General features: G+C 40.4%; 3 protein-coding genes across 4 annotated transcripts in view; 1 reads left to right on the forward strand and 2 right to left on the reverse strand.

Moving 5' to 3' along the window:
• Positions 1-6,013: 6,013 nt before the first annotated feature.
• Positions 6,014-44,589, reverse strand: ATP6AP1L (ATPase H+ transporting accessory protein 1 like). 2 transcript variants are annotated; one of them, XM_040239427.1, is made up of 7 exons: positions 43,897-44,589; positions 25,380-25,426; positions 25,064-25,125; positions 23,342-23,571; positions 14,932-14,982; positions 11,670-11,907; positions 6,014-6,632 (listed from the first exon to the last, which is right to left on the reverse strand). In XM_040239427.1, the coding sequence occupies exons 3-7, from the start codon at positions 25,103-25,105 to the stop codon at positions 6,330-6,332; spliced, it is 864 nt and encodes a 287-aa protein (XP_040095361.1). In that variant the 5' UTR covers positions 25,106-25,125; positions 25,380-25,426; positions 43,897-44,589; the 3' UTR covers positions 6,014-6,329. The 2 variants fall into 2 exon arrangements, with proteins under 2 accessions (XP_040095361.1, XP_040095360.1); XM_040239426.1 differs by lacking the exon at positions 43,897-44,589 and adding an exon at positions 28,798-29,010.
• A 6,863-nt stretch (positions 44,590-51,452) lies between these two features.
• On the forward strand, positions 51,453-53,602 carry RPS23 (ribosomal protein S23). Its single transcript, XM_040239429.1, has 4 exons — positions 51,453-51,748; positions 52,200-52,359; positions 53,033-53,153; positions 53,274-53,602. Exons 1-4 carry the CDS (start codon positions 51,745-51,747, stop codon positions 53,418-53,420), a joined length of 432 nt encoding a protein of 143 aa, XP_040095363.1. The 5' UTR covers positions 51,453-51,744; the 3' UTR covers positions 53,421-53,602.
• Positions 53,603-68,809: 15,207 nt separating this feature from the next.
• ATG10 (autophagy related 10) overlaps positions 68,810-72,089 on the reverse strand; it is a 266,281-nt gene continuing 263,001 nt past the window's right edge. Inside the window, exons 7-8 of the mRNA XM_040239430.1 lie at positions 71,726-71,841; positions 68,810-71,415 (exon numbers count right to left, since the gene is read on the reverse strand). Coding sequence (XP_040095364.1) covers positions 71,378-71,415; positions 71,726-71,841 — 154 coding nt within the window. The 3' untranslated portion in view covers positions 68,810-71,377. The remainder of the gene's footprint in view (positions 71,416-71,725; positions 71,842-72,089) is intronic.

A 72,089-nucleotide genomic window follows, 5' to 3' on the forward strand; every position in this document is an offset into this window, starting at 1 on the left:
AAAGATGGAGAAACTCTATACAGTAAGCAAAAACAAGACCAGGAGCTGACTGTGGCTCAGATCATGAACTCCTTATTGATGAATTCAGACTGAAATTGAAGAAAGTAGGGGAAACCACTAGACTATTCAGGTATGACCTAAATCAAATCCCTAACGATTATACAGTGGAAGTGAGAAATAGATTTAAGGGCCTAGATCTGATAGACAGAGTGCCTGATGAACTATGGATGGAGGTTCGTGACATTGTACAGGAGACAGGGAGCAAGACCATCCCCATGGAAAAGAAATGCAAAAAAGCAAAATGGCTGTCTGGGGAGGCCTTACAAATAGCTGTGAAAAGAAGAGAAGAGAAAAGCAAAGGAGAAAAAGAAAGACATACCCATTTTAAGGCAGAGTTCCAAAGAATAGCAAAGAGAGAAAGAAAGCCTTCCTCAGTGATCAGTGCAAAGAAATAGAGGAAAACAATAGAATGGGAAAGACTAGAGGTCTCTTCAAGAAAATTAGAGATACCAAGGGAATATTTCATGCAAAGATGGGCTCAATAAAGGACAGAAATGGTCTGGACCTAACAGAAGCAGAAGACATTAAGAAGAGGTGGCAAGAATACACAGAAGAACTGTACAAAAAAGATCTTCACGACCCAGATAATCATGATGGTGTGATCACTCGCCAAGAGTCAGACATCAGAATGTGACATTAAGTAGGCCTTAGGAAGCATCACTACAAACAAGGCTAGTGGAGGTGATGGAATTCCAGTTGAGCTATTTCAAATCCTGAAAGATGATGCTGTGAAAGTGCTGCACTCAACATGCCAGCAAATTTGGAAAACTGCAGTGGCCACAGGACTGGAAAAGGTCAGTTTTCATTCCAATCCCAAAGAAAGGCAATGCCAAAGAATGCTCAAACTACCATACAATTGCACTCATCTCACATGCTAGTAAAGTAATGCTCAAAATTCTCCAAGCCAGGCTTCAGCAATACGTGAACTGTGAACTTCCAGATGTTCAAGCTGTTTTTAGAAAAGGCAGAGAAACCAGAGATCAAATTGCCAACAACCTCTGGATCACTGAAAAAGCAAAAGAGTTCCAGAAAAACACCTATTTCTGCTTTATTGACTATGCCAAAGCCTTTGACTGTGTGGATCACAACAAACTGTGGAAAATTCTGAAAGAGATGGGAATACCAGACCATCTGACCTGCCTCTTGAGAAATCTATATGCAAGTCAGGAAGCAACAGTTAGAATTGGACATGGAACAATAGACTGGTTCCAAATAGGAAAAGGAGTACAACAAGGCTGTATATTGTCACCATGCTTAATTAACTTCTATGTAGAGTACATCATGAGAAACGCTGGGCTGGATGAAACACAAGCTGGAATCAAGATGGCTGGCAGAAAATATCAGTAACCTCAGATATGCAGATGACACCACCCTTATGGCAGAAAGTGAAGAAGAACTGAAGAGCCTCTGGATGAAAGTGAGAGAGAAGGGTAAAAAAGTTGGCTTAAAGCTCAACATTCAGAAAACAAAGATCATGGCATCTGGACTCATCACTTCACGGCAAATAGCTGGAGAAACAGTGGAAACAGTGGCAAACTTTATTTTTTGGGGCTCCAAAATCACTTCAGATGGTGATTGCAGCCATGAAATTAAAAGATGCTTACTCCTTGGAAGGAAAGTTATAACCAACCTAGACAGCATATTCAAAAGCAGAGACATTACTTTGCCAACCAAGGTCCATTTAGTCAAGGCTATGGTTTTTCCAGTAGTCATGTATGGATATGAGAGTTGGACTATAAAGAAAGCTGAGTGCTGAAGAATTGATGCTTTTGAACTGTGGTGTTGGAGAAGACTCTTTGAGAGTCCCTTGGACTGAAAGGAGATCCAACCAGTCCATCCTAAAGGAAATCAGTCCTGGGTGTTCATTGGAAGGACTGATGTTGAAGCTGAAACTCTAATACTTTGGCCTCCTGATGCAAAGAGGTGATTCATTTGAAATGACCCTGATGCTGGGACAGATTGAAGGCAGGAGGAGAAGGGGATGATAGAGGATGAGATGGTTGGATGGCATCACCGACTCAATGGACATGAGTTTGGGTAAACTCCGGGAGTTGGTGATGGACAGGGAGGCCTGGTGTGCTGCAGTCCATGGGGTCTCAAAGAGTCAGACACGACTGAGTGACTGAAATGAACTGAACTGAACTGAACTGAAGTAAGGTAGGGCAAAGAAGGGAGTTAATAAAGTGAACATTATCAAGCAAAGATACTCCAACAGATAAAAGAGCATAGTCTTACTGAGGAGATCCAAGTAATGTACAAAATACATTCTAGAATTATTCCCATCAAGGGGCAAATGAGCTGGGGTCATTATACACACAACTCCTGAGAGTCACTGCAAGAAGGCTATTCCCAGGGGGCATTAATTCCTCAGCACTTCCAGCCTCCCATGAACACAGGCAGAGCAGACTCTGAGGGTAGTTACTGGCAATGGAAAGATGAGACAAGGTGCACAGAAATGGTAAGGTGTAAAGGTGGACACTGACAGCATCTGCTAAATTTACAAGTTTCTGTTTCTAGTTTGAGCCACATTCATGCATCCACCCACCTACTTGGACCTCTACTACAGGACTGGCCTTCAGGAATCTCCCATTTTTCACTCCCACTCCTACCCTTACCTGTTTTTCCTTGATTACAGAGATCACCTTCCACCAGCACCCAGAATAAGTTACCTACCGGTCAATTGTGAGTTGCCAACCAGGCTAGGCTGTGTTCTGTGGCACTAACAATCACAGGATAATAATCACATACCTGTGTGTGCCAGTCACTCAACTGTGTCCAAATCTTTGCAACCCCACAGACTCTAGCCCTCCAGGCTCCTCTGTCCATGGGATTCTCCAGGCAAGAATACTGGAGTGGGTTGCCAGTTCCTTCTCCAATCATATACCTACTGGGTTAATAATAAAAGTATCCATGGGAATAGTGTCAGTTCCTTATCTAAAAGTCAGAACATACCAGAAGTGATACCAAAAAAGCCAGATACTGGATAAAGCATAAAATTGCTCAAACATTAGATATGAAAACTAAAGATTATCTTTTAGGAGGTCTCTTCTTCAGTCAAGCGTTCTCTTCTCAAGTCATTGACAGCTCCATGAACCCACCACGATGGCTCAAGTAAGGTCTTCTTACATCAGAACTAGCTCATTTATTGTTGTTATTATTATTCAGATAAATAAGTATTTCAGTGGACTGTCTAGCTGCATCTGCCACAGAACACTTTACCGTTAATAAACATAATATAATCTGACTAACACTCCTGGCCTTAGCCCGTTAAGGCTGCTATGCTTAAGGGCTGCTGTCCCTGGAGTAGGGACCCCTCCTACTCCAGGATCCCAGCACTCCTTTGAGACTAAGGATTCCAGTTCAAGGATAGCATCTCTTACCTTCACCCATAGCCTAGAGGACAGTTGCTGGAACACTTTTCAAAAATTCTGACACTATGTTCCCATTGTATTTCTCAGTTCTATGGCAAAAGGAGTATCCTCCTCCTGTCCTTCACAGAGGAAAACAGTTATAAGAATGGAGAACAGGTTATACATGACAAATCCATTCCTATATCCCAATTTTCTAAGTTTAAATTTTTTTTTCCTCTATAGTATACCAAGACATTTCTGGCCTATTTCATTGTGTCTGATACTGTTGAATTCAGATTATAATCAACCAACTGAGAAAGCTGTTAGAAATACTCAGCTGCTCAGTCAGCACAATCCAAAATCTGGTAAGAGAACCTATCTCAAAAGACTCAGCCTGGTCTAAAATTATACACCTCACTCAGAGCTAGCGCCCCCAGAACCCATTCCCACATATATTCCAAGTCTTATGCTGTATAAATTAATAAATCTTGTAATCTTACTCTCCTATATTTGACTTTACTATTGGTCCTCTGGGATATGCTGGAATACAACACTAGTTGTCTAGAAGCATTGAGGAAAATGGGCAGGGTAACTGTCTCTGGTAAGGTTATCAGAGGACCTTCAAGCAAGGCAAGGATAGTTTCATCTCAGAGAGGATGTTTCTGCTGGCAAGAAAAACTTAATGGAGTTTGGGAGTTTGATATTCTTTAAGTTGTCTAAATTCTCCCAACAGTTACCATTTCTATTTCAATTTTCTATTTTGAAATAAATGTTCTCATGAGACCTAGCAAGGCTATGAATTCCACTTGGAAGGAAGTTTACCAATTTGCAGCATCAGACCTGGGTCTGATTATCAACTACATCAGCCTTTTAACAAGAGGTAAGAGATCCTTGCAGATCAGTTATATAGACACTCCCTGGATTTTATACCATGCCTTGAGTTGTGAATTACCATCTTGAGCTATCATTTTCTTTCTGTAAGCCCTGCAACACAGCCAGAAAGAGCTAGCCTACCTTTCAGGGTGATCACCATGCCTAAGGTAACTAAAAACCCTAGTTTGCCTGGAGCGATCCCATTTATATCTGTTATCTTAGAATGGTTAATGACACTCATTTTCACTTTCAAAAGTGTCCCAGCTTGAACAATAAATTATGTTGACCCTTCATGTATTTACAGTCCCTCACAGCAGCTGTTTCTACCACCAATGGACACTCAAAGCAACCATAATGAACTTTTTATGGAATGGCATGGCGATCAGTTTCCCATCCTCTAATGCTAACAAATCCCGCCCTGATTTAAAGCTAAAGAGAGTCAGATAATCAATCCTAGATTCCCATTTTCTTGAAGGTATGTTCCCTGCAATCATCTTTGTTACAAGTAAGTACATAACTCAAGACTCTGTTGCAGACTATAGAATCTATCCAGCTATTAAAACAGAAAGAATGCAGATCAACCATGCTTCAATTAAAAAACAAACAAACAGGAACTCACTACAGACTAGTAGCAACTTATGGAGTTCTGAGAGGGCTGCAACCAAATCTACATTCACAGCCAAGAATAACGCAGCCAAAAGAAATGTCCAACAAGAGACTGTTTTATCAATCCCACAGTCATTATCATTTACACTTGGCATCAAAGATGCCTCTAGACTATAGACCTGTCACCCCAGACCACAGCTGCCCAAAGGATCCAATGTCTCTGTGCCTCACTCCCTACCCCACATTGTTCTCAGACGCTTTTTAATTTTTGGACAGGGTGTCTTAGTAGAACCTAGTTCACGTGTGAAACCCTAGGTAAGGAAATGCAATGTAGTTTTCACACAGAAAGCATATTAGAGACGCTTTGGTAAGGATGCAGAGTGAGCCATTCTTCAGTATAACAAGAACTGAAAAGCATTATGGGGAAATCCATGAGGAATAAAATGATTATAAGATTAGTGGTGTTTCCAGAATTTCTATTAAAAAAGAGTTTGGGGGAAACTTTCTCATGGGAAGGGGGCTTGGAGCTGTGTTTGCATAGCAAGCACATTGGTTTCACTTAGCTTAGTTGTTTATTTCAAGCGGTACCTAGGAGAGCTAATGGAAGTCTAAATCAGGCAAATGAGGCAAGCCTTGGCACCAGAATTAAACAAGAAAGGTAAGATACTGCCAGGATTATTATTGCTCCTTCAGAGACTGAACTGGGCTGCCTCTGAAGAGCAGAGAAAATGTCAAGGATGCCCTTGAATAAAGTATTCCACCATATTGACAGGAGTCGTCTCTAAACAGTTCTGTGAAAGAGAAAAAAAAAAAGACTACTTTTTAAAACAAAATTGGGACATAACTTCTGAAAAATGCAAACTGTGTTAAAAAATATGTTAAATTCTGAACTTCCAGATAACCTTATATCTATCATTTATATATTTATCACATCCAAACTGGCACAGGCAAGGAAGACCAAGTGTACTTTCCCTTCTCTATATTGCATCATTCTCTTTTATGGCCGGGCGGGGGGGGCAGGGGGTGGTGGTGGTTTAGTCACTAAGTTGTGTCTGACTCTTGCCACCCCATGGATTATATAGCCCACCACTTTCCTCTGTCCTCAGGATTTCCCAGGTAAGAATACTGGAGTGGGTTGCCATTTCCTTCTCCATTTTTGGCGGGGAGGTGTCCTTAATTTGAAATATTCTTTTACTGTCAAAGCACCTTGGAGCAGCAATCATATTTAATCTCTGTGAGATTAAGATGCCTTTTTCATTGCTCCAAGTCTATCTAAGAAAGACAGTGGACGCTCCAAAATGTATTTTTTGCATGTATTTCCTTTTTATAAAAACCAAGACTTTTGGTGAAGACCTTGTATCACAAAGCAAACAGCACAGAACACGAACAACTCCTTTCGGAGCCTACTGCAGGCATTCTGAGGGAAAGGGAGCTGTGCTGTTAAACATAAATTTTGCAGATCTGTTGGCTTCTCAGTTCATAGCATTCAGCTCCCTGGCTCCTCAGCAGCTCCTTCTCTTCTGCCATGTCTTGAGCTGTCGGCTGGGGGAAGTGGGCCGGGGAGGCGATGAGATCATAGTGCCGGTCCAGATAGCGCAGGTAGATGAGCATGTGCAGGGCGTAGGCCAGCACCAACAGCAGCAGCAGGGACATCGCCAGGCCGATCAGAATGGCTGGCGAGAAGGAAGAGGCACAGTCTCGGGCCTTGGCAAACTGTCCCCCCTTGATGGGAAAGCCTTGGATCTGTCAGGAGACAGAAAAGAGCTAAAGTGGCATACTCTTTTTCCTAGAAGATCTACTTAAGAGCTTGGCAAGGGGTTCTAGACCCTAATTACTTAAATTTAAATATCGGGCCATACTTGCTGAATAATCTAATCACATTATCTAAAAAATGCTAGTGAAAGTTAATTTTAAATCAAGGCTGACCCAAAAACTCCGGGATATATGGTTGTCATAATTAAGAGGCCAGTGAAATTCGAGGCCCTGAAATAAATTCTCTTTTAATCTGATCCTTAGTTCACCTAAAACCAAAATGTCTGGTGTCTCTAAAATTCAAAACGTCTACTCAAAATTTTACAAGTGTTAATATACATTTCACAAAGAATATTAATTCTCAGTTCCTCTGCCTTTGATTCTGCTGACAGTAAGTAGATAGGAAGAGTCTTTTAGGGGCCTTTATAGATAACAAAAGCTAACACTCATTGAAGATACTTATTTTACTTACCAAACACTGCCTCATTTAATACTTACAAGAGCCTATGAATAAGTTACCATTTTACCCTAATTTATGGATGAGGAAACAGGCACAGAAAAGTTAAGCAAATTGTCCAGAGTCAGACAATATTAAGTTCAGTGACACTGTAATTCATACCAGGCAGTCTGGCTTCAGAGTCACTTCTTGGATTACAACTCTGGAACTCCTGGTATATTGTGTCTCTTCTTCCTCCCATCACTAACTCTCCTTCTTTATCAGTCGTACCATGCAATCTTGATACTGTTTTTGGAAGAGCTATATACCCTTTTGCAATCTGCCCAGAAAATACTAAGAAAAACTTTCTCATATATACAAATGAGGTGATTTAATTAATTAGAACTAGGACAGGTTCAGGACTTCCCAGGTGGCACTAGTGGTAAAGAATCCCCCTGCCAGTGCAGGAGATATAAGAGACAAAGGTTCAATCTCTGGGTCAGAAAGATCCTCTGGAGGAGGGCATGGCAACCCTTTCCAGTATTCTTGCCTGGAGAATCCCATGGACAGAGGAGTCTGGCAGGCTACTGTCCATAGGGTCTTACAGAGTCTGACACAACTGAGGTGACTTAGCATGCATCCACACACAAGAGAGGTTCAAATCAACAACTGGCCCCAATATCTAAGTACCATCACAATGAAAGAAACAGCAGCTACAGAGGCTACAGAGTAAGACTTTAAATAAGAATAATTGTTTGTGGAAGGCAGCTTCCATACTCAGCTGGCTTTTAGAATATATTCACCAACAGCATCACCTCATTCAATCACCTATTTGGTTTTAAAAGAGTATATCAGAAAATTGAATTATCCATGAATGCTTTATTGAGGATTCATTTTTATGTCTTAAGTGGGCTCCTTAGCATTTTCCATGTTAAAATGATTGTAGCCCCCCATCATACCATAGAACTATTGCTCATCCAACTATTAATATCTGTGCTTAGACTGAGCCAAAACAACTCCTGAAGGAGACTCTTGGCCTAGCTTTTGGGATACTTGGCCTGCTCACTCTGTGAAGAGGCAAAGTGACCTCCTCAGGCACAAGCCTGAAGGGCCAAGCTACTCAATGACAAAGGATGGCCTCATGTGATGCTACTGTGCGGTGCTTAGTCACTCAGTCGTGTCTGTGACCCCATGGACTGCAGCCTGCCAGGCTCCTCTGTCCCTGGGGATTCTCCAGGCAAGAATACTGCAGTGGGTTGCCATGCCCTCCTCCAGGGGATCTTCCCAACCCAGGGACTGAAACCAGGTCTGCCACATTGCAGGAAGATTCTTTACCATCTGAGCCACCAAGGAAGCCCGAGAATACTGGAGTGGGTAGCCTATCCCTTCTCCAGGTGATGCTACAGCTCCAGCCAGAGAGAATGTCCTCACATGGACTGCCACTTAATTCTTAAGACTTGATTGAGAACAGTATCTGTGGAGGATACCTGAAGGATATGCTATCTATCCATTTTCTGGAATACAGGTTGCAGATCCTCTGTATCTAGTCCACAGGTAAGTTCTGTTTGCTCCTAACATCCTAAAAGCCTCCCCCAGGAATCTAGATTTCTATCTTTAATCAAAATGTCAGAAGATCTGGCAATATTGGGCTTGCATTCCTACAAAGCAAAAATCACCTGGGGTTGAATAAAATATAGGGTTTGTAATGCCGGCTACACTTTGCCACAGTCCCTAGCTGGCCTGCCTGAGGCATCTGAGTTCACCATGAATGTGACTTCACTGTATTTCTAGAATAAGCCAGAGCAGCGAAGCTGCATATGTGGAATGCAGCCCTTCTGCATACACACCTGAACCCCCACCCCCACCGCCTCTTCCCTGGCCTGGGCTTCAATTCTGCATCTGCCCACACGAAGGGTGTTCTACAAGGTCCACCTCGACGCCCAGTGCTCCGTCCACTATGAGGCTGCTGTTGAGGATGTCGGCACACATCACACACACCAAGGATGAATGTGCTCGTCACTGCACTTTCAGTAGCCTTGTGGATCCCATGAACATGTGAGGGGTGATGCTTTCTTATGCTAGCTGCTCAAAAGCTTCCAAGCCAAATCACTGTGCTGCTTCTAGCCCGGGCAGAGAGATGGTTGTATGCTTTTGTGTACCAGGTTTACTGGTGATTTAACTAATCTGTTCTTCTCTTATTTTGCTTAGTCCCTTGTTGTTTCCATTTTTTGTTTTATATTTTTATTGGAAAGTATACATGAAATCTACCATTTTAAACCATTTTTAGGTACAGAGTTCACTGGCATCAAGTACATTCACATCATGTGCAACCGTCACCACCATCCATCTTTGCAAAAACCCATCTGTACCCACTAAACACTGACTTTCCAGTCCCCTCTCCCCCTAGCCCCTAGTCACTGCCATTCTACTTTCTGTCTTCAAATGTGACTACTCTGCTGCTGCTGCTGCTGCTGCTAAGTCGATTCAGTCCTGTCCGACTCTGTGCGACCCCATAGATGGCAGCCCACCAGGCTCCCCCATCCCTGGGATTCTCCAGGCAAGAACACTGGAGTGGGTTGCCATTTCCTTCTCCAATGCAGGAAAGTGAAAAGTAAAAGGGAAGTCGCTCAGTCGTGTCCGACTTTTCGTGACCCCATGGACTTCAGCCCACTAGGCTCCTCCGTCCATGGGATTCTTCAGGCAAGAGTACTGGAGTGGGGTGCCACTGACTACTCTAGTACCTCATAAATAGAATCATACAAACATTTGTCCTTTTATGTCTGGTTTATCTCGCTCAGTATAGTAACCTCAAGATTCATTCATGTTGTTGCATGAATTTCCTTCCTTTTAAAGAGAAGGCTAAATAATAGTCTGTTGTATGTATATGCTAGATTTTGTTTTTCACTCATCCATTGACAGGCATTCAGTTATGTTCATTTTTTAGCTATGGTCAATACTGTTGCTATGAATACAGAGTGCACAAATATCTGTTCAAGTGCCTGCTTTCAGTTCTTTCAGGTGTACACCCAGAAGTGGAACTGCTGGATCTCATTGTAATTTCATGTTTAATTTTTTGAGGATCTAGCACACTGTTTTCCGTGGTGGCTGCACCATTTTACATTTCCAGCAGCAATGTACAAGGGTTCTAATTTTTCTACCTCCTTGCCAATAGCTGTTATTTTCAGTTTGGGAGATTCTTTTTTATATATAATAACCATCCTAATTGATATAAAGTGGTTTGACTCTTTTTCAAAATTATTTTTCTTGAAGTATTCTATAGTCATTTTAAGTCATTTCTGGACCAAGGTGGAAGTATAAATCAGTTAATTCTGTTCTAATTAGGAAAGATTATGTGTGAGTTAGTCCTTTTTTGAAAGGGCAGGAAAAAGAAATAGATATAATATATACTTTATAAGTATTATACAAATAGATATATAAGTTATATGTATTACAAAGTATCTTTGGAGCTAGACAGTCCACAATTCAAATTCTGCCTCTACCATTTACCAATTATACCACTTTAAACAGTTATGTAATCACCAGAGTTTCAGTCATCTCATTTGTAAAGCAGGGATAATACCAGCTATCTTGCAGCATTATGGTAAATTTTTAAGACAAAGTATGTAATATAATTACAACATTGCCACTGTTAATCCATGCTAATCCATGCCTAATATGGTCCTGGGTGTTGCCGCATATATTAGGCCATGAATTCTTTACATCCATAAAGATAGGTCAGAAATCAAGAGAGTGGAGTAGCTCAGCCCAAGTGACTGAGACGTTAACTCAAAACCATGTCTTTTGAATCCCGAAATGGAAACTCTTTCCCTACGCCAAACAACCACACCACACTTCTCCAAGCTAGGGGCAATGGGAATAAATATACATTTATATATGGAAAAAATCAAGAAGTACCCAGAAAAGGGACATGTAAAACCCTGCCTATTTCAGTGAGTTAGAAGAACAAGTTAAGCTGTTTTAACAGGTAAACAGGATGAAGTTGACAGATGTCTCTCGGCCTGAGATTCTGGTGGTTAAAAGGAACCTCTTGTGTCTCCATGACTTTCCCCAGATACTTTCAAGAGGATCTTTGGGATATGTTTGACTCCCTGGCTGACAGTTCCATTCCTATGCCAAATGCCAAAGCTGTCATTCACACTGCAGATGTACTTCTTATCTGCCCTGATAAGATCACTACTCCTCTCCCTGAAGGAAATAAAATAATTGTCCGACAGTTCCTCTCCCCAAAAGGGCCTCTCACTCCAGGAAGTGTCAGTCACCAGGCTTCATGCCACAGCTTCCCTCTGGCTTAGATTGCTGGCATTCCTCACTGATAATTACTAGGGACTGGAAAAACCTGAATGTAAAAGCAAGTTCTTGGGATGAGGGCATGGGGGGATCACTGTGCAGGAAGAGGAAATACTTGATCCTTTTCTATTTCATACCTTAGAAGATTAAGAAGATAACTCATACCAATATTATTTTAAAGATACCTACTCTCTTTTCCTTAAACGTCTATGTTTTCAAACAAACACTGAGTTTCTTTGGCACCAAACACACAGGGCCACTGAGCACAGGTTTTAGTTTGTTACCTGGAAATCAACAAAAGTGACCTCCCACAGGCTTGACATGTCACTGGTGTCGCTGGGCAACAAGAGGGCATCGTACGCCTGCAGGCTGCTGACGCGCTGGCAATGGTAGGAGTAACTTGATGGAGCGTAAATGCCAGTTGCATTAAAAGTTGCTTGAATTGAGTTATTAAAAATAACCTCGACTCGGTGCAAACTATACCATCTCTGGATAGACAACTTGTAACTGGTAAGAGCGAATCTGAAAATGATTATAAAACAGTATTACCCCGAAAGCACTTTTACATTTGCTGACGCAGGGCATTGTCCACGAACGGTACAATTGCGCCCTCTTTTGTCAGGAAGTAGAAATGACTCAGAGAGAGGCTTTACATTCTAGTTCGGAACTAGACCTCTTCATGGGCCAATTAACAGAGCAGCCCCAAAAGTAAGGAAGACAAATTCCTACAAAAGAGGAAATATAGAATTCTTTGTGTTTTTTTCTTTTTTTAATTAAAATAATTTTATTATTGCAAAAAATCTGAAAATTGAGTGGACAATAATACAGAATTAACTAAATAAATAATGGTCAAAAATAAAAGTAGTAACTCTTACTATGTGTCAAGCATTTTTCTAAGTTCTTTATGTGTATTTTATTTAATTTTCACTGCAACACCATGAGATAGATAATATCCTCATTTCACAGGTGAGAAATCTAAGACACAAAGGGGTTAAATGACTAACAAGTAAGCATTGGAGCTGGGCTTAGAATCCAATCTGAGACAAGAGCTCTTACTCTTAGCCATTTTGGAACGGAATATTCTCTACCAATAAAAAAGGTGCAATAAGCATATGTCATGATCACTTTTTTCATTAAAAAAAATCTGTGACTGCATAGAAAAAATTCTAGAAAGAGATCAAAATGTTAACGTGATTATTCATTTTGCTACACACCTGAAACTAACACAACATTATGAATCAACAATATTTAAATTTTTAAAAAGAAAGCAGCTGAGATCAGAATAACTCAGGGTAAAAGCATGGGCTTTATTCTGGCTTTGCCCACCTGTAGTTTACATTCCCGCTCCCTCTGGGAACAGCAACTTGGTGTATTAGGGCTGACCCTATCCCCTCTCAGTGAAGTCTATCTGGCCCTGCCAATCAGTGTATTGCAGCCATTTAATCATTGTGATTGGTTTAGAGAGGGCATACACCCCAGGCAGGGTTGAGAAGATGCAGTCCTGGTGCCTCTGCTATGGCTATGCTATAGCATTGGGCAACAGGGCTCTTTCATGCTGAATAAGTGAATAACTGCCAGCTGGCCACTATCTTGCCAGCCTGAGAATGAAGCTGACACAAGGACAGCAGAGCCAAGAGATGGAGAAAGATACTGCCCTGGTGAGGTCAGTTAAGCATCTAAAGCTAACATTTTCAATCCTATTCATCAATCAGTTACCTTTTGGCTTTATGCAGCCAAAAGAGTTCTCACAAATACAGTTCTTATCAGTGGTAATGATAAGGGCTGTTCAACAACCTCTCTGGGTCTAGCTTTCCTCATTTGTAAAATAGGCTGGGCTTGTCTAAGTTGAAAGGCATGCTTGGCGAGTGTCCTATGTGGGCCTGGTGCTGTAAAACATTAGATGTTATCTAGGACACCTGCAGCTCACCCTGGGCTCCTGACTAGGATACAAAAAGGTTTCTTAGGGGCTGCAATTGAGCCTGGCCACCCCTGTCCACTGCAATAATCCCACCAAGAATGCTGAAGGCCAGAAGGTGGTGGACATCTCAGATGGGGACTGTGGAGTCAGACATTCCAGAGCAGGCCACAAGAGCCATTCCCAGAAAGGGCAAGCTGCCTCTGGAATCCCCGGAAGTGACTTCTCTCGAGCTCAGGCTGCAGTAGAGCCTGCCACATTGTCTGCAGCCCTGTTTCAGATAATGGCCTGAGACTGTTCTGACACAGCCTAGTGAGGTGGGAGCAGTGATGCACCAATGAAATGGCTCAAAAAATCCTTTAAGACATGCATCTTGTCTCTAATCCCCCTTTCTTTCTTTCTTTTTGCCTCTAACCTAGCATCTCCTATGTTTAAATTTAGAAAGCTCTTGTCTCAATATCTGCTTGCATATCATGGGATACTAGTGTTTCATTGGTCATAATTTAGAACATACATGCCATCACCTTTCAGAGAAACCTTATAAGGAAAATAGAATCTCACAAGGTGGCCAAACACATATAAATATCAATAACACTTTTTTTTACCTAGAGGAAAGTAGCCACATAGCTTTATCATAAGGAAAAAAAAATGTAATTTTAAAGCATTAGAGAAAAGATGGTGGAATAGAAGAACCTAAGCTCATCTCTCACAAAGACACCAAAATCACAACTAAGTGAAGAAAAACCATGGACCAAAAAAAAAAAAAAAAAAGCCAGGAAATGAGTGGTTAATCAAAGTCCCCAGGTACAGCATTTTTCTTAAGAGCATATCTTCACAGAAACTTCAATATATAAATTTCTACTGTGAATCTCCAAGAGGACATGGTGTGCAGTGTTTCTCAAACACGTTTAACCATAGGACCCCCTTTCTGGGAATTTTATAAACATTTACACAGAGCAAAAGTGCTCCATAGAACACAGCTTTGCAAAAGATTGCCCTAAGTAATGTTAAAGACACAGGTGTTTGTCTCCACTAAAAGGCTGGTCCTGTGGGAAAGGAAACATTATAATTTTATAAGAAAAAAATTTAAATGCCTTCAAATTGCTCCCCACTCCTGAAGTCGTTCCTAACTGCTTGCTAAGCCACCGTTAGCAGACATATTATTCCATATATAAACACAGAAAAATGTACACCTATGTTGACTGTCTGCTGGGGAATTCAGCTAACAGAGGATTTTTAGTTACTGTTAAGTTGTAAGTGTGACTCAGTTGTAAGAAGCTATGTATAAAATAACTTGAAACTAGAGCCTCAGCTCTGGAGCTTTAAACATATTTTATTCTTTGCTCAGAGGAAAGAGGTATTACAGTCTCAGATCTGTATATTTTCTAGGTCACTAAAGGAAGAAGGAAAAAATACAGATCCTTTGGTATTATAGAAACTAAAGAAGTATTACTATAGGATCCCATTGTAACACCACTGACTCTTTAGTGAAAGTAGGTTAATGTGGCATTTCGTGTGTCACAGTGCTTATCACAGCAGGCCCTTGATACATACATGTGGAATGGATAAATTATACGGAGCTAATCTGGAGTTTTGAGCCTATGATATTCCAAAGTGGCATCCATACCTACCTTATATCAAGACCTCTGGGATTTTCAGCATCACCAAACTTCAGAGACAACCTAAGAAAACAGAAATACAGTCTATCAAGATAAGAATGACCCTTACTCCACACTGTACTAAAAAACTGCCCCCAAATGGATCACAAGTCTAAATGTAACAACTAAAACTATAAAACATAGAAGAAACATAAGAAAACATTTTTGCAATCTTGGGGTTAGAAAGTTCCTTGAAAAAAATGTGAAAAACTGATAAATTTATATTAAATTTTTGAAACTTTTGCTCTTCAAAAGATAATGTTAAGAAAATGAAAAAGGCAAGTCATAGAATGGGAGAAAATATTCACAACATATATACAAAAAAAAAAAAACTTGTATCTTAAATACAGCAAATAGCACTAACAACTCAATAAGGAGACAATCCAACTTTAAAATGTTCTAAAGATGTACTTCACAAAGGAAGACATACTAACAACCAATAAGTACATGAAAAGATGTCAATATCATTAGTCATCCAGAAAATGCAAAATAAAACTACAATAAGATGCCATGGTACAGTAATCAGTATGGCTAAAACTTTTTTTCTTAAGCTTTTACTATCTATATTTAATCACATTTTTCTGAAAGTTAACACAAGATTTCCTGGAGCAGAAATAGATTATGACTAATTCAGAGCAATAACCATATTGATTCCCCTTTTAGCCCAGTTCTTCCCCCTTCTGAGAACCAGATGTCGTCCTGCACATACAGGGATTTATAACGTAGGTGAAGAATACTAAAATTATGAATCTGGAAGCTCATATTGGAGGGCTTTCTTCTTCATCTCCTGAGAGAAGGAGAGAAACATTTACTTCCTTAGCGACAGAAATTTTCCTTGGGAAAGCTGTTAACGTGCTCTGAGGCAGAGTAAACGACAGGAGGCCTGGTTTCAACAATGCAAATTCAGCAATCATTCAGTGAGATTCCTTCATGTGCCAAGCCGTGCACCAAAAGATGCACCATAAAGGGGAAATACAACCTAGTCTTTGAATGGGAGCAAACAGCTCTTTATAAAGGAAACAAATGACTGCATGTCTTATACCCATAGATGTAAATAAATGTCTCCAAGGAGATTATAAGAACCCTCTGGGTTTACAAGTCCTGGAATATCTCAGTGGCACTAGCTTCATTACTTCTTGACATGTAATCACATTCCTCTGAGGAGGTACATCTCTTAACAAGATGTATCTTTTAACCCAAATCTCAGCAAAATGTATTCATAAATTGCTAACCATACAAAACATAATAATATTTTCTCTATAGTCTGACACTGACCATACCTAAGGTTAGGAAGGATGTGAAGTAGCTGGAATGCTCATACAATGCTGGTAGGAAAGCAAATGCTATAACTACTTTAAAAAAACAGTTTGGCAGTTTCTTAATGAGCTAAACATATATGATCCAGCCATTCCACTCCTATTATATTCACCTAAGAAAAATGAAAATATATGTTCCTACAAAGACTTGTACATGAATGTTCACAGCAACTTTATTTGGAAAGTTATCTAAAAACTGGAGGAAAAAACAAACTTCTGTCAAGAGGTAGATGGATAGATAAACTGTGGTATATCCATACAAAGGAGTACTTACTACTCAGCAATAAGAAGAAACATACCTTTGACACATGCAACAACATAGAAGAATATCAAAATCGTTACACTAAGTGAAGGAAGCCAGACTAAAAAAAGAGTATACACTGTTCTATGATAGCTATTAATATACAAAATTCTAGAAAATGCAGACTAATCTATAATGACAGGAGGCAGAACAGCAGTTATCTGGCAAGGTGAGAATGCACAGGGATGGAGTACAGAGGGACACAGGAAACTTCTGAGTGTGATGAAAATGTCTGCTATCTTGATTGTGATGATGGTTTCACAGATATAAGCATATGTCAGAACAGACCAAACTGTATACTGAAATATGTGCAGTTTAGTGTATTTCATTTAAATTTCAATCAGGTTAAAAAATAAGGATGATGAAAAGCTAAATACAATTGAAATGGGAAAATGTGAGAAATTTAGATATATGAAGGATGATGCTGATATGTGATGTTATAACGTCAAGAAGTTATAACACCTCAATATACCTTCTAAAAAATAAAAGTCGATGTTTATAAAATATCCGATTACAAGTTTGAGAAAACTCACACAAATATAACCTAATTAATTCAGTCACACTCACCAAGAAACAGAAATGTCAGTAACTGAGCTCAAGTTTATCTTTCTACTACTTATGGAGAAAGGGAAGGAGTATTTATAAAATAAACCATATTAAAAAGGTCACTAAAAGGAATATCTTTATTTCATAACATCATGAGCTTAGATACCTTAGAAGCAATAATGTACACTTTACAAGTTAATTTGCTCACTAAAGCAAGTTTTCAAGAGAATTTTTCTCCAACAGTATTCTGATAATCTGTTACGAATTACTGAAAACACTTCAAAGAAATGAAATACATTTCTTAGACTGTACTTTATAAATTTGACTGGTCACTTACTCTAACAGAAATTTCTCTAGTTCCTCCAAGGAATCCGAATAGCTTAAGTTCAGTTCAGTCGCTCAGTCGTGTCTGACTCTTTGCGACCCCATGAATCGCAGCACGCCAGGCCTCCCTGTTCATCACCGTCTCCCAGAGTTCACTCAGACTCATGTCCATTGAGTCTGTGATGCCATCCAGCCATCTCATCCTCGGTCGTCCCCTTCTCCTCCTGCCCCCAATCCCTCCCAGCATCAGAGTCTTTTCCAATGAGTCAACTCTTCGCATGAGGTGGCCAAAATACTGCAGTTTCAGCTTTAGCATCATTCCTTCCAAAGAAATCCCAGGGTTGATCTCCTTCAGAATGGATTGGTTGGATCTCCTTGCAGTCCAAGGGACTCTCAAGAGTCTTCTCCAACACCACAGTTCAAAAACATCAATTCTTCGGCACTCAGCCTTCTTCACAGTCCAACTCTCACATCCATACATGACCACTGGGAAATCCATAGTCTTGACTAGATGGACCTTAGTTGGCAAAGTAATGTCTCTGCTTTTGAATATGCTATCTAGGTTGGTCATAACTTTTCTTCCAAGGAGTAAGCGTCTTTTAATTTCATGGCTGCAGTCACCGTCTGCAGTGATTTTGGAGCCCCCCAAAATAAAGTCTGACACTGTTTCCACTGTTTTCCCATCTATTTCCCATGAAGTGATGGGACCAGATGCCATGATCTTCGTTTTCTGAATGTTGAGCTTTAAGCCAACTTTTTCACTCTCCTCTTTTACTTTCATCAAGAGGCTTTTTAGTTTCTCTTCACTTTTTGCCATAAGGTGGTGTCATCTGCATATCTGAGGTTATTGATATTTCTCCAGGCAATCTTGATTCCAGCTTGTGCTTCTTCCAGTCCAGCGTTTCTCATGATGTACTCTGCATATAAGTTAAATAAGCAGGGTGATAATATACAGCCTTGACGTACTCCTTTTCCTATTTGGAACCAGTCTGTTGTTCCATGTCCAGTTCTAACTATTGCTTCCTGACCTGCATACAGATTTCTCAAGAGGCAGGTCAGGTGGTCTGGTATTTCCATCTCTCTCAGAATTTTCCACAGTTTATTGTGATCCACACAGTCAAAGGCTTTGGCATAGTCAATAAAGCAGAAATAGATGTTTTCCTGGAACTCTCTTGATTTTTCCATGATCCAGCGAATGTTGGCAATTTGATCTCTGGTTCCTCTGCCTTTTCTAAAACCAGCTTGAACATCTGGAAGTTCACGGTTCACGTATTGTTGAAGCCTGGCTTGGAGAATTTTGAGCAGTACTTTACTAGCGTGTGAGATGAGTGCAATTGTGCGGTAGTTTGAGCATTCTTTGGCATTGCCTTTCTTTGGAACTGGAATGAAAACTGACCTTTTCCAGTCCTGTGGCCACTGCTGAGTTTTCCAAATTTGCTGGCATATTGAGTGCAGCACTTTCACAGCATCACCTTTCAGAATTTGAAATAGCTCTACTGGAATTCCATCACCTCCACTAGCTTTGTTTGTAGTGATGCTTTCTAAGGCCCACTTGACTTCACATTCCAGGATGTCTGGCTCTAGATGAGTGATCACACCATCGTGATTATCCAGGTCGTGAAGATCTTTTTTGTACAGTCCTTCTGTGTATTCTTGCCATCTCTTCTTAATATCTTCTGCTTCTGTTAGGTCCAGACCATTTCGTCCTTTATCGAGCCCATCTTTGCATGAAATGTTCCCTTGGTATCTCTAATTTTCTTGAAGAGATCTCTAGTCTTTCCCATTCTGTTGTTTTCCTCTATTTCTTTGCAATGATCGCTGAAGAAGGCTTTCTTATCTCTTCTTGCTATTCTTTGGAACTCTGGATTCAGATGCTTAAATCTTTCCTTTTCTCCTTTGCTTTTTGCTTCTCTTCTTTTAACAGCTATTTGTAAGGCCTCCCCAGCCAGCCATTTTGCTTTTTTGCATTTCTTTTCCATGGGGATGGTCTTGACCCCTGTCTCCTGTACAATGTCACGAACCTCATTCCATAGTTCATCAGGCACTCTATCTATCAGATCTAGGCTCTTAAATCTGTTTCTCACTTCCACTGTATAATCATAAGGGATTTGATTCAGGTCATATCTGAATGGTCTATCGCTTTTCCCTACTTTCTTCAATTTCAGTCTAAATTCATCAATAAGGAGTTCATGATCTAAGCCACAGTCAGCTCCCAGTCTTGTTTTTGCTGACTCTATAGAGCTTCCCCATCTTTGGCTGCAAAGAATATAATCAATCTGATTTCGGTGTTGACCATCTGGTGATGTCCATGTGTAGAGTCTTCTCTTGTGTTGTTGGAAGAGGGTGTTTGCTATGACCAGTGCATTTTCTTGGCAAAACTCTATTAGTCTTTGCCCTGCTTCATTCCACATTCCAAGGCCAAATTTGCCTGTTACTCCAGGTGTTTCTTGACTTCCTACTTTTGCATTCCAGTCCCCTATAATGAAAAGGACATCTTTTTGGGTGTTAGTTCTACAAGCTCTTGTAGATCTTCATAGAACCGTTCAACTTCAGCTTCTTCAGCGTTACTGGTTGGGGCATAGACTTGGATTACCGTGATATTGAATGGTTTGCCTTGGAAACGAAAAGAGATCATTCTGTCGTTTTTGAGATTGCATCCAAGTACTGCATTTCGGACTCTTTTGTTGACCATGATGGCCACTCCATTTCTTCTGAGGGATTCCTACCCGCAGTAGTAGATATAATGGTCATCTGAGTTAAATTCACCCATTCCAGTCCATTTTAGTTCGCTGATTCCTAGAATGTCGACATTCACTCTTGCCATCTCTTGTTTGACCACTTCCAATTTGCCTTGATTCATGGACCTGACATTCCAGGTTCCTATGCAATATTGCTCTTTACAGCATCGGACTTTGTTTCTATCACCAGCCACATCCACAGCTGGGTATTGTTTTTGCTTTGGCTCCATCCCTTCTTTCTTTCTGGAGTTATTTCTCCACTGATCTCCAGTAGCATATTGGGCACCTACTGGCCTGGGGAGTTCCTCTTTCAGTATCCTATCATTTTGCCTTTTCCTACTGTTCATGGGGTTCTCAAGGCAAGAATATTGAAGTGGTTTGCCATTCCCTTCTCCAGTGGACCACATTCTGTCAGAATAGCTTAGTTATGCACAAACTCTCTCTCCAGTTAATGAACTAAATAAAGCTCAAAGCAGAGCCATGTAGTGTCACTCAGATCTCTGGAGGAGCAGCTCAATGGCCTCCACACTTCTGATGCCCCAAGACCTTTCTTCAGCAGCCCTGGTTTCAGTGAAAGCTGTTAACATGCTCTGTGGCAGAGTAAACAACAGGAGGCCTGGTTTCAACAATGCAAATTCAGCAATCATTCAATGAGATTCCTTCATGTGCCAAGCCGTGCACCATAAGATGCACCATAAAGGGGAAATACAACCTAGGGACTCACTCAAAAGAGAGCTTCTTTAACTTTTCCAAGCACCCTCCTCTCCCCATGTTTAAAGCAGATTCTGAATTCTTGAGACTATAATTGCCTAAATTCAAAATACACACAGATGCTGGGATCATGCTCTATTTGTAAGGCTTTCACTATTTAAAAAGACTTCCGTAGCGAATCTGTCTGCCAACAATTTGCCTTTCCCTGAACATGTTATTTCCAAGCACTAAAATGTGGTCATCTTTTTTTAATCTGTGCTTTTGACCTTACATGGTTATGTCTTTGCTTGGGTTTATTCTTTCTGCAACTCCCTTTCTGATTCTTGAATATAAGATTTCCCTGTCAGCATGAGAAAGGCATCTCACTAATCTGTGTAATTCACAAGAGTCAAGGACAGTGTCAGCAGCTGGTCCTTGAATGCCTCACATCCTGGGAAGCCTCCCACTTATGCCCTTTGGTGGGCTCTCCAGCATGCCTGCACACTCACCTGAGGACCCCAAAAGGTGGGTGATGCACATTTGGGACTCATCCACTAGAATTCTTGGGCAGTGACAAAAGAAAAAATATCATTAATTTGTGTACTGCAAAAACCAAAGGTTCCCTTGGTCTCGCTACCAGGTAACTAGACACTACTTTACTCTAGTTATCATTAGTATCTTGGAAAAATAATATTAGAACTTTGAGTAGCACTTGACAAAGTTCTCACATGTACATTTCCTCATTTGATTTTCACACTCCTATTAGATAGGGCCAAGAGAGGAGGGAAAGTGGTATTGTTAAAGATGTTTTAGACCCCAGCTCTATTACCATACAAGCCGTATGATCTTAGCAAGTTTCTTAACCTCACGAGCTTTGATTTTCTCACTTGAAACACAGGTGATAACTGTACCTGTGACTCAGAGACTTAATCACAAGAGCATTACAAGGGATAACAGATGACGTGACTGTGAAGTCCTCACGAGGTGCCTGGCCAAGGCCAAGTGCTCAAGCCTTGTTAGTTGCTATTACCAGATGCCATCGTCGCCATCTCACCCTATAGTGGCTCCTATTTGTAAAGTCACAGACCTCATTGACAGAACTGGACCTAGAAGCTAAGTTTTCATTCTTTCTGTCTCTAGGTTCTCAGTGATAATTAAAGTTTCTGAAGTCCAGCAAAAATCTGTGGTGCCCTTTTCTTCCCCACAAACCCCCTGGTGTCAGGATAAATGGAATTGAGGAGGGCCAGTCAGCCATGGACAGGCAAGATGATCCTCAGGCAGTCAGTCTCTCTCCCTGCCACTGACCACAAATAAAGGGCCCTGTAAGGAATTAATTAGAGCCTGAGGGAAAAGTCCTGAGCTCTCAGCAATGCTGAAGTCTCTTTGATAGTTGTGCTGTAACAGAATAAAAGAATCTGGGCGGACTCTCGTTTTGCTTACAACTCCCTAGCTCTCTGATAGAGAGTCATTCTGAACAGCAATATACTTATTAAAACTTGCAATGTAACTTGTAAGTGTACATGAATATAATCCATTTTACCCATCATCAAGAATTTTTAAATGACAAGTTCAGAAATAAAAAAGTATTTCTAAGAAATTATATAAGGAAAATACAGAGAAACAAACACACATACACACACACATACAAAGCATGTTATGGTTTTATACGAAGCATTCTGCCCATCTAAACCAGGCCAGAACAAATGCAGAGAATCTTCCAAAAGCCTCTGTTATACCAACAAATGTTGAAAGCAAGGAGTTGTAGAGAAAGCAAGTGGGATATGCCAGACTTCCTCCCTCTGGACCAAAACAAATACAAGCAAAAAAATATTTGCTTGGATGACTGAAAAGCAAAGAAAGGCAGTGGAAACTAATTTCCTCTTCAAAAGGGATATGCTTATCTCAAGTGAAAAATAATTATTCTAATCATTTTTTAATGTTCTAAAGAATTCTCTGAAATTTGGCCCCTTGCATATTTGCAAACAGGCGATGTTCTACAACTTCAGAACACTTCCTAGAATCGAATACCTGCCCTGGCTAGATAGAGTCAGCTTTCTCTGCTTCACTCACTAGAATATGTATGACTCTGCTCAGTGATATGGAATTTCCTCCCTGCTAGGACAAAAGTACTTTGACACTTTACATTTGGAGCTGACACAGAGCCTGGAATCCATCCACTGTTTCAGAATGAGTTTGGGAAGCTTCATTTTCAAAATTCTGATCTTCTACAAAGTACAATATAACAATGAGCTAGTGTGTTCAGAAGAAAATAACTGGGGAAAAAATAAGAAACTAAAACAACTGATTTCTAACCTGTTCTTTCATTTTAGACATTTACTCAGAATTGTATGTCACGGTCATGTATAAAGGAGCCTACTTCTACTTTCTGAAATGACAGAAAACTGGACCACCCAGTTAATAGGCTACACTTGCCCTAAGGACTTGCTCCAGCAAAGCAGTCAACTTACATGGCACTTTCTTCACTGCAGTTTGAGTTGCCAGCATCCACTGTTGCCTTCTGGCCAATAGCTTCATCTGTAAGGTCCAGCCAGGTCTGATTCTTAAATTTAATTGTTATTCTTTTGGCCCAAAACAGAATGCAGGGAATTCCATCCATAGAGACATTAACTGGGCTATGACGGCTGAACGCATTCCGAGGTTCTTTTTCTAAACGTCTGCTCAGATTGTAGTTGAGAGCCTAATGAACCCAATAAATTAAATTTAAGATATGAATTTGTTTCCATAGTACAGAAGGCTTCTTGGAAGCAAAAGAGCCAATTCAAAGCCTGTTACTCTGCTAGATCCACAGCCCATGCTATTGTGGGTAAAAGGAGATGGGTAGACCTAACAAGCTTAAAAATATAGGCATACCTGAAGGTACATGAACCCAGTTCCACAAATTACAATGTATAATGTTTTAATGTTAAAATTCATACAGTGTACAATACAAAGAATGAATGCTAATATAACCTATCAATTTTAGGTAAATTATCAGTTTTAACAAATGTAACAGTTTTAACACTGATTTAAAAGATTAAATTAGTGTTAGATTTAATTAATTTAGTCTTTTATATAAGTGTTAGATCAAATCTATTTTAAAGATTCTAAATATAGGGAAAATTAGAAATGGTGTGGGTTGTAGATTGAGGAAGTATATGGGAATATCCTCTGCTGCTGCTGCTGCTAAGTCGCTTCAGTCGTGTCCAAGTCTGTGCAGCCCCAGAGATGGCAGCCCACCAGGCTCCTCCTTCTATGGGATTTTCCAGGCAAGAGTACTGGAGTGGGGTGCCATTGCCTTCTCTAATCCTCTACTTTTGTTCAATTTTTTTTCTGTAAACCTAAAACCACAAAAAAATATGTCTACTAATATTTCAAAAAAAATCACTAATGGCAGTAATCGTCTCTAAAATAATAAGAACCCATAAATTCAGAACTTTAAATAAATTAATATGTTAAACAAAGAAAACAAGAAGTTTCTAGAAATACAACATAATCCTTCAGACCATTAATATCCAACAGGACATTCTGTGCTATTGGCTGGCTATTACATACTGGAAATGTAGCCAGTGCAACTGAGGGGCTTAATTTTTAATTTTACTTAATATTACCTAAATTGAATTTAAATTTAAATAGTGTAGTGGCTAGTGTCTACTGTCCTGGAGAATGCAGTTCCAGGTCATTTAATATACATAATCTAGCAAGATATTCTAACCTTGTTCTACATCTTATAAAACCTTTGCAGATTTCTAGGAAGCCCAAGACAATGCACTTTGGTATATCATTCTGGAGGTCACAAAAGCAATCTCTGTCTGAAAGAGGTGATCACTTATCTAGATCAACTATCTCATACCAATAACTCCACGTTAAAGATAAGAGAGAAATTAAACAGGCAGCAGCAACCCAAGTTTATCAGTAACCAAAGATAAACTGTTACTATAGTGATCCTGTCTGGAAGGCAACAAAAGTAAAACTGAATACTGTAATGAAAATACTATATATGACAACAAGGAAAACTTTGGTGTTTTTTCAACTATAAGATTACATAACATTTCCCCACCCAAAGTTCAACCAAGAATGTTAGTTATTAACAGAATTATTACTTATAGTTTCACAGTGGCTCTGATTTGATTAAAATGTGTTTACTATTTTTTTTTTTAATGATTCAGTCTAGTTTCCTAAAATGTCCATACCTGTGTGATTGGTATCACTGTGAAATTCTGCACTGGCTTCATATCTCCACTATTCTCTTGATCTGTCAAATAAAATGACATGAGTACAAAGGCAAAATGTCATTGGTTTATTAATGTAATTGAGTGACAATAATATGCTAAGCACTGTAAAATGTACCAGGCTTGAGACTTTTGGCTCATAATTTAGAATACAATATTTAAGAGATTTTTCACATCAGAGACTCCAGGTGCAAGTACCAATGTTCAGGGAAGCCCATCATAGACAGAATCTTTCCTCAGCCCCGGAGGGAACCATAAGGGCAGTTACAAGTCTTACCACTGTTTACAACCACTTCTTTATTTGGAGATGTTCGAGAGATGAAACTAGAAAAAAACAAAAATAAAAAGATGGTAAGTAAATATATACATTTTAGATTTTCTATGAAATTTTAAGGACATTTTGGTTTACTACATCTCAGAGAAGAGGAGGAGAACCACAGCCTGTAAAACTGTTCACTCTTGAATAGTGAATTTCTGATTAAAAAGTAATAGTATATATGTTCTTCAAAGGAAATAAGGAAAAGACTGGAAATTTTAAAGAAGAAAAACACTTTAAAATATCAATCTTAATCTTTATTCATTGATAAACAGTCTACTCCAAGAACAGTATGCTAGACAAGCAGTATGCTAGACACTAAGGTTTAACCAAAATAAATAATAACCAAGAATAAATTAAATAACTAAATTATAAAACATAATAAAATATTTTACAGTGAAATTTTATACCATGTTGTAGTGTTAGCATATTGAAGCAGAAATATTCAACCCTTTTTATTAAAAAAAAAAACCAGACTCTATTGCCAAAAAAGTATTTCTGAAAGTTATGAAGATATAAGTTATAATAGTATGTCCTTCCAGCATTTTACTCTACATATATGCACATACACCCTATACACAAAGGTAATTTATTTTTTATATTATTTAAAAACAGGTTTTTATAAACATACTATCTTAAAGCCTGTAATTTTTTACTTAAAATATACATATTTTTATGACATAATTTTAAATTTCATCTGGTTTAACATCATATAAATGCATTAATATATTTAACTAAATCCCTATTAAGTATTTAAGTTGTTTCCAATTAATAGTATTGAACATTACCTTGGATTATTTGTTCATACCCCTGAGAAGTCCCTTAAGATAAATTCTTAGAAGTGAAATTGCTATGTTAAAAGATATACATCTATTTACCATGGAATATTGCAAACATACACAGATTTAAACAGAAAAATATAAGCTCCCTCACCCTCCCTTAGTTCCTGTTCCCACCATCCAGCTTTAGTAATTGTCAAGTCATAACCAATCCATGTGTTCATTAATGAAAAGCTTTTAGCACACAACACAGGCTTATTTTCATTTCAGTGAATCTATGGACAAACAATAATGCTGGTGTACTTCTTTTTTCAGATAAACTCTAATTTAAATTGGCCTTGCCCACTCAACTAATGAAGTTTTAAGGGAAGCCATAATCTCAACCAAAGACAAAATACTCTATACATGCATTTTCACATCACTACATGATCTCTGAACTAAAGTAGAACTAAAGGATTATCTGGTTAAAATTATCTGTGTGAACATACTAAGAAACATTGATTTTTAATTAAAAAAAAAACTAAACCTACATTAGCACTATAATATTCAGAATCTTTCCAGTAAAAGGGATCTCTGCAATATATGAAAAGTAACCAAGAGCTCTAGGCCTGCAGTGGCTGGTGCCGTATTTTTGATTTACCAGGTGTTCCATTCAGAGTCTCCCAAGCACGCCTTCATGGAGGTGAAGGTGAAGCAGCTCCTTCATGTTCTGCTCAGGACTGAAGACCATGTTCCTATGAAGGCCGACAAGGCCCTGAAAGGCCCTGGCCTTAGTCGTCGTGTTCATTATTTCCCCCCGCCTCCTCTTGCTGCAGCTACACTAGCATTCTTTAGTTCAATTCCCTGAATGCTTCATGTTCCCTTCTTCCCTCTTAAGAGTCTTAGTACCTGCTCTTCCCTCTATCTGGAATGTTCTCCAGCCTGTGCTTCCCACTACCTCCTCATCACATCTTACATATCCTCCAGATCACAGCTCCAATATTGCTCCCTCAGAAATGCTGTCCCTAACTTTTCAGACTAGTTCAGATCCCCCTATTATATGTGTTCACAGTTTACCATACTTTTCTTTCAAAGAACATTTCACAGTTTATCTGTAATAACACTGTGCATTTGATTAATGAGCACCTCTGCTCTAGACTTACAGGTTCCTGAGGGAAGAGACTTTATCTGTTTTGCCACCACTGCATAACCAGCACTTAGCATGTGCCTATATAAAAATACCAAGTATTAAAAACCTATGTGTTACATACACAAATGAACTAACAACTTAATGAACAAACTTTGAAAGGGAAGTGGGGAATGGGAGATCACAGGAAATGCTGTGTGAAAGGGAAGAGATTTTCTTTTTAAGTATAAACCCAATTTGAGGAATGAATATGTAAAGGAAGAGAGATGACCCCTTCTTTCTCTAAGCATCGAAAACATGTTTCAGGCTTAAAATACAATTATCCTTCCTAGAGACTTTAGGACCTTGAATTGCCCATAGAGGTGAAAAATATTTTAAATTCCAGATTTATGATTTGAAAGAACACTCACAAAACAGCAACTGTTGTTTCTATCACAATGAGTTAATATGCCATATCATTAGATACAAATGATGATTGATTTGTGTGATTTCTAAGGTCTCTTCTGAGGTTAAAATTATTTAAAACCATTAATACTGCTTCAAAAACTGAACTGGGATTTTTATAGTTTCTAGTGCACATTTTATCAGTGTAATACAGAAATCAGTCACTTCTATATAAACCAGGTGAGGCAATACTACTAAGATTTAACCACCTAAGGAGTATAGGTCACTTACATTACTTGAAAATATTTGGAACATGGGAAAACAGATGTTAACAAATGCCTGTCCTTATTGTTTTTATTAGCTGATGACTTAAGAATTCCTTAACACAAGTTTTGGCAGATGATCCTGCTTGACACTTTTCTCTGTGTTCACACTAACCCCCGACAGATTTGTTGTGATTGCACATAATGAGTAACTGGGAGACATGACATAAGTTAATTGCTATTCAGATTTTGAATATTCTTCTTTATAGAGAAATCTCTATATATTCCCTTATATGGTATAGAGAGAAGCCAAAAGGACAAAGGAAATAGAAACCGATATTTTGCTTGCTAGTTTTAAGCAGTGTGTACTCCACACAATTACCATCTCCTACAAGGTAAAATGATTTAACATCTATTCTTTGGGGGACAGGTTATATATTTCTTAGTTTTTAAATTTTGCTTACTCTTTTCTCATATAAAAACAGCAAGATAAACTGAAATTAATAGTACTTATGAGTATAAAAGAAATATGAACACTGATTTGAGTCATTTTCTCATATATTTTGATATGTAATACAAATGTTTTTTGGATACTTTGAACAAATAAATAACTCCTCCCTCTTATAATAAAGACTATATTTTTATCTCATCTAGAAACTCTAGTTCAATGATTTTAGTAACTATCAAATGATCTAATCTAGTATATCTGTTTTGAATTGTTAACAAATGTAGCTGTGCAACAACATAAAAAATTACAGAATCATCTAATTTCACACTTGCACTGACATTCACAGATGCATTATATTTAAAGATGTGCAGTTACTCACCTTACATTCTTCCTGGCAAGTATCTGGTCCAAAGTTAGTGAAAATCCCATACATAAAAAAATAAGTGAAAAACTAAACAAAATTTTTCTTCCCATCAAGAAATGAATCTGTTTCTTCAAACCAGGCACATCTGTTAATTCATAAATGCAAAGCAAGCAGAGGCAGTACTTTTTATGCCTTGTGACTAATACATTCACCCAATCAAAAGACAGCATTCCCAGGATGTATTATGCGTGGGGAAGGGTGGAAGGAGGAGCCTGATACTGCTGAATTTAGAGTATAGAATGAAACTAATGGGTCTGTTTAGGTTCTTCGATTATTCATCTCAATGAAAGATTATTAAGCTCTTTTTAGAAATTGGCATAGTTTTGGTACTCTTAAGAATCTCATAATACTTTTCTGGAAATTATTAAATTTTCCTCAAAAATCTATGAATTATACAAATATCATATGCATTTTTCAAGTGACTAAGTAAAACTCCCTGAGGCTAACCTAATTTTACGTATGTGTCCTAATACACAGTTTCCTATTGAATTCATGACTCTCCATTTGCCAAGAGGCATGGAATGCAATGGTAAAGGGTACTGACTGGAGTCGGATAGCATTGAAGAGCATTCCCACCTCTAGCTCTTGCTAGCAATCTAGTATTATTAGACAAGTTACTTCTCCTCATTTGCAGAGTGGGGACAAAGTATTTAAAGAATTGTTGTGAAGACTAGATAAGGCTCTGAATGGCCAAAACTACCTTGAGAAAGAATAATAAAGCTGGTGGGATCACAATTCCTTTACCGTAAGTAAAACAGTACAATATTGTTATAAAGACAGACATAGAGATCAATAGAACAGAATAGAGGCCCTGGAAATAAATACATGCACATCGGGGCAACTGACCAGGGATAGTTACTGTTGGTAACAAGCACGCCAAGAATATACAAAGGGGAAAGGACAGACTCGTCAACAAATGGTGCTCGGAAAACTGGATAACCACATGCAGAAGAATGCAACTGGACCCTTATCTCACACCATAAACAAAAATCAATTCAAAATGGGTTAAAGACTTAAAACCTACAAGAAAGCATAGGGGGAAAGCTTCAAGACATTGGTTTCATCAGTGATTTCATGGATATGCTGCCAAAGCACAGGCAATAAAAGCAAAAATAGACACAGGACTACACCAAACTGAAAAGTTTCTGCATAGCAAAGGAAACAATCAACAGAATGAAAAGGCAACTATAGAATGAGAGAAAATATTTGCAAAACATACATCTGATATATGGTAATTTCCAAAATATATAAGGAATTCCTACAACTCAATAGCATAAATCAAATAACTCAGTTTTCAAGTAGTCTAACAACTTGAATACATTTTTCTCCAAAAAAGACAAATAGCCAACATGCCTAAGAAAAGTGCTCAGTGTCACTAAACATCAGGGAAATCAAAATCAAAATCACAGACATCACCTTACACCTATCAGGGTGGCTGTTTACCAAAAAATAAGCATTGTCAAGGATGTGAAGAAACTGGAACCAAAGTGCACCATTGGTGGGAATACAAAATGGAGTTGCTATGGAAAATAGCAGTTGCTATGGAAAACAATATGCATATTGATCTCAAAAACTTTAAAACAAAACTACCATATGATCCAGCAATTGCATTTCTGGATAATTATCCACAAGAACTGAAATCAGGATCTCAAAGAACTATTAGCCCTCCTGTGTCCACTGCAGCACCATTCACTGCAGCCAAGAGGTAGTATCTGTTTATGGATGAATGGATAAACAAAATGTGATACATATATACAACAAAATATTACTTCAGGCTTAAAAAAGAGGAAATTCTGCGATATGTGACAACGTGGGTGAACCTTGAGGACATTATGCTAAGTGAAATAAGTCAGTCACAAATACTACCTGATTCCATTTATATGAGGTATCTAACACAGGCAAACTCATAGAACCAAAGAGTGGAATGGTGGCTTCCAGGGGCTAAGGAAGGAGGAAATGGAACTTGCTAATTAATTGGCACAAAATTTCACTTAAGCAAGATTAACAAATTCTACAGATCTGCTGTATAAGACTGTGAAAGTGAAAGTGAAGTCGCTCAGTCGTGTCTGCCTCTTCGAGACCCCATGGACTCTAGCCTGCTAATAATATTGTGAGTGAAAGTCACTCAGTCGTGTCCGACTCTTTGCAACCCCTTGGACTATACAGTCCATGAAATTCTCCAGGCCAGAATACTGGAGTGGGTAGCTTTTCATTCTCCAGGGCATTTTCCCAACCCAAGGATTGAACTCAGGTCTGCCGCATTGCAGGAGGATTCTTTACCACAGGGAAGCCCAAGAATACTGGAGTGGGTAGCCTATCCCATCTCCAGCAGATTTTCCCAACCCAGGAATCAAACTGGGGTCTCCTGCATTGCAGGTGGATTTTTTTTTACCAACTGAGCTATCAGATGAAGCCTAATACTACTGTAGTACATGCTTAAAAATTTGCTGAGAGAGTGACTTTCATCTTAAGTGCTCTTATCAGTCTGTCAGTCAGTTCAGTCGTTCAGTCGTGTCCGACTCTTTGCAACCCCATGAACCACAGCACGCCAGCCCTCCCTGTCCATCACCAACTTCCAGAGTTTACCCAAACTCATGTCCATTGAGTTGATGATGCCATCTAACCATCTCATCCTCTGTCATCCCCTTCTCCTCCTGCCCTCAATCTTTCCCAACATCAGGGTCTTTTCAAATGAGTCAGCTCTTCGCATAAGGTGGCCAAAATACTGGAGTTTCAGCTTCAACATCAGTCCTTCCAGTGAACACCCAGGACACTATATAATAAAATTTTAAATAAATAAATAAGAGATGAAAGCCTTTTCTTACTTCAATAACTAGAAAAAATAAAGAATATCTATTGTTATTCCTTCTTTGCCAGCCTGCACTCCCACCACTCCCACCTAAAAAGCATAAAACAAACAATAAATTTTTAACAGTTGTTTGTTTATGTGCTAAGTCCTTCAGTCATGTCCAACTCTGCAACCCCATGGACTGTAGCCTGCCAGGCTCCTCTGTCCATGAAATTCTCTAGGTAAAAATACTGGAGTGGGTTGTCATTCCCTTCTCCAGGGGATCTTCCCAACCCAGGGATCAAACAGTACAGGTCTCCTGTACTGCAGGAGAATTCTTTACCATCTGAGCCAACTGAAAACAAAAATTAAAACAGCACAATAAAGAAAATCCTCTAAAATGAAAGTGTCACCATTTTTGACACTTAAGAACCTTGACCTCTTTAATGACAAAGTACTGGTAGCTAAAAGGGCCCATTTTAAATGGCATTTCAGAGATGATGGATTATAGGAAAGCTGAGGATTTGAACCTGATGAGACACTCCTTTCCTTGCTGCCCACTGTGCACAACTGGCATCTTTTAATGCGGCTCTAGGGAGACCTATAGAAAAGGAGGAGATAAAATTACAATACTTGGAGAAGTGGGAAAAAACAGAAATAAGGAAGAAAATTGCTTAAAACATTATAAAATAAAAAAGGCTTATCTGTGCTCCATCTTATTTCTATTTCTCACTATATTTTGTTTTCTTCTCTTTTCTTTCACTGCATTCCACTTCTACTCTTCACCTTTCCTTTTACTTTTCTGTCCTTTTCCTGATTCCATGGAATTTCAAGGAGCAAGACAGGTCTGGGCATGAGGATTTTCATCATAGACAGTGCTGTCAAATAGAATTTGGGACACTTGGTTAACTTTGAACTTCAGATTAAAAATAAACAAATAACTTTATTCATGAATATGCCCCATGCAATATTTGGGACATAATATACTAAAAAATTATTTATTGTTTATCTGAAAACTAAATTCCATTGGATGTCTTCCATTTTTATTTGTTACATCTGGCAATCCTAGTCTTAAGGACTCTTAGCTGTGCTGTGAGTAGCAAAGATCTAATTTCTATTCGATCAATCGAAACATTGAGCTACATAAGTAATTTAAAGTTGTCTAGTAGCCACACTGAAAGAGTTAAAAATAAGCAGGTGAAATTACTTTAACAATATATTTTATTTAACCTGATACATTTAAAATATTATTTCACATAGAAAAGTAATTTTTTTAAATTATTAACAAAATCTTTTACTGTCCTTTCCTGCTCTATGTCTGAAATCTGGTGTATAATTTATACTTCTGCATATCTCAGTTCAGAATAACCAAGATTCAAGTGCTCAGTAACCACATGTGGCTAGTGGCCGCTGTATTGGCCTGTGCAAACACAGAACATCTCCAGCTGCCAGAGGAAGCCCTCATAGTCTCACACAGTAGCAGAAGTAGTACCTGATTGCACTGCTCCTCAAACTCCTGGTCAGGAGGAGGTGAGAACCCAAGCCACTATGATCCTGTACCATGAGAATAACAGTTCTGTGAACACTCAGAAACCACAGTAGTAGTCCCTTAGTGCTTATTATGTAGCAAACTTTCTTGAAAATATGCTTCAGTTATATATTCAGGCACACACACACACACATGCAACATTTCTTAATTTAAATCAAGTATCATCTTGATATATTGTATGACATGATGCCTCTAAAATTTTAATGTAGCATTCTGTTGTCGAAATTTTCTCCCACTTGGTGAAGAATATTTAAAGCAGAATAATTAGTAGTTAGTAGGCTTCACACACGCATTTTAAAATAGAAATCACGCTTAAGATGTGATTGTCTGAGAACAGCTTGTGACTCTGGAGGAGAAAATCAGTGATAAAAAAAAAATGTTAATATGATAGTGTACAGGCTGCAAAGCACTGGGGTCTCACCTGTGTGGCACTGCACCTGCCTGCTCAGACAGCTGAGGGGTCTCTGTCCAAAACTGTGAAGGTCTGAGGTTTTCCCCAACTTGGAAGCTAATGAGTTAGCCTTGTTAGGGCTTCATGAGTGCTAGCAAAAGACAAGACTCATGGGTCAGAAACAAAGGACTTTATACTTATTACTCACCAAAGAGCAAGCAGTGTGAGCATCGGTCTGTTTGCCCATAAAGTAATACAGGTGGGTGCAGATGGACACCTGTATACACAGTGTGTATCATTTCAGGAGAGAAACTCAAGTTTCCAAGGCTATAAGCCAACCTGCCTCTTTGCTAGAGAGAAAGATACTATTTCTACCTTTCAAGGCTGTTTGTTTTACAAACATCCTAAAGCTATTCCAGAACAAAAAGCAATTAGTGACTTACAAGATAAACAGAAAATGCAGAGGGGCGTGGAAAATATTCCCTCAACATTTTCCATGAGAGAATAGGAAGCTGTTTATCCACGCTGCCTTCTTTTCAACTGAAAATACTTGGATTTGCTTCATTTTCTGATTTGCTGTATATTATTAAATGAAATGTTACCTACAAATGTGAACATTAAAAACCTATCTTTCATAATCATATATAACAATACAGAATTGAGTTCTCACGGGGGGAAAAAAATGGATCTATCTAAATTCTAATATTTACCTTAAGGGGCGTCTAGCATTTATCAGACTACAGTCTCTATTCATCCAAATGCTCTCAGACTGAAAATCCCATTAGTCAAATGTTCAAATTGATTACAATGGTCTTTGCAAACTGATTCAAAATCCAAATCCAAGCACCTCCTACAAAGCCTGCATGACCTGACCCTTGCTGGTCTCTCTCACCCTTCTCCCCACCATGCTTACAGCACTCTGCCTGCACTCAACCTCTCAACATCCTCCACATGCCAGGCTTTTATGCACCTCAGTGACTCTGTACATATTCTTCTGGCTGTGGGAATCACTTCACGCCCCTCTAATTCTCCCTGTCTTCTGTTCACTCTCATTATAACATATATCACAATTTGTACTGAGACATTTACTTTCTCATTACTTGTTTACAGTGTTTCCTTATCAGAAGGCCTGCTCCATGAGCACAGAGACCATGTCAAATTAAACTGATGTACATCAAGAAGTTGCTCGTCTAAGTTGGTGCTAAATAAAATGTAGAGGAAAATGAATAAACCTATCACAAATATTACATAATTATTTCCCACTTCATGTCACATGGTTGTGACTCCAGGGCTTGAATATTGAGGTAACTGCACCTAGAAAATAAACTAATTCACGTATTCCATCAAATTTAGTAGCTTGAAAATGCAAATAGACGAAACCCATGTTACATCAGTTTATTAGCAAAATACCATATAGTATGTACATACTTCTCCTTGTCAAAGGTATGACTCTGTGATGGTTAAGGTGGGTCAACGTAACTGGGCTGTGAGATGCCTATATACTTGCTTGTGTCTCTCAGGGTGTTTCTGAATGAGATGAACATTTGATTCAGTAGACTGAGCAAAGCAAACTGCCCTTTCCAATGTGAGTGGTCCTCATCAAATACACCGAAGGTTCAACTAGAGCAAAAAAGGTGGAGTAAGGGAGACTGTACATTCTCTATCTGTCTTACAGCAGGACATCAGTCCTTTCCTGCTTTTAGACTCAGACTACAACTGGAACTATAACATCGGCTCCCCAGGTCTCTAGTTTGCTGATGACTGTAAATGTAGGGACTTCATAGCCTCTATAAGTGCATGATCCAACTCCTATAATAAACCATATATCCATATATGTGCATATATATGTATATATCTCCTATTGGTTTTTTGTGGAGAATCCAGACTAGTACAGACTCTTATCAAGTTCAGAGCCTAATTGCTGCCATAATTTCTACCAATTTTCATCAAATTAATTTCTGAGTTGATTAAAATCAGGTTAGCAAATGAAATACAAATGCTTTTGATTTAAATGTTAAATGTTTCTTACTTTAGATTCCCCTTTGACTTCATGGAACAAGGATAAAGTGTTAAATTAGTGGCACATTTTTACATTCTTGTTTCTCAAGCTAAACTGAAAGAGGAGGCTTGCTGTTTCATAAATCTTCCCATTTTGCAAACATTGATTGTCATGTGCTAGATGCCATGAATACAGTGTAAAAAGGACCTAATCTTTGCCCCCAAGAAGATCCCAAACAAGTGATATGTGAACACATATTTGCTGGGGTAAACACTTTTGGGATATTTCACCTAGCAAATTAATGACTTTCTCTGAAGGTCCCACCTCCACTCAAAACAATGGCTGATTAGATAGGGAAAGAGAGACAACTATGAAATAGATAAAGAGACAAGGGATGAATCATAACTATCTCTTTTGAAGAGGTGAGGCAACTAGGGAGGAAAAGGCTTCTACTAGAATAATCTGGAAAGTGTGGTATTGTCAGAGGGATAGACACACAGAAAAAAAAAAAAATGCTCTCATCAGGCACCTGCAAAGTCCTTACCTCAACCGAGACAGGAGTCAGAGTTTTAATTCAGTAAACTAAAACTCACATTGAGAGTATGTGCTATTTGTTGTTGCCCTATGGCACCCCACTCCAGTACTCTTGCCTGGAAAATCCCATGGACGGAGGGCCTGGTGGGCTGCAGTTCATGGGGCCGCTAAGAGTCGGACACGACTGAGGGACTTCACTTTCACTTTTCACTTTCATGCATTGCAGAAGGAAATGGCAACCCACTTCAGTGTTCTTGCCTAGAGAATCCCAGGGACAGGGGAATCTGGTGGGCTGCTGTCTATGGGGTCGCACAGAGTCGGACACGACTGAAGCGACTTAGCAGCAGCAGCATACTTTCAGTTCAGTTCAGTTCAGTCGCTCAGTCGTGTCCAACTCTCTGCGACCCCATGAATCGCAGCACGCCAGGCCTCCCTGTCCATCACTAACTCCCGGAGTTCACTCAGACTCACGTCCATCGAGTCAGTGATGCCATCCAGCCATCTCATCCTCTGTCATCTCCTTCTCCTCCTGCCCCCAATCCCTCCCAGCATCAGAGTCTTTTCCAATGAGTCAACTCTTCGCATGAGGCGGCCAAAGTACTCGTGTTTCAGCTTTAGCATCATTCCTTAGGCTGCCATTTATAAAAAGAGAAAAATGGATTCCTTAGACAGGGAAACAGCGGAAACAGTGTCAGACTTTATTTTTGGGGGCTCCAAAATCACTGCAGATGGTGACTGCAGCCATGAAATTAAAAGACGCTTACTCCTTGGAAGAAAAGTTATGACCAACCTAGACAGCATATTCAAAAGCAGAGACATTACTTTGCTGAAAAAGGTCTGTCTAGACAAGGCTCTGGTTTTTCCTGTGGTCGTGTATGGATGTGAGAGTTGGACTGTGAAGAAGGCTGAGCACCAAAGAACTGATGCTTTTGAACTGTAGTGTTGGAGAAGACTCTTGAGGGTCCCTTGGACTGCAAGGAGATCCAACCAGTCCATTCTGAAGGAGATCAACCCTGGGATTTCTTTGGAAGGAATGATGCTGAAGCTGAAACTCCAGTACTTTGGCCACCTCATGAGAAGAGTTGACTCATTGGAAAAGACTCTGATGCTGGGAGGGATTGGGGGCAGGAGGAGAAAGGGACGACCGAGGATGAGATGGCTGGATGGCATCATGGACTCGATGGACATGAGTCTGAGTGAACTCTGGGAGACGGTGATGAACAGGGAGGCCTGGCGTGCTGCATAATTCATGGGGTCGCAGAGTCGGACATGACTGAGCGACTGAACTGAACTGAACTGGACAAAAATTAATACTTCACAGAGCATTATGTACAACTACTTGGTAAAAACCCAAGATACTGTCTTCTACATAATTAACATAAACCCAAACTTTTTAACTGAAAACCTAACTAAATTTCAAAATTCACTGGCACATAGTACAAAAATGAACTGGTTATATATGAACTTGTTATAGATTCATTCATTTGGGTTATCTTCATAGTCAGTAACGACTGCCAGAACCAAGACTGAAAAGTAATGCTTCAGATCAGTGGAAAAATTATCACTGTTCTTTGTGTAGCTATAGAAACCCAGAATCCCTCACTTCTTTTCTTCCTCTCTTCTTCCACTCCCTCATTACTTTTTTTCTCTTTTTTTTTTTTTCCCCAATCTATGGGGAAAAAATCTTGCTTTACATTATTTAAAGTCCTTTAAACAATAAATGTTAGGAATATAAAGTGCTCAAAATTTTACACACTTACTTTTATAAAAGTTTACATTTTTATAGTACAATATTCTTACATTTAAATCACCTAGAAGTAGTCTTGGTGAATCTTCATTTTACTACAGAATGCAAAGGCAAAAGAGTGACCCTGGCCATTCTCCATCACAAAGATCATCTGATCCCTGCTGAACTCAGACAGCACAGATCTGGTTAAGAATCATCTACAGGTTCTTAAACCTCTCCAGGGAATGAGATTCTAAAACTTAACATCCCACTGAGTGAAGAAAATCATCTTTCTTTTCCTAGTGAGAAAAATTATCTTTCATTTCTTATAACTCAAAGGTCCCTGCTGAAATAGAGGCCTATTTTCTTTTGTTTGGTTTTCAGCCAAGTTAGAGAACACCTGGAGAATAACTTTTAATATGCATATTAAAATGATAACTCCCTTCCAGGAATTTTAAAAGGGCATCAAAGAACAGCATTGTCAATTCCCCCTAGATCCTACACAGAGGTTTAACTAAATAACAAGATTTTAAAGATCAACCTTGAGTATTAGTGAGACTACATGACAATACACTATTTCTTTAGTTCCACAGAATAGATATGAGAAGAAATAACAATTATACCAAAAAGTAGCTAGAATGAGAGGATAAGAAATCGCATTAATTTTGGATAAAGGAAAAGTTGGGTTTAATAATTTAATCAGGAAAAATGAAGCACTCAATATTCATCATTAGTAGCTATACGGATCATGTAAGCATCTGTCTCACTTTTCCTGCTTCTTCTTGCCCACTTAAAGCTGTTATTTTATCTTGTCACATTTGATAGCAACTAATGCCTCAATTTTCACAGCTAAAGCACTAGGAATAACTTCTAACCATTCTAAAAGCTCCAATATCAATTGTCAACATTATTAAAACCCTTAGTCATTCTTCCCCAAAAGTTAATTTCTATTTCATATGGTACAAAGAATCAGCATCACCCTTGACTTAAGTCTCCCCATCAACTGATCTAATTTATGAAGATAAGTTTTTCTTTCCAGTTGGGGTAGGAGGCTCTGAGAGAAGTCAAGTAATAATACTCTTCTGCCCCACCCGTGCCCTGTGCTCAGTCATGTCCCATTCTTTGAGACCCCCTGGGCTGTAACCTGCTAGGCTCCTCTGTCAATGGAATTTTCCAGGCAAGAATACTGGAGTTGGTCGCCATTTCTTTCTCCAAGGGATCTTCCCCACCCAGGGGCTGAACCCATGTTTTGTGTGCCTCCTGCACTGCAGGTGGATTCCTTACCCACTGAGCCATCAGGGAAACCCTGCCCGACCTGAGTGCTAAACTATTAATAACTGAGAAATTAAACAAGAGTTTGGCTTCCCCGGTGGCTCAGTCAGTACACAATCTGCCTGCAACGCAGGAGACCTGGGTTCGACCCCTGGGTTGGGAAGATCCCCTGGAGAAAGAAATGGCAACCCACTCCAGTATTCTTGCCTGGAAAATCCCATGGACAGAGGAGCTTGGTGGGCTATGTCCCCAAGTCCACGGGGTCACAAGAGTCAGACACAACTTAGTGACTATTACTATGAAAGGCCAGATTGGAGGACAAGCTTAGTGAAGGAGCGAAATAGATTGTAACTGAACCCCTCCTTGCAGAAGACAGACATGGCAGCCTATCACGGTAGTACTGGTTTCTCACAGGGAAGAGAGGACTGCCCCAGAAGAAACAGGAGGAAATGTGTGCTCCATGAGCAGGTTAGGTCCCAAAAAGGAAAACAGGAAAAGCTGAACACGTCTAAAGTTTTTTCTAAACTTACCACTTGAAGAGAGATGTCACTTCTCCTCACCTGGCATGGAATGAGTAAATGGCAGAGATATTACACTAATTTAACTCCTTCTATTGGAGGAAATACTAGGAAAGAGAAAAACGTGTTCTCCTTCCTTCCTCCATGCCCCCAACATTTTTAGAACTACCAAATAGGATCTTTTGTGACAAAGTGTCTACTGGTTTTTACATACCTTTAGTAACCCATGGACATAGGGTTACAAACTATAATAAGAATACTTTAACCTTAAGAACTATATCCCTTCTTTTCTAGCCAGTTTTGCTGGCTAGAAAATTATTTCCCATCAATTCTATGCCATATTTACATTCATCAGATTTTTTCCTTAGCGCCTTAAAAATCAAAATTGTGTCTTATAACTAACCTGGAAACCAAAAAACATGTTCTGGTTAAGAAAGTTAACTTCTTTAAGTCTCAATTTAAATGGTAAAATAAATAACTTCTACCACATAGGAGTTATTGTGTGGGTTAAAAGAAATTATGCATGTGAAATTCTAAGCCTGGAACCTAAACAGTACTTAGTATGCCTTAGAGACCATCGTGGTACTGGTGGTGGTAGTGATGATGATGATCAATGATTTTGCTCTTTCCAACATGATATAACCATAAATTATACCACGACCTCTGATATCTCACCTATACTATTGCAGTAGTCCCCTCCTTGGAAAGCCAAGGCTCTCTTGTCCCTCTGTGGTGCCCTACCTTAGCTATGCACATCATATTCTTGTCACTCTTTTACCTGTGGCCTCCAATGGCTTCTCATCACACTCAGAATAAAACCCAGACTCTTATCTTGGCCTACAGGTTGGACATGAGCTGGTCCTGCCCACCCCTTGAACTTCACCTTCCTCGGTTTTGTGGCTAGTTCACTACCCTTTAGCCAGGACAGCTTTCTTTTCTTCTGGCTCCTCAAGCTGATTCTTGTTTGAGTACCCTTTTAGAAAATTTAGGGCCCAAGGTCAAAGGAAATTCTGTTTCCTTTCAGGCTCCAAATTACATAATAAGTTCTTTATTAGGAAGTAAAAAATTCAAAGTTCCAAACACAGAAATCAAATCCTTTAAAAATTGTATTCATGGCTATAGTAATCAAAACCCTTGGTTCATAGCACATCCTAACCATTGGTTCATGCTTTATTTATTTGTTTATATAATAATATAATAATCAAACCTACTGCATAAAGTAAACACAACCCAACATCCCACTATGATCTCCACTCTCTCCACACAATGTCACTATCACCCTGAATATAGGATACAGAAGACCTGAACAGCACTATCAACTACCTGGGGCTAATTAACACTGATAGCACATTCTTCTCAGCAAATATACTTTCTTTTCAAGTGTACAAGGAGAATTCACTGACAGTGACTAAATCTGGGCCATAAGGCAAACTTCAATTTTTAAATTACTGCAATCAAAAAAGGATATTCTTAGACCATAATGACACTAAATTAGAACTAAATAACATAGATATTTAGAAGTTATCCAAATATTTGGAAATTAAATAATGCAATTCTAAATAATCCATAGGTGAGAAGGGAAATCATAAGAGAAATTAGCAAATGTTTTAAAATGAATTAAAACTAAAATATAACATATCAAAACTCAAGTAATACTTACAAGGACAGTCATACCACTATATATATTAAAAAAGAACAAAGATCTCAAATCAATAACAGAAGCTTCCCTTTAACTCCAAAACAAACAGAAAAAAATAAATAAGAAAAGATAAGACCAGAAACCAATGAAAATGAAGACAGAGAAACAATAGAGAATATCAGTGAAAGCAAAAGCTGATTCTTTGAGTAGATCAAGAAGATTACTAAACTTCGAAGTGACCAAGAGAAAAAGAGAGGACTTCCCTGGCAGTCCAGTGCTTAAGACTCCACACTTTCAGTGAAGGAGGTGCAGGTTCATCCCTGGTTGGGGAAGTAAGATCCCATATGCCATGTGGCCACAAAAACAAAATGAAAAGTATACTTTTTTAAAAATGTAAAAACTTCAAGAAAATTAGAGATACCAAGGGAACATTTCACACAAAGATGGGCACAATAAAGGAGAGAAACAGTATGGATTTCACAGAAGCAGCAGATATTAAGAAGAGGTGGCAAGAATACACTGAAGATGTATACAAAAAAGATTTTAATGACCCAGATAACCAAAATGGTGTTATCACTCAACTAGAGTTAGACATCCTGGAGTACGAAGTCAAGTGGGCCTTAGGAAGCATCAGTATGAACAAACCTAGTGGAGGTGATGGAATTCCAGTTGAGCTATTTCAAAACATAAAAGATGATGCTGTGAAAGTGTTGCACTCAGTATACCTGTGAATTTGGAAAACTCAGCAGTGGCCACAGGACTGGAAAAGGTCAGTTTTCATTCCAATTCCAAAGAAAGGCAATGCCAAAGAATATTCAGACTACTGCACAATTACACTCACCTCACACGCTAGGGAAGGAAAAGGCAACCCACTCCAGCATCCTTGCCTGGAAAATCCCGTGGAGAGACGAGCCTGGCAAGCTGCAGTTCACGGGGTCGCAAAGAGTTGGGCACGACTGAACAACTAACACACACACACACACACACACACTAGCAATGTAATGCTCAAAATTCTCCAAGCCAGGCTTCAACAGTACATGAACTGAGAACTTCCAGATGTTCAAGCTGGATTTAGAAAAGGCAGAAGAACCAGAAATCAAATTGCCACATCCTCTGGATCACTGAAAAAGCAAGAGAATTCCAGAAAAAAATATCTACTTCTGTTTCTTTGACTATGCCAAAGCCTTGACTGTGTGGATCACAACACACTGAGAAATTCTTCAAGAAATGGGAATACCAGACCATCTTACCTGCCCCTTGAGAAATCTGTATGCAGGTTAAGAAGCAACAGAACTGGACATGGAACAACAGGCTGGTTCCAAATTGGGAAAGGAGTACGTCAAGGCTATATATTGTGACCTTGCTTATTTAAATTGTATGCAGAGTATATTATGCAAAATGCTGGACTGGATGAAGCACACGCTGGAATCAAGATTTCTGGGAGAAATATCAATAACCTCAGATATGCAGATGATATCACTCTTATGGCAGAAAACGAAGAGAAACTAAAGAGCCTCTTGATGAAAGTGAAAGAGGAGAGTGAAAAAGTTGGCTTAAAACTCAACATTCAAAACCCAAAGATCATGGCACCCGGTCCCATTACTTCATGGCAGACAGATGGGGAAACAATGTAAACAGTGAGAGATTTTATTTTCTTGGGCTCCAAAATCACTGTAGATGGTGACTGCAGGAATGAAATTAAAAGATGCTTGCTCCTTGGAAGAAAAGCTATGACAAACCTAGACAGCATATTAAAAAGCAGAAATATTACTTTCCCAACAAAAGTCTGTCTAGTCAAAGCTGTGATTTTTCCAGTAGTCATGAATGAATGTGAGAGTTGGACCATAAAGAAAGCTGAGCACCAAAGAATTAAAGCTTTTGAACTGTGGTGTTGGAGAAGACTCTTGAGAGTCCCCTGGACAGCAAGGAGATCAAACCAGTCAAACCTAGAGGGAATCAGTTCTGAATAGTCATTGGAAGGACTGATGCTGAACCTCAAACTCCAATACATTGGCCACCCAATGTGACTAACTGACTTACTGGAAAAGATCCTGATGCTGGGAAAGATTGAAGGCTAGAGGAGAAGGGGACGACAGAGGGTGAGATGGTTGGATGGCATCACCAACTTGATGGACATGAGTTTGAACAAGCTCCAGGAGTTGGTGATGGGCAGGGAAGCTTGGTGTGCTGCAATCCATGGAGTCACAAAGAGTCAGACATGATTAAGCAACTGAACTGACTGAACAGAGGGTGGCTATTGTAAAATTAAAATTTAAAAAAAGACCAAAAAAAAAAAGAGAAAGAAGATGCAGATTATCAATATCAGGAATGGGAGATGAGACATCATTATAAATCTATGAATATTAAAAAGATTATAAATGAATACTACAAACAACTTTATGTCCATACATTTGACAACTTAGATAACATGGACAAATACTTTGAAATGTGCACATTACCAAAACTCACTTGAAAAGAGATAACCTGTATAGTACTATATAGCATTTTACACTCATTGTTAAAACAACTTCCAAGTATATATAACACATATATTCATGCATAATAGAATGTCATAACAACTTTGTGTAATAATTTTGAAAACTAAGATGAAATAGACAAAGTTTAAAAAATGACTTACCAAACAAATCTGACTCAAGAAGAAATCATGGTTCTCTGAATCATTCTGTAACTAGAGATTTCATTTAAATTAGATTTAATTTAAAAAATATTTAAGCTGTTTATAACCTTTCCACAAAGAAAGCACCCAGCCCAGATGATTTTACAGGATGTTTTACTCAACTTTTAAGGAACAATCTATCCCAACTTTACATGAACACTTCTTGTGACTATCAACTCAGGTTGTAACTTGTCTTTTTCTTTCTTTTGGGTGTTTTTTTTTTTTTTTAACAAGGTTCTTAATATGGTCAAATTTATCATTCTTCTTATTTAGAAATATTTTACTTTCTTAAGTTCATGGAGATACTCACCTTTGTTTTCTATTCAGAATTTTTAAATTTTACTGTTGACATACAGGGCCTCAATCTGCCTGGAACTGATTTTTGTTTTTAGCCTGAAATGGTGACTCAATTTAATCTGGGTAACCACTTTTTGTGCAGCTCCATCTGTTTGACAATTCGTCTTTTACACACTGATCTGACATCTAATTCTGTCACTTAATAACATTCTATACTCCTTCTATAGGAGTCTTTTGCTGGACTCTGTATTCTATTCATTAGTCAAGTTATCAACTTCGGTACTAACACTCCTCTATCTTACTTGCATGCATGCTAAGTTGCTTCAGTCGTGTCTGACTCTGTGCAACCCTGCAGAATGCAGCCTGCCAGGCTTCTCTGTCCATAGGATTCTCCAGGCAAGAATACTGGAGTGGGTTGCCACGAGGGGATCTTCCAGACCCAAGGATGAAACCCTTGTCTCTTACATAGCCTTCATTGTCAGGCAGGTTCTTTACCTCTAGTGCCACCTGAGAAGCCCATTCAGTTTTCAGTTCAGTCGCTCAGTCGTGTCTGACTCTTTGCGACCCCATGATCGCAGCACGCCAGGCCTCCCTGTCCATCACCAACTCCCAGAGTTCACTCAGACTCACGTCCACTGAGTCAGTGATGCCATCCAGCCATCTTATCCTCGGTCGTCCGCTTCTTCTCCTGCCCCCAATCCCTCCCAGCATCAAAGTCTTTTCCAATGAGTCAACTCTTCGCATGAGGTGGAAGTACTGGAGTTTCAGCTTTAGCATCAGTCCTTCCAAAGAAATCCCAGGGTTGATCTCCTTCAGAATGGACTGGTTGGATCTCCTTGCAGTCCAAGGAACTCTTAAGAGTCTTCTCCAACACCACAGTTCAAAAGCATCAATTCTTTGGTGCTCAGCCTTCTTCACAGTCCAACTCTCACATCCATAAGTGACTACTGGAAAAACCATAGCCTTGACTAGATGGACCTTAGTTGGCAAAGTAACGTCTCTGCTTTTGAATATGCTATCTAGGTTGGTCATAACTTTTCTTCCAAGGAGTAAGCGTCTTTTAATTTCATGGCTGCAATCACCATCTGCAGTGATTTTGGAGCCCCCCCAAAAAAGCCCATTAGCCTCACAGAAATTTCTCATATCTGGTAGGCCAGGCCTTCAGAACTGTTTTGCCTATTCCTGGCTCTTTACTAGGGCTTCCCATGTGGTGCTGGTGGTAAAGAGCCCTCCTGTCAAAGCAAGTAGACCTAAGAGACACAGGTTCTTCCCTGAGTTGGAAAGATGCCCTGAAGAAGGATATGGCAACCCACTCCAGTATTCTTGCCTACAGAATCCTATGGACAGAGGAGCCTGGCAGGCTATAGTCTATAGGGTCTCAAATAATGGGGTACGATTGAATTGACTCAGCAAGAAAAAAAGAAAAAAGGTTCTTTACTCCTCCAGCATCTCATGGTTCATTGTAATCCTTCCCTTATAATCACTCTCAACTCCCTTGTCCTTCCTTAGGCACATTTATTGTAAATAGACCCCACCTCCAGGCCAACTATCTACTCAGTCACTATATCAAAAGAATCTGAAGAATACACAAAGCCATGCTAACTGATGTAACTTCATTACTATGGTTTGAAATGGGTCCTCAGAATTCTCTTGTCAATGTATCCTCTCACACTTCTAAATTAGAAGGCAAAATTCATGTTAAGACCTAATCCCCAGTATGATAGCATTAGTAGGTGTGTGTATGGGCGGCATGTCTTTGGGTGTAGATTAGATATAAAGGTGGAGCCCTCATGAATGGGATTAGAACTTTCATAAACAGACCCCAATATATCAAATATATCTCAATAAAACTGAGAAAAAAATAAAACAATAAAAAATGAAATATAAATAAAAGTGACCCCAGAGTTGCCTTCAACCTTTGAGGCTATTGCAAAAGAGTCTATGAACCAGGAAGTGGGCTCCCAGCAGACACTAGATCTTCTAGCAGCTTGACCTTGGACTTTTCAGTATTCAGAAATGTAAGAAATAAATTTCTGTTGTTTATAAGCTACCCAGTCTATGGTATTCTGTTATAGCAGCCTGAAAGGATTAAGACACTATAAACAGAGGTAATAAGAGTATTTACCTTTTAGCAGTATAAGAATTAAATGAGTTAATAAATGTAAGGCACATAAAATAATATGTAAGTGAAAGTTGCTCAGTCATGTCTGACTATTTGCCACCCCATAGACTATACAGTCCATGGAATTCTCCAGGCCAGGATACTAAAGTGGGTAGCCTTTCCCTTCTCCAGGGGATCTTCCTAACCCAGGGATCGAACCCAGGTCTCCTGCATTGCAGGCGGATTCTCTACCAGCAGAGCCACAAGGGAAGCCCAAAATAATATGTGGCACACAGTAAATACTATTTAATGCTAGCATTGTTATCCTAATGATGATTCGGGCTTCCCTGGTGGCTCAGAGGTTAAAGCATCTGCCCACAACGCGGGAGACCTGGGTTTGATCCCTGGGTCGGGAAGATTCCCTGGAGAAGGAAATGGCAACCCACTCCAGTACCCTTGCCTGGAGAATCCCACGGACAGAGGAGCTTGGTAGGCTACAGTCCACAGGGTCGCAAAGAGTCGGACACGACTGAGCGACTTCACCTCACCTCACCTCACTCCTCTACACAAAACTCTTTTTCCTGCTCTTTCTCTTCACTGATGATCCTGCTTATTTCATTGACATAAGAGTAGTAAAAGAGAAGTTCCACATCTTCCTATCAACAGATCTTCCAATTTACTTGCAGTTGTACCCCTATACTCTGCCTTCTCTATTACTATAGATAAATTGTTACTATTCCTAAGATCAATTCCTCCTCTTGAGGACTTCCTTGATGGGTCCAGTGGTTAAGACTTTTCCACAGCAGGGGTGGAGGTCTGATCCTTGGTTGGGAGCTAAGATCCACATGGTGCAGGGAAAAAAAAAAAATTCCTCCACTTAGGCACCCTTCTAGTATACTCAAGGATTTACTCATGCAATTATCCCTCTTCTCTGAATTTTCTAATTTTTTCTTCTTGACTGGAATAATCTTATCAGTATATAAAAATAGCATAAAACGTGATGTCTTAAACCCATTCTGACAAACCCTGTCCAGCTGTGGCCCCCTTTCTCTGCCCATTATAGAAAAACTCCTTATGAAAACTGTCCATAATTGATGTCTGCCCTTCCTTCTTTCCCATATTCTCTTGACTCCAATCCAATCAAACTTACACCTTCACCATTTCATGGGATCCCCTCCTGACAAGGCACCAATAACCTCTACATTGCCAAATCAAAAAGACAATCTGTCTTCATCTTACCCTTCCTTTACACTTGCTCCCTTCTACCCTCTTCACTTGGCTGTTGTTAAAGTACAGCATTAGCTACTCCTCAGTCTATTTTGCTTCTCTGTCACACCACTAAGTATCTGTGTGCTCAAGGCTCGGGCCTCCAACCTTTCTCTGTCCTGTATTTGTTGTTGTTTAGTTGCTATGACATGTTCAACTCTTTTGGAACCCCATGGATGGACTGTAGCCCACCAGCCTCCAATGTGCATGGGACTTCTCAGGCATGAATGCTGGAGTGGGTTGCCACTTCTTTCTGCACGGATCTTTCCCACTCAGGGATCAAACCCTTGTCTCTGGCATTGTAGGCAGATTCTTTACTGCTGAGCCACCAGGGAAGCCCTTCTCTGTCCTACCTACAGTCGTTTCCTAAATGATCTCACTCAGAGCCAAGACTTTCAGTGCTATATATTCACTGATCACTCTCTTGAACACCATACCCATGTATCTAACTGACCATCTCACATCCCTACTTGGAAGTCTAACAAGCACCTCAAACTCAACGTATTCTTAACAGCACCCTTAATCAGTTCAGTTCAGTCGCTCAGTCGTGTCCGACTCTTTGCGACCCCATGAACTGCAGCACGCCAGGCCTCCCTGTCCATCAACAACTCCTGGAGTTCACTCAGACTCACGTCCATCTAGCCATCTCATCCTCTGTCATCCCCTTCTCCTTCTGCCCCCAATCCCTCCCAGCATCAGAATCTTTTCCAATGAGTCAACTCGTCGCATGAGGTGGCAAAAGTACTGGAGTTTCAGCTTCAGCATCATTCCTTCCAAAGAAATCCCAGGGTTGATCTCCTTCAGAATGGACTGGTTGGATCTCCTTGCAGTCCAAGGGACTCTCAAGAGTCTTCTCCAACACCACAGTTCAAAAGCATCAATTCTTCGGCGCTCAGCCTTCTTCACAGTCCAACTCTCACATCCATACATGAACACAGGAAAAACCATAGCCTTGACTAGACAGACCTTAGTCAGCAAAGTAATGTCTTTGCTTTTGAATATGCTATCTAGGTTGGTCATAACTTTTCTTCCAAGGAGTAAGCGTCTTTTAATTTCATGGCTGCAATCACCATCTGCAGTGATTTGGGAGCCCCCAGAAATTAAGTCTGACACTGTTTCCACTGTTTCTCCATCTATTTCCCATGAAGTGATGGGACCGGATGCCATGATCTTCGTTTTCTGAATGTTGAGCTTTAGGCCAACTTTTTCACTCTGCTCTTTCACTTTCATCAAGAGGCTTTTTAGTTCCTCTTCACTTTCTGCCATAAGCGTGGTGTCATCTGCATATCTGAGGTTATTGATGTTTCTCCCGGCAATCTTGATTCCAGCTTCTGTTTCTTCCAGTCCAGCATTTCTCATGATGTACTCTGCATATAAGTTAAATAAGCAAGGTGACAATATACAGCCTTGACGTACTCCTTTTCCTATTTGGAACCAGTCTGTTGTTCCAAGTCCAGTTCTAACTGCTGCTTCCTGACCAGCATACAGATTTCTCAAAGGCAGGTCAGGTGGTCTGGTATTCCCATCTCTCTCAGAATTTTCCACAGTTTATTGTGATCCACACAGTCAAAGGCTTTGGCATAGTCAATAAAGCAGAAATAGATGTTTTTCTGGAACTCTCTCGCTTTTTCCATGATCCAGCGGATGTTGGCAATTTGATCTCTGGTTCCTCTGCCTTTTCTAAAACCAGCTTGAACATCTGGAAGTTCACAGTTCACGTATTGCTGAACCCTGGCTTGGAGAATTTTGAGCATTACTTTACTAGCATGTGAGATGAGTGCAATTATGTGGTAGTTTGAGCATTCTTTGGCATTGCCTTTCTTTGGAATTGGAATGAAAACTGACCTTTTCCAGTCCTGTGGCCACTGCTGATTGACTCGATAAAGGACAGAAGTGGTCTGGACCTAACAGAAGCAGAAGATATTAAGAAGAGGTGGCAAGAATACACAGAACTGTACAAAAAAGATCTTCACGACCCAGATAATCATGATGGTGTGATCACTAATCTAGAGCCAGACATCCTGGAATGTGAAGTCAAGTGGGCCTTGGAAAACATTGCTACAAACAAAGCTAGTGGAGGTGATGGAATTCCAGTTTAGCTGTTTCAAATCCTGAAGATGATGCTGTGAAACTGCTGCACTCAATATGCCAGCAAATTTGGAAAACTCAACACCCTTAATATCACCTTCTAAATCTACTCCTTTCCCAGTATTTCCCACACAGTAAATAACACAAATCATTCAACTGCTCAGAATGCAAATCATAATTAACTCCTTTCTCACAGCCTACATGCATGGTGCATGCTAGTTCTTATTCAACTTTTTGAGACCCTATGGACTATAGCCTGTCAGATTCTCCAGGCAAGAATACTGGAGTGGGTTGCCATGCCCTCCTCCAGGGGATATTCCCAACCCAGGGATCAAACCCAGGTCTCTTATGCCTCCTGGTTTGGGAGGCTGGTTCTTTACCACTAGCACCACCTCACAGCCTACAGTCCTGAGCAAATCTTGTTGGCTCCACCATCAAACTGTAAATCTAATCTCACCACTTTTTACCACCTTGGACCGAGACGTGCATTATCGCCCAACTGAAGTAGGGTAACACTCTCTCAACTGGCCTCACAGATTCATCTCTTAGTCTGTTTCTCCTCACAACAGCCAGAGTGAACCCACAAAAATATAAACCCTATCTTGTTACTCCCCTGCTGAAAACTTTTCAAAGGTATCCAATCACAGGAAGAGTAAACAGTCTTTACCATGGTCTACAGCCTCCGCATGTCCCTGTGCACTCTCAAACTTCACCTATTGCCATACTACTCTTCAAGCACTCAGCTATGCCTTCCCTGATCCTTCAGCTCTTAAAAAGTCCCAGCCTCATTCTATACTTACAGAGGATCCCTCTTCTTAGAAGACTTTACCCATATACCTATTTAGATGGCTGTCTTTCTTCAGCATCTCAGCTCAAATGTAATCTGCAGAGACAACTTCTAACATCCCCTACCCAGAGCAGCCAGCTGCCTCCCCACATCAATCACTGAACCAGGTGCATTTTCTCCATAGTACTTATCAATATGTAAAAGTATCTTTTTATATTTAAGTACAGGAGGAGAAAGGGACGACAGAGGATGAGATGGCTAGATGGCATCACCTACTCGATAGACGTGAGTTTGAGTGAACTCCAGGAGTTGTTGATGGACAGGGAGGCCTGGCGTGCTGTGATTCATGGGGTCGCAAAGAGTCAGACACGACTGAGCGACTAAACTGAACTGAACTGACACTTATATTTTGTCCTTTCATACCCAGAATATAAACTTTCTAAGAGCAGAAACCTTAATTATTTTGTTATCTGTTACATCACCAAGTGCCTGGAACAGCAGGCAGGATCTGAGACATTTTTATAAAGAGTTGTGACATGAACCAACATCCCACAGAGTTTTCTTTTCTTTCTTTCTTATGGTAAGAAGTGGATTTATTTAGAAAGAAACACACTCCACAGAATGTGGGCCATCTCAGAATATGAGAGGCTCCAGAAAACTTTTATATCTATTTCACTCTCCAGGACAAGCTGAGTTCACGGAAAGAATCAAGGTTCCACAACTAAAACAGCAGCTTTGGGAGTTCGGTCTCTCACTAGAGTGAGCTTTTAAATACTACGTCACCTTGCTTCACTAAATGTTTTTCAATTTACTGTGCTTCTTGTGAGTAGGAGTTCAGGATCTTCTGCGGTCTAATTCTCCGAACTACAAGCACAAGGTGCCCACGCCGCCACACGCAGTCGCCCGGGGCCTCTCACTCAGCGCCTCAGAGCCCGCCCCGCGCGTTTGCTCAGAGGGCTTGCGCGGGCGCCAGGCTCATGCAAAGGCTTCTGGGATTGGTAGTCGCGGTTCCTTCCGTCCGCGGTATTCGCATAAAAAGAAACAAACCACAGCGAACATTAGATATCCCCGAATCGCGCACAAATTAGATAAGACGCAGATTCTGGAGAGTGGTGCAGGCTTGTCGCTTTCTACCGAGGGGCGGCAGCCGGGATCAGGCGCGGCGCAGACAGCCTCAGGGGCCCTCGGCTGGGCGGGGCTTGCTCGCGGGGGCTTGTGGCTCCTTCCTGCGCTTCCTCTCTCTTTCGCTCAGGCCCTTGGCGCCGGCAGGATGGGTGAGTTGTCTCCTCTGCTAGGCAGAGTGGCCTGCACGTGCAATTTGGGGTTTCGGGGACCGGCGGGAAGATAGGAAACAGAGCGGTGAGGGAGAGCCATGGGAAGGGCCGGTGAGGAGCGCCGGGGGAGCGCCGCTGCTGCAGCCACATGGCCCGGCGGGAAGGGGCCTGGGCGTCGCGGAGCCGGAGTTAAGAGGGAAGCCGGAGCGTCGCAGCTTCCACCGAGCGATGGCGCGGGGCTTCGTCCCTTTTTAGAAAGTAGCCGTTGGAGCATTTATTTCCACGTCTTAGTTGATTCAAGGGGACCTCTGTGGTTTGGCCCGTGGGCCAAGGTGTGATGTCAGAGCCTATCAGCCGGTAGTCTAGGTGAGGCTAATATTTGAGATAATGTGAAAAAATAAAAAACCGTGGGTGATTTTACTGGGGAATCTAAGGTGAATGTGGTTTTTAGGCAAGTGTCGCGGTCTTCGTACTGCCAGGAAGCTCCGTAGCCACCGCCGAGACCAGAAGTGGCATGATAAGCAGTACAAGAAAGCCCACCTGGGCACAGCCCTGAAGGCCAACCCTTTTGGCGGCGCTTCTCACGCTAAGGGAATTGTGCTGGAAAAAGTGTAAGTGAAAGTCTATTGTTGGTTCCTGCATGGTATTAGTATGGTAACTCGGGATAAATGCACTTAAAGGTTGATGGAACGTCTATGTTTTTGTGTGTCCATGTTTTTTGGAACGTTAGATAAGCCCGGAAGATTTTTAAGCATTTAATACTACTTTAGAAGGAATTGGGATGACATCGGAGGAGAGAAAGTAACCATAAACAAGGGACATTCTGAGAGCTTAATGTGTGTGGAACTTGTAAGCAGTTTGCGCCCATCAGCTCCTTCATCTTGGCACTCCCCAAGTTTCTGCTTGACAAAACATGGAGAGAAGTTACTTGCCTAATGTTACACAGCTAAGATTGAGCCACATGGATTTGCCAACACACAACTGTTTTTTGACTTTACAAAAGGATAACTTTGTGTAGCCCCATCAAATTTAATGAGGATTTGAATCCATTATTTCTAGCTCTAGTTCTTGGTTCATGTTTTATCGCTGTAAAGAGGCGGTAAGTTTGCCCTGATGTTAGCCTGATGAATTTAAGACTAAAGAAAAACTTAGCTGTAAGTTAGGGATTTAAGATTATGTTGAAAAGGTAGGACTACTACAGTTTCTAATAAGCTTTATACTTCATGAAGTAAAATGTGTCCCTTTTCAGAAAGCCAAGTCACTCTTACGCTGTTTATGTTTCAGAGGAGTTGAAGCCAAACAGCCAAATTCTGCCATCAGGAAGTGTGTCAGGGTTCAGCTAATCAAGAATGGCAAAAAAATCACTGCTTTTGTACCCAATGATGGTTGCTTGAATTTTATTGAGGTGAGTGTTTTAGTAATTTTCTATTTTTAGGAGAGTTTCCCCCAGTTGTTTATTGGATGGATGGGTGTTTTGGGTGATTGCCACTTAGACCAGAGGTAAACTGTTGCTTTTTTATTTCAGGAAAATGATGAAGTTTTGGTTGCTGGATTTGGTCGCAAAGGTCATGCTGTTGGTGACATTCCTGGAGTCCGCTTTAAGGTTGTCAAAGTAGCCAATGTCTCTCTTTTGGCTTTATACAAAGGCAAGAAGGAAAGACCAAGATCATAAGTTTTGATGATGAAAGCACGATAGTAATAAATTTTCCTATACCAAAAATATGTTGTGTCCTGTTTTCCTCACCCAAGGAAAACTTAATTTCTAGAGTAAATGGGATTCATAAAATTTTTTTCTCCGTGGAATAAACCGTATTAGTTAAAGCTGAAATAAATGTAAGGTATGTTGAGAAAACTCAAAAGAGTTGCTAGTAGGAATCATTTTGAAATCTTGAGAAACATATTCTTGGATTTGCCTCTGTAGGGATCCAATATTGTATATACTATGCTCAGGTTACTCTCTGCTCTTAGTGATTTAATTTTACCTAAAGGCCATCAACATGTTGTAATTGAGTTTATAGTAGCAAAACTTAGGCATTAACACGATGTAGTAGGTAGGTGTTAATGAAAGTGTATGCCAGGGAAAAGTAAGGGAGACCAGTTAGGGTCTAGGTTTTATGTGTCTTGAGCTCGTCACTAAAGTAGATTTTTGACCTTGAGATTTACTTTGAGGCACACTAATGGAAGTGTCTAGGTAGAAATGGTCTAGATGGCTTACATTTTGATAATTGAAGCTTAGATGTTAGTTGGGTACATAGGGATCCCCTGCCCACAGATTGCTTTCAAAATTTCCATAGGAAGAAATGATACAATTATATCTAAAACTAGCCTTACAAAATCTGTGGTTTGAAGAACTGCTTTCAGCAACATCAGGTATGAGTTAATTTGCTCTCTGATCAAAGTCTAGTGTTAGGTTATGTTTTGGATATTTGGGCTTCCCTTGTGGCTCAGCTGGTAAAGAAGCCACCTGCGATGTGGGAGACCTGGGCTGGGAAGATCCCCTGGAGAAGAGAACGACTACCCACTCCAGTTTTCTTGCCTAGAGAATTTCATGGGGTCACAAAGAGTCAGACACAACTGAGCAACTTTCAGGATATTTGGAAAATGGAGATTTTAGGCTTTCTATCTTTAGATCAAGAACAGAAAATCCTTACTGTGGCATAGGAGACCCTGTTATGTTTTCTGCCTGCTTAGCATCACTGACCTCTCACTTTCTCAAACCTGGATTTCCCATCCATCTTCAGGAAGCACTTGGTAGGTTGCCTGCTACTCCCACCACAAACTGCTGATCCCAAATTCACATTTCACATTTGTGCTTACACTTTCCATGAGAGTTCAGTTCAGTTGCTCAGTCCTGTCCGACTCTGCAACCCCATGGAATGCAGCACGCCAGGCCTCCCTGTCCATCACCAACTCCTGGAGTTTATTCAAACTTATCCAACCATCTCATCCTCTTCTGCCTTATGTCTTTCTCAGCATCAGGGGTCTTTTCCAATGAGTCAGTTTTTCCTATCAGGTGGCCACAAGTATTGGAGTTTCAGCTCCAGCATCAGTCCTTCCAATGAATATTCAAGACTGATTTCCTTATTGATTGGATAGCCCTGCAGTCCAAGGAACGCTCAAGAGTCTTCTCAACACCATAGTTCAAAAGTGTTAATTCTCCAGTGCTCAGCTTTCTTTATAGTCCAACTCTCACATCCATACAGGACTACTGGAAAAACCGTAGCTTTGCCTAGGCAGACCTTTGTTGCAAAGTAATGTCTGCTTTTTAATATGCTGTGTGAAAGTGAAATCGCTCAGTCGTGTCCAACTCTTTGCGACCCCATGGACTGTAGCATACTGGGCTCCTCCATCTATGGGATTTTCTGGGCAAAGGTACTGGAGTTGGTTGCCATTTTCCTTCCCCAGAGGATCTTCCTGACCCAGGGATCGAACCCAGGTCTAACTTCTTCCAAGGAGCAAGCATCTTTAATTTCATGGCTGCAGTCACCATCTGCAGTGATTTTGGAGCCTCCCCGAAAAAGTCTGTTTCCATTGTTTCCCCATCTGTTTGCCATGAAGTGATGGGACTGGATGCCATGATCTTATTTTTCTGAATGTTGAGTTTTAAGCCTACGTTTTCACTCTCCTCTTTAACTTTCAAGAGGCTCTTGGTTCTTTTTCACTTTCTGCCGTAAGGGTGGTGTCATTTGCGTATCTGAGGTTATAGATGTTTCTTCCTGGCAGTCTAGATTCCAACTTGTACTTCAGCCCAGCATTTCGCATGATGTACTCTGCATATAAGTTAATAAGCAAGGTGACAGTATATAGCCTTGACATACTCCTTTCCTGATTTGGAATCAGTCTGTTCCATGTCCAGCTCTAACTTGCTTCTTGACCTGCATACATATTTCTCAGGAGGCAGGTAAGGTGGTCTGGTATTCCCATCTCTTGAAGAATTTTCCACAATTTGTTGTGATCCACACAAAGGCTTTGGTACAGTCAATAAAGCAGAAATAGATGTTGTAGTCAATAAAGCAGAAATAGATGTTTTTCTGGAACTCTTGCTTTTTTGATGATCCAGCAGATGTTGGCAATGTGATCTCTGGTTCCTCTGCCTTTTCAACATCCAGCTTAAACATCTGGAAGTTCATGGTTCGTGTACTGCTGAAGCCTGGCTTGGAGAATTTTAAGCATTACTTTGCTAGGGTGTGAGATGAGTGCAATTGTGCAGCAGTTTGAACATTCTTTGGCATTGCCTTTCTTTGAGATTGGAATGAAAGACGGTAGAGACGGTATTTTTTCATTGAAATTAACATAAGATGTACGTGTTAATTTGGCTGCCTGTAATTCAGGAGACTTGGGTTCCACCTTGGATCAGAAGGATCCCCTGGAGAAGGGAATGGCAACCCAGGAACCTGGTGGGCAACAGTCCACAGGGTTGGATACGACTGAGTGACTAACACAGTTCATGATTGCTATTCCAGCTTTGTAGCACCTCCAGTTGCAGTCATTGGTTAAAAACCATTCCCCAAAAGCTGACCAGATGCTTCTGGATGGGTGTAACTGATCAAACCAGAAGCCCCTGGGCCTCACTCACCTAGACTAAGGAGGCTGTGGAGGGCTGTGTGGTTTCACCCCAGGGCTCAGTCCTAGGAATATGTAGGAGGTCGTGGCTCTGCCAGCAGGAAGCTCTACTCCAGTGGGTGTGCACAAGTGTGGAGGAGTCAGGGGATGAGGGCCTAGAGGAACAGACAAGCACCTCCTCCAGCATCTAGCTCACGCAGCCCTAAGAAGTCAAGGTGAACAAGCCTGGATGGAGTTAAGACACCCTGCAATGAAGGCTCGTGCTTGTCTCCTGGGTGCCCTAGGATGCCCTGTCCTGTGACAACTGACACAAATCCACACAGGTGCCTCAGATCCAAATGTTTGATCCTGATGTGAGTTCTCTTTGCCTCCTGTGTAGTCCCACCATCCCACCCCTTAGTGCCCCAGCACCTTGTGATCAAAGCCCCTTCATTCTTGGATCCTCTTGAACCTGACCCTCCTGTAAGGAGAGAAATGAGGCACTAACCTTGGGTGCATATTTTAGACAATCCCAGCAGCTCTTGGCAACTCCATGGACTATACAGTCCATGGAATTCTCCAGGCCAGAATACTGGAGTGGGTAGCATTTCCTTTTTTATAAGCAGATGTTCCCGACCCAGGAATCAAACCAGGGTCTCCTGCATTGCAGGTAGATTCTTTACCAGCTGAGCTACCAGGGAAGCCCTTGGTAGAAAAGTTAATTCTAAAATTTATATGGAAAGGCACTGGACTAGCTAAAACATCATGGAAAATGAATAAAGATGAAGGAATCACAAACTGATTAAGACTTAGTTTGTAGCTACAGAACTCAAGAGAGTTTGATATTGGAGGAGGGACAGACACAGATCAGTAAAGTAGGAGACTGAGCAGGCTTATACGGGTATGACCAACTGATTTTTGAGAGATACAAAAGCACTTTAGTGGTGGACAGATAATATTTTCAGTATATGGGTGGTGGACTTTGATTAGCAAGAAAGTGGACTTAAACCTAAATTTCCCACCTTATACAAAAATTAACTCAAAATGGATCATATATCTGAATATAAGAAAGCTAAATAAACTTTAGAAGGCAGAACAGTTTCATGACAGACTTCGGTGAAGAGTTGTACAACATTATACCAAAAGCACATTCCAGAAGAAGAAAGCATAATTTGGTCTTCATCAAAATTAAAATATTTTGTTCTGTGAAATGCCTTGTTAAAAGGATGAAAAGAAGCTATAGCCTGGGAAAAAAAATTTTTTTAAATCATATACCCAATGAAAGACTTGTATCCAAAATATATGAAGAACTTGCTAATCTCAAAGTAAGAAAACAATACTATTGCAAAATTGGTGAATGAACAAACACTTCACTGAAGAGATGACAAGCACACGAAAAGATGATTAATCTCATTTGCCATTAGAATGCAAATTAAAAACACGAGATATCAGAATACAAGTACCAAATGTCTAAAGTAAAAAAAAATACCAAGGACTGGTGAGCAACTGGATTGTTGGTAGGACTCTGAAATTGTATAAAGTTAACATATAGTTGGATCCAGCGATTGCACTCCTGGGTAGTTATTACATAGAAATGAAATGTCTGCCCACACAAATCTTGTGCACACATGTTCATGGCAACTGTATTTGTGATAGCCAAATACTAAATACTAAATGCCCTTCAGTGGGCAGATAAACTGGTTATATCCATAAATGAATGCTACTTAGTCATAAGACATGTCACATGCAACAACTTCTTTGAATCTATTGGTATGCTAAGTACAAAAAGCCAGTCTTAAAAGGTTACATACATCTTGTATCATTTCATTTATATAAACTTCTTGAAATGACAAAATTACAGCAATAAAGAGATGGGTGGTTGCCATAGATGAATGATGGGGGTAGAGTCAAATTATAAAGGGTGGCATGTGTGTGTGTGTTGGAACAGCTTTGTGTCCTGATTGTGGAGGTGTTCACACAAATCAATACTTGGGATGGAATTTCATAGTCCCCCAAAAGTATATATAAAAATTGATGAAATGCAAGTTAAGTTCTGTAGTTTAGTTAATACTATTGTAATGTCACCAGACCACCTGACCTGCCTCTTGAGAAATCTGTATGCAGGCCAGGAAGCAACAGTTAGAACTGGACATGGAACAACAGACTGGTTCCAAATAGGAAAAGGAGTACGTCAAGGCTGTATATTGTCCCCCTGCTTATTTAACTTATATGCAGAGTACATCACGAGAAATGCTGGACTGGAAGAAACACAAGCTGGAATCAAGATTGCCAGGAGAAATATCAATAACCTCACATATGCAGATGACACCACCCTTATGGCAGAAAGTGAAGAGGAACTAAAAAGCCTCTTGATGAAAGTAAAAGAGCAGAGTGAAAAAGTTGGCTTAAAGCTCAACATTCAGAAAACGAAGGTCATGGCATCTGGTCCCATCACTTCATGGGAAATAGATGGAGAAACAGTGGAAACAGTGTCAGACTTTATTTTGGGGGGCTCCAAAATCACTGCAGATGGTGATTGCAGCCATGAAATTAAAAGACGCTTACTCCTTGGAAGAAAAGTTATGACCAACCTAGATAGCATATTCAAAAGCAAAGACATTACTTTGCCAACTAAGGTCCATCTAGTCAAGGCTGTGGTTTTTCCAGTAGTCATGTATGGATGTGAGAGTTGGACTGTGAAGAAGGCTGAGCGCCGAAGAATTGGTGCTTTTGAACTGTGGTGTTGGAGAAGACTCTTGAGAGTCCCTTGGACTGCAAGGAGATCCAACCAGTCCATTCTGAAGGAAATCAACCCTGGGATTTCTTTGGAAGGAATGATGCTGAAGCTGAAACTCCAGTACTTTTGCCACCTGATGCGACGAGTTGACTCACTGGAAAAGACTCTGATGCTGGGAGGGATTGGGAGCAGGAGGAGAAGGGGACGACAGAGGATGAGATGGCTGGATGGCATCACTGACTCGATGGACGTGAGTCTGAGTGAACTCCGGGAGTTAGTGATGGACAGGGAGGCCTGGCATGCTGCGATTCACGTGGTCGCAAAGAGTCGGACACGACTGAGCGACTGAACTGAACTGAACTGAATGTCAATTTTACTGGTTTTGAAAATATACCCTTGGTTATCAAATATGCTATTAAGCCGAATTTGAGTGAAGTATACAAACTATTCTTTTTGCAACTTCTTGTGATTCTTAGTTACAAATTAAAAGGTTTAAAAATTGTGAATAAGTAATTATTTAACTTTTGTTACCCCTTATATTTGCTTAGCAAATTCCAAACAAATCAAATTGTTAATGGAAAAAGAATCTGGAGACCATGTAATCCTGTGGTCCCCAAATCTAGGACATCAGAGTCCCTAAGGCATTTGTTAGACTGTACAAATACCCCTGGTCTTCTGGGAAACAATTTTTACAGTATTTCTAGGAAAACTTGTCTTATTGACAAGCTGTCAGGCATTCCTTATGAAGCCAAGGGTGCTTTCCTCACTTATGGGGATACCACTGCTGTATTTCAGCCACCTCATAATTTAGAAGCCCAAAAAAGATAGCTGGTAAGTATTTTTGAAACATTTTGTCCAAGTAATCAGCATAGTTGAAACCAGAAACAGTCTATCCTTTAAGATGTTCCTATTGGAGATGCACCTCATAGCAAAATAATAAAGACTACCTTACAGGTGGCTGCTTAGCAAAGTGTGGAATAAATGTATACTGGGTATTTAATAAGAGTTTTTGTTGTATACTTTATGAAAGGAAGGGGATAGAATGACACAACTGGTAACTGTGTCATACTATGTGTGTTTACGTGGAAATGTCGAAACACCAGTTTCAACTGGTAGTCTTCAAAGTTTAAACTATTAGGGAAATAATACTTGAAACATAAGTTTTTTTCCTTTTATTTTTTGATAGAGTTGAGAGATACAAGTTTTTTAATTTTTTGATAGAGTTGAGAGACATAAGTTTTTTTCCTTTTATTTTTTGATAGAGTTGAGAGACAGTTTATGGTCTTATATTTCCATATAAACATGGAAATGTTGAAATACCAGTTACTGATGGTCTTCAAAAAAAATTTAAACTGTATTAGGGAAATAATACTTGAAACATAAGTTTTTTTTTTCCTTTTATTTTTTGATAGAGTTGAGAGACAGTTCTAAATTGACAACTATGAAGATTTGAATGTGTGTCTATATATGAATTTTCTGTGTTTCATTCAAGGTTAATCACGCTGTGGGTAACATTCTTGGATTCTGTTTCAAAGTTGTCAAAATAGCTAACATTTCTTTATTGGTTTTACATAAATTTGAGAAAAGAGACTAAGATCATAAATTACCATATTATAATAAAATTCACTAACAGCTACGTGTATAATCTTTATTAGAACCTATAAAATCTGTTTAAATGGATCTTGCAAGTATTAACTCATAATTCTTATATTATACTTGAGGGGATAGACTTGGCAGGTTGTACTAAGCATTCTTAGTTTCTAGCACAATTTCTATCCACATTATTTGGTAAAATGACATTATGTTTATTAGTATGTGAGGAAAAGAACTGGACTTTTTAAAGCATATTGTCATGGTAATGTCACCACAGGAGTTTTCAAGCAAAGTATTAAAACATCTAACAATTGAATGTTTTTAGCATACACTGTCTCATGGGGAAAATCATTTTTACAGTGATCATTTGAAGGAACCCAGTAACACTTTCACTTATTTCCAGGAGTGACAGATAACCAGTATTTCCAAATAAGCACACGAACAGTTGCCATTTCATTCAGACTGTCACTTAAGGCTTCAGTGTGTGGTGTGTGTCTTCAAAATGAGGAAGCCACACACACATAGCCCTTAGAGCTTGAGCCAGGCCTGTCGAGCGTCACTGACCTCCCCTGCTTCCCAGAGGACCTGAAGCTTTCAAAGAGCAATTCGGACGCTAAGGAGAGCTCCTCCTGTAGGAGGGAAAGGACAAAACTGTGGCCCCAGATCACTCTTCAGATAGACCCTCCAGTCAGAAGTGCCAGCTTCCTCCACAGATTCCTACCAGCAATCTGCTAACTTGTAGTAATAAATTATACATGAATTGTCTGATCTACTCACAGTGTAGGAGTTTTCATTTGTTTAGGTTTCTAAACCTCTTTCACTGGAGTTAACTGGCGGCAGAACAATGGGTCATATTACCTAGCTGGGTTAAAAGTGTAGGACACACTGAGCATACCCATTTTTTCAGTTGAGTCTAGCTGCTGATAAATATAATGCTTCCGTACCTCTTTATCAACCAGCAAATGTTTAAAACTGTACAATAGTGGGCAGAGTGAGCCACATTCTAAGTAATATTTTTTTATGCCAATCACACCTGAGAACAGTTGAGGGAAGTCTTTCTTGTTGAAACACATTTTGTCCGTTAACACCTGCTTTGGAAACAATGTGAAATAGATGTTTTGTCATATCTTTCTCCCCCCTCAACAGCTTTGTGAATTTGTTTATGAGAAGATTTGTCATCTCTGGAGAAGGAAATGGCAGCCCACTCCAGGCAACCCAATTCTTGCCTGGAAAATCCATGGACAAAGGAACCTGGCGGGCTACAGTCCATGGGGTCACAAAGAGTCAGACACGATGAGCAACTGAGCCTGTTGTTTCTATGTAGCCTGACAGCTTCTGGTATTCTGTTTTTGTGTGAGTTTGCAGGTAAATTGGACCACACTGACTCTCCTTTGGTTCCCAACAGATTTCAAGTATTTCCTTAGAATTTCAGTTCCAGTATATACAAGAGTTGACTGTGTTCATTCTATATTTTACACATTTTCTTATGTCTATAATTAGGTAGTTTTTCCCTCCTTGTCACATTACCCTTCTTCCTGCCCATGACATAACATAGGGGTGTATGTGTGTGTGTGTGTGTAACAGAAGAAAGCAATTGTGAATGACATTTATTGACCAAGATTCTTGATCTTGGATTAGATTTCAGAGGGTCTAGAAATCTCCTGAAGCTGTATGCAGAATTTTCTGATATAAACATGTACATAGGCTTCCCTGGTAGCTCAGAGGTTAAAGCGTCTGCCTCCAATGTGGGAGACCCGGGTTCAATCCCTGGGTCGGGAAGATACCCTGGAGAAGGAAATGGCAATCCACTCCAGTATTCTTGCCTGGAGAATCCCATGGACGGAGGAGCCTGGTAGGCTACAGTCCATGGGGTCGCAAAGAATCGGACACGACTGAGCGACTTCACCTCACCTGTGCATATGCATACATATGTACGTATACACCCACACATAAATATTTTTCTGAAAAGGAGGTCTATACACTTTTTCAGATTTTTGAAGTGGTTTATTCCCAAGAAACCAACTACTGTTTAAGCTTTATAGCAATTGTTATGTAATTTTCCAGTTTACTCACAGCTGAGAACAGTTGTGAGAGGTTGCCTGTGGTCTGACATGATTTATGGAATGTCCCCAGTATGGGGAGGATCTGTGGATGCATGACCCAGGCTGCACACCCTGCGACCTGCACATTTCATATTAGCTGATGGCATCAGCTAATGTAAGCAGGGAGCAGTGAGTCATTTTAAATTAAGGTTACTCAATGTTGCTGGTAAATGCAGAATCAGAGAGTATTAGGACTTACCTGATGTTCCAGTGGTTAAGACTCTGCACTGCCAATTCGGGGGGCCTGGGTTCGATCCCTGGTCAAGTTAACTAAGATCCTACATGCCGTACAGCATGACCAAAAGAAAAAAAAAGAAGACCCCTGGGAATAAAAGCAGAGGACCAAAAACCCAAAGGCACTTCGGCACCTAAGACTGGCGTAAAACTTGACAGGACAGATCAAATAAAAAATGTGCAGTTAAAAAAAAAAATTGACACAACATCTGTGTTTGCTTTAAAATATCTGAGCAAATATAAAATTTTTTTAAAGGGTTAAATGAAGCAAATAGGGCAAATCTTGGTAATTGCTGATTCCGATTGATAGGTATATTAAAATTCATTGTAATATCTTTACTTTTGGGTATGGATGAAATTTCCCATAATAAGTTTTTTTTTAAATCACATACACATCCTAACTGTTTAATTGCTGCACTCTCTGGTTGTACTAGAGCCTGTACAGTCAGCTCTGATAGGGGCAAAATGAAGATGTGGAACAATCACGTGGACAGTACAGAAGTGGGAAACTAACCCTGGCAGCGCTGAGAAACACAGGATACATCAGGAAGAAACAAAGCTGAGAATCCACACATAGCAAGGCTAGTTGAGAAAAATGATCAGTTCAGTAATAAAAAGCACAGTAAACTAAAATCATTTTCAAAGATTTTAGGAAATGGTAAAACACAGACTGCTTTGGGGAATGTAAATTGGTATAGCCTTATTAGGCTTCCCTACCGCTCAGAAGGTAAAGCATCCGCCTGCAATGCGGGAGACCTGGGTTCGATCCCTGGATCAGGAAGATCCCCTGGAGAAGAAATAGCAACCACTCCAGTATTCTTGCCTGGAAAATTCCAAGGATGGAGGAATTTCTTTCCTCGTAGGCTACAGTCCATGGGGTCACAAAGAGTCAGACAAGACTGAGCGACTTCGCTTTCACTTTACTGGTAAAACAGGGTAACAACGTGAATCAAAAACCTTAAGACATTCCACATTTTTTGGTCCCTTCATTCCCTTAGTAACAGTGTAACCCAAAGAAACAATATGAGCAGCTATTTCTACACACATATCTTCCTTACATTTGGAAGCTCTGGAGGGGAGGGGAAGCTTGGGATGCCCTGCTGAACACTGTAACCCTAGCAGAGGTCCTGACCATTCAGGAAATAAGTGCTCAATGAATGCAATTTAAATAAACAGTGAAGAATTAGGAACAACCTAAAAGCCCTAAAATTATTTGTCATATTTTGACATGAAAGAAATGCTAGTCATTGTTTTTTTCAAAGAACATTAAATGACATGGGGAAAACTCTGCACATGAAATGGTAAGTGGGAGAAATCTGGATATAAAACCATATACAGAATGATCATAATTAAATATGTTTAACTAGTGCAAGAAAATATATCAATATTTTAATTGTAATATCCCTGGGTGATAAACACAAGTATGTTTTAAATTTTCTCCTTCAAATTTTTCTGCAACTTCCAAATTATCCATAAAAACTAAAATTTTTTTTTTCATGAATGTTTAGTTTTGCATTCTCTGGATACATAAGTGTCCACTGCAATACAAAAAGAGCCCAGGTCTTCTTCGATCATTTCCAATCTAAGTTCCCACTCTCCAGACCTCTGAGGTACCCCTCTTACAAGTTTGGTGTGTGTCCTTCTAGACCATTTTAATGTTTTTAGATACTTGTTGTATATGTACTACAGAACATGTGTGGTGTTAGTGTATTTTTGATATAGTGTTAAGTTGCATGCCTAGTTAGCATCTAGTTTTCGTCTTCTGTTTTAATGCAACAATCCATGGAAATTGCCTGTTTTGATACGTGGAGGTGAATTCACTCTACTTTACTGTAAACCGTGTGTATGTGCTAAGTCGCTCAGTCATGTCCGACTCTTTGGGACCCTATGGATTGTAGCCTGCCAGGCTCCTCTTTAGGACTCGATGGACTGTGGCCTGCCAGGCCCTCCTGCCCATGAAATTCTCCAGGCAAGGATACTGGGTTGCCATGCTCTCCTCCAGGGGATACTCCTGATCCAGGATTGAACCTGTGTCTTACATTTCCTGTACTGGCAGGCGGCTTCTTTACCCCTAGCGCCACCTGAGAAGCCCCACTGTACACTATCACATTTTATTTAACCATCTCCCTATCAATATGCAGGAAAGGGGGACTTCTTGAGTGGCCCAGCAGTTAAGACTTCACCTTCCAATGCAGGGAGTGCGGGTTCAATCCCTGGTCAGGGAGCTAAGATCCCACATGCATTGTGCCTCCCCTGCCAAGGGACTGAATTTGTTTTAAAAAAACAAAAACAAGATAAAACATTCAGGAAAGGGCTTGGGTAGAACCTGCTCTCTGAATCTCTGAATCTGAATCTGCTGAAGGAAAGGGCTGCAAAAACCTCATCCCACTCTGCTGCTGGTAACAAGGGAAAGAAACCTCAAAGGATAGAGTGGGTAGTAGTTCCCAGGAGGAAAGCAAATCCAGTCCTCAGCGTCTGCACAAAGGAGGCCATGGGAAGCTTCCCCCGGGCACAGTGATCACCCACATACACAACCATTCCACAAATATTTATTGAGTACTATGGGCTTTCTTGATGGGCTCAGGGGGTAAAGAACCTGCCTGCAATGCAGGAGACGTGGTTCGATCCTGGGTTGGGAAGATTCCCCTGGAGTAGGAAATGGCAACCCACTCCAGTACTCTTGCCTGGAGAATCCCCATGGATAGAGGAGCCTGGTGGGCTACAGTCCATAGGGGCGCAAAGAGTCAGACATAAAGTGACTTAACACGCACGCACCACACTAGGGCTTCTCCAGTGGCTCAGGGGTAAGGAATCCCATGACAATGCAGGAGACGTGGCAGAAGCTGTGGGTTCGATCCCTCGATTGCAACATTCCCTGGAGAAGGAAATGGCAACCCACTCCAGCGTTCTTGCCTGGGAAATCCCATCAGGACTAAACCACCACCACCACCACACTAAACCCTGAAGATCTGGCGTGCACGTGTAAAGACCAGTGCACCAAACACTGTAAATACACTGAGCTATGGTTTTCTGTTCAGCCTGCTTTAATTTCTGCTTCATAGTTGTAACTATGAGACTTCTGGGTATTTGAAAAGCTTTAAAGTAACCCAAGAAACCACCAAGTAGCCACAGATTTTATTTATTTTCATGTAAAGTTTATGTGAATGTACAAATACACGTGCGTTTCTAGTTTGCGTTAGTAATTTACAAAATGGGACTTGGTGATCTCTAAAATCATTTTTCAGCTCTGTCTAGAATACAAGGTATTTGCAATAGGGCTCTTTTATCACTAGATGTCGCTATTGACAATACAAACTGCTAAGTCGCTTCAGTCGTGTCGGGCTCTGTGCAACCCCATAGACCACAGCCCACCAGACTTCCCCGTCCCTGGGATTCTCCAGGCAAGAACACTGGAGTGGGTTGCCATTTCCTTCTCCAATGCATGAAAGTGACAACACAAAAGTCAGATTAAAAAAACAAGAGCTTTACAGAACTGCTTTAAAGAACACACTATGAAATTTAAGATTTAAAAATGTGAAAGCACTTTTACAGACAAATCCTATAAAAATCTATAAGGGACCCTTCAGGAACCTATGTACATATCAAAGTAGTGCCCATGGCATCATAGCCTAGTGCCATGGGCAAGCTAATAGTTAAGTATTTACTATACCTTCTAAAACAACTTTTAGCAACTTACAGGTCAGCAGTATAAGAAGGGAAGCAGAGGTCTTAGAATTAGAAGGGAGCTTATTTGTCCACAAATTTTCAAATAAAATCTCCAGTCTGCTCCCTGGCGTTACAGCTACATTTACATCAAAACCGGCGCGCGCGCACACACACACACACACACACACACACACACACACACACAAGCACAGATTTTCTAGCATCTAGTTGAAATCAAAGTTTCACAAAACAATGATACGCTCACTGTGTGCAATGTACTTTTTCTCCATGTATTTGTGAAATAATAGAAAATATATATTAGTCTCTGCCCCCAGGATCCTGGGACAGATCTCCAAAAATTCTTGAAATTTCCCAAGTGGTAAAAGCTTGAAGAGCATCTTTTGTCCCAATGTTTGGTCTCTGCCCCAGTTCCTGACACAGAGCTCCTAAATGCCTTGGAATTTCCTAGGTGATAGGAGTGGCTTTGTGCTAATGGTTGACTCTTGGTTGAATAGCTTCAGGAAGGGAGCTTCCTGATTACCAGGAAGACCAAGCCATAATTAAAAGCTTGGAACTTTCAGCCCCACCCTCCATCATCTGGGAAAGGGAGAAGGGCTAGAAGTGGAGTTAATGATTGATCATGCTTATGTAGCCTCCACAAAAATGCCAAAAGTTCATGGTTCAAAGAGCTTCCAGGCTGGTGAACACATCTATATATGGCAAGAGGGTGGTGCACCCCAGCTCCATGGGGACAGGAACTCTGCACTTGGAATCCTGCTGGACCTCACCTGAGCAGCTCTTCATCTGTATCCTTTATCATGTTTTGTTATATAACAAACTGATAAGCACAAGTGTTTCCCTGAGCACTGTGAGTCATTACAGCAAATTACTGAAACCCAAGGAGGAAGTCATGGGAACCCTGACTTACAGCTGGCCAGTTAGAAATACGGGTGACAATCTGGGACCTGCAAGTGTCTCAAGCGGGGCAGTTTTGTGGGACTGAGCATTTAACCTGGAGGAGCCGTTACTAACCTAAGGCAGACGCTATGAGAACTGAGCTGAACTGGAGAACACCTAGCTGGTGTTGCAGATGTGTCCGATGTGTGGAAAACCCACATCTAGTGCCAGATGTGCTGTGAGTCTGATAGTATTGTGAGAGTAAAGGAAACACAGGGACTGCTTTTCCTTGAGATATTCTGTTTCATAAAAAATACTGGTCATAAACCAACAAACTGGTTTTACTTGATCTAATACCCTTCTTTCCATTTAGTATGTTAGGAAGTAGAGGCTCCGAGAGGTGCAGTGACTTGCCCCCAGTAACACAGTAAGCCAGAACCCAAACTTTTCAGGATACTGGCAGGTTTTGCTTTGAAAGGTGTTGGGCAAAAATCAAAGATCATCCTTGACATATTCCTAGCCCTTTCCACACTCTTGTATCTTCTAAAGTCTGTGGGCCAGTACCTGCTGGTGAAAAATCGGACAAAGTGTATGTGTGATTAGTCATTTTAAAAATACCAGTTCTTTTTAAAATACAAATGTGATTACTTTAACTGCTCTACTTGAATTCCCTCAGCAGCTCTTTGTGGTTCTCAGGCCAAATACAAATCATCGGTGTGTCAATAAAGGCTCCTCCAGACCTGGCCCCAGTCCTGCTTGCCAGGTCTCTCTTTACCACTTCCCCACACGTACCTTCAAGGTCTTTCTTTCTTCCATTCTGGACCTGGCTAAATAGTAAGTTTTTCACAACTCTACTCATATTCTTTTTCTGCGAATCTTCCTGATGCTTGCTTTCCACACCTCTGTCACAGCACACGTCCTACCATCCCTGTGTCTTCTTCTTGTTTGTCTTCTCCATTGGACTGGGCATTTGTATGAGCCAAGTCAAGGCTCTCCATCTGCTACCCTGTCACCTAGCCTAGGGCTCACCACATAAGAGGAACTCAGTAAGTATCTGCCGAAGCAAATATCTACATATTCTTATTCTGAAATTTCAATCCCCCCAAAACTCCAACTCACTGGAGTATCAGCTCTCTGAATTACGTAAAAGCTAGTTTTGACAATGCAGATCTCCATTTCCTAATACACTGAGAGTATTAAGAAAAACTATACCTATCCAGGGAGAAATGGATGCAAAAACCCACTTCTGATTTTTTTTTTACCTTACACATTTTGGATGCAGCGTGGTAGTTTTTCTTTTTTTGTAATCTGTAGCTTATAGGCTAGTACCTGATAATCAGCACAGCCTCTTGCCCTTCAATGGTCACTCAAAGAAAAACCCCACCTACTCGGGTCCCCAGACTGACAAGCAGGCCCTGGATCACTTACAGGGCAGATAGCAACTCTTCTGCGCATGCCGACATACCCCCCAAAATTGGCTCAGTAAGTTAGCCACTATCCATCAGATCAGAGTGAAAAGGAGACAACTACATGCTTCTATGACTAAGTACAGTGATAGCAAAGGAGGAAGTCCCCCAGTGGGGGCTTGTGGGGTCAGAGATGGTTCTGTCAAGAGTGAATCACATGGAGCAGGTTGAGAATCGGATAGAAACATGGGGAAGGAAGCACTTCCAGGTGGGAACCAGCGTAAGCAATGGCCAGATAGGCTATGGGCAGAGAAGGCGTGCTGATCACCTGCCTGGGAAGGAGTCAGACCAGAACTGAGGCAGGAGGGAGCAGGGATGATGCCTCAGTAGGCTGATTATCCCCTCTTCACATGACTCCACAAGGCACTGTGTTGGTTACAAAGCACATTAGACATACTTACCATTTTGATCTCTGTGCCCTTGTTAGGTGAGTGGGGTTGATACTATGGACTTTAAAAAAGAAGTGGTAACAGACTAAAAGAGATTAAGAAAATTAGCTCAAGCAATGCAGCTAGTAGCAAACCAACCTCACCATTCAGCTCTCTAGAATTGTCCCAGGTTCACAGACCCAAGAGTTGGGTGGACCTCACAAGTCACATGGCTGAGCTTCCTCATGGTGCAGATGAAGAATGTGAGGATCAGAGAGGTGAAAGGGGTTTACTAAGATCACACAGAAGTGGAGTTTAGGAGACTGGCTTGCAGCAGCTGTAACCAGTCTTGTTGCTGACTGAAGGAGCCCTGCCTTCATATTAGCTGGACAGGAAGCCCTTAGGGAAAAGTTTCTCATATTACAGAGAAAGAACTGTTACTTTGACAAAACATTTTTCTAATTTTATGACTGTTGGGATAACAGTCTGTTATTTTACTGCATTCTTTTAAAAAAGGAAATTTTTATCAACCAAATAGTAAAAGTTTAAGTGAAAAAAATTCTGAAAAGAAATAGAACTGCTTGAGGAGAAGGACCTAACTGAGGAGGGTGGTCTCCACAACCTTAGAGGAGCTCTTCAGAACTTTTTTCTACCAGTGATGAATTTTCAGATCTTTATCAATCAGAGAAAAAACATTTTAAATTAAAAAAAAAAAAAGAAACTACACACTGCGCCCAAGCTGACAGACTACTATCACCTCAGAATCTGTTCACAAAGGACAACGAATATTCCCAGATGAGTACATCATCCACATGGCACAGTATTCCATTTTTTTTCAACCCCAGAAATGACATGGCTTGAGAAATGACTTGCTAAGAAATCTGTGTTTACATTAGGGAGAGTGGGGAGGAAAAATCCCTTGCAGAAGCTGAAAAGATGTTAAGTGGTAAATACCAAAATGCCCAGCAAGCATGTAAGCAGGCTCTCATACCAGCATGAATATGTGCAGCTCAGCATTTTAAAATTTACTTTTAGCTTTTCCAGCAATTTGAATTAACCCCTTCTCTACTTCTGCTCCCTGCCTGAGAGTGCAGCCCTTAACCTAGAGAATAACGGGGATGGCAGGGCCCTCTGTGATTCGCCAGCAGATAATCCCGTCATGCTAACTGCTCCCTGCAAGTGGGCTGCCTTTCCAGGTGCCTCCTAGATGCCTTGCTAGCCAGTCTCTTGGGTGAGACCTGGACAGTGTTAGGAAGTAAGTCTAGCTTGAAGTCCAGTTATGTGCACAGAACTGGAAAAGGCCTACTGGGAGACCAAAACAATATAAATAAATGCAGCTCAAAAGCTACATCCAGAGCAGAACTTCTACAGGAGGAGGTACCTCAGAATCACGCAGAGAGGCAGCTCCAGCAGGTGGCCAGTGCCCATAGCTGAGAAAGATCCTCAAAGGACTCAAGTGCATCCCTCACTGACAGGCACTAATCTAGTTGCTCTAAAGAGGTGATTACGTTTTCCTCTTGGTTTAAGACCTTAGCAAGTTAGAATGAAAAACGAAACAGCAACCCCAAACCAAACTTTCCATGGTTCATCTTAATATCTTACTATTAAACTTATTGACAGACTAGTGAATGACAATCAATTATAAGAAAGGTGACCATTTAATGAATATTTGCTTAATACTTTCCCATACTTTCTCACACACTGAAGCTCTCATGTGTTTCTCACAGCGACCTTGTGAGGTATCTTGTTATTCTCAAATCAAAGATCAAGAGAACGAGCCTCAGAGATATGGGAGAAGAACCTGGAAGTGCCCTGATGATGTCATTGTTTCTGTTACCAAGCTAGAGCCCTTTTTTGCTATTTTTAGTAATTTGTGTCTTTGCCGTGTTTCTTCTAAACATAGAGCATATCAGTTGCTGCAGACATTTACTTCCAAGGGGAAAAAAATCCACAGCAGAATCTCGGTGAGCTGAAATCTCACACCATACTGGCCCCATTAAAACCAGGGCTGGCCGCATAAATTCTCAGTGTTCTTCTAAGTTTTTTCTCTCAATAGAAGAATCTGAAGAAAAAGACAAAAGCCAAGAAAATGAAAGAAGGTTAACTGAGCAGTAAAGACTTGTTTCAAGAATATCAATTCTAAAATAAAACCACTCAGCTCTGTGGTTGGGTGAGTGTTACTACAGGAAAGTCAAGAGCTTCCTAAATGAGTGGACGCTGGTTGGCTGGAAAACTAAACAGACAAGTCAGTGTCCAGTCAGAGATGAAAGCAGACTTAATAAATGCTGGGGCCAGCAGGGGGGACACAGCCAAACGCAAAAGAGACCCAGGATCTCTGCAACAGGAAACGTGGAGCGCAGGCTTCTCTTTACCTTGTCCACTGACATTGCCTTCATCCTGAGAGGCTGCTGTGGCGTAACTCAGAGGAAGATTCAGCCCGACAGCTGGCCCTACCATGCTCAGCCACGACGTGATGTAGTTGACATTCCTGGGAAGTAAGTGAAACACAGAAAACTCTGTTTCCATTGTGGTTGTTCGAGTAGTAGAAAATCATTTACCAACAATCAGAGAAATGAGGCTTTCTTCAAAGATGTGTGCTGGCCACTTGGAATCTCAGCATTTCCAAATGCCAATCCGTTGCTTGACAGGGACTTGGGGGCCAAAGAGGCTGAGGAGCACCCACTAAAGCAGCTTAAGGGAGGGAGGGTCAAGGCACTGATGCTCTTGACTTTCCTC

This window comes from Oryx dammah, unplaced genomic scaffold, assembly GCF_014754425.2.
Source record: "Oryx dammah isolate SB20612 unplaced genomic scaffold, SCBI_Odam_1.1 HiC_scaffold_5, whole genome shotgun sequence".
In the NCBI taxonomy this organism is placed as follows: Eukaryota; Metazoa; Chordata; class Mammalia; order Artiodactyla; family Bovidae; genus Oryx; species Oryx dammah.

Excerpts from the sequence above, each read along its gene's own strand:
- ATP6AP1L (XM_040239426.1), bottom strand. The coding sequence starts at position 28,892 with ATGGGAAGAAAAATTTTGTTTAGTTTTTCACTTATTTTTTTATGTATG. Across the intron at positions 25,126-25,379 it reads AGAAGTGGTTGTAAACAGTG|ATCAAGAGAATAGTGGAGAT; the intron begins GTAAGACTTGTA and ends TTTATTTGACAG. Across the intron at positions 11,908-14,931 it reads CCCAGAGGTCTTGATATAAG|ATTCGCTCTTACCAGTTACA; the intron begins GTAGGTATGGAT and ends AATCATTTTCAG.
- RPS23 (XM_040239429.1), top strand. Across the intron at positions 52,360-53,032 it reads GGAATTGTGCTGGAAAAAGT|AGGAGTTGAAGCCAAACAGC; the intron begins GTAAGTGAAAGT and ends TTTATGTTTCAG. Across the intron at positions 53,154-53,273 it reads GTTGCTTGAATTTTATTGAG|GAAAATGATGAAGTTTTGGT; the intron begins GTGAGTGTTTTA and ends TTTTTATTTCAG.